General features: G+C 40.5%; 1 long non-coding RNA gene across 1 annotated transcript; it reads left to right on the top strand.

Moving 5' to 3' along the window:
• Nucleotides 1-24,526: 24,526 nt before the first annotated feature.
• On the top strand, nucleotides 24,527-64,898 carry LOC110568929 (uncharacterized). Its single transcript, XR_002479086.2, has 3 exons — nucleotides 24,527-24,748; nucleotides 25,418-25,500; nucleotides 64,734-64,898. It is a non-coding gene; the product is annotated as an uncharacterized LOC110568929 (long non-coding RNA).
• The last annotated feature ends 7,191 nt before the right edge of the window (nucleotides 64,899-72,089 follow it).

The following is a 72,089-nucleotide window of genomic DNA, read 5'->3' as shown; positions in this document are numbered from 1 at the left end:
GCAAACCTGAGTAGCACTGCGCTGGGAGACATTCTGGTCATACAATATGATGAACTGGACTGATGGTTAATGAGTGAGTAGAGCTCTAGTAATAAGTTAGTATCTCTGCCTCTTATTTTTCAGGTTGTATCCACTACAAAGGATACCATTTGTGAAGGAATTTCTGGGAACTGCTCCCAAGTGAGCCATTGGATCATGTGGTATACAACTTCTAACTAATGGATTATAGGGTAAAGATAAACCTGGATGATCTCATGCTTAGGAAGCTTCCTGATTATGATGAATAAGATGTAGCAGTGGCATGCACAATATACCATAGTATGCTGTGCACAAATATACATTACCCTTGTTTTTGTGGATGGCAAGCTATTAAATAGAACAAGAAAGAGCAGTGGGTTCCTGATAAGATTAGAGCAGTAGATACCAGGTGGTAAGTCTGACTTCCTCTGGGAATAGCCCCACCCTGAAGTAAAGAAGACTATGACAGCCCTGTTATACTGAATCTAAATTATGTCTACTTGTGTCTTGTATGGTGAACTCAGCATTTTTGGTATAAAATGTGTTTTTTTTTTTTATTTTCTGAGATGGAGTCTTGCTCCCATTGCACAGGGCTGGAGTGCAGTGGCACAATCTCCACCTCCTGGGTTCAAGCGATTCTCCTTCCTCAGCTTCCCAAGTAGTTGGGATTACAGGCATGTGCCACCATGCCTGGCTAATTTTTGTATTTTTAGTAGAGATGAGATTTCACCATGTTGGCCAGGCTGGTCTCAAACTCCTGACCTCAGGTGAGCCACCCACCTCGGCCTCCCAAAGTACTAGGATTACAAGTGTGAGCCACTGCGCCCAGCCAAAACGTGTATTTTAATTGCACTCAGGTTGTTAGTACATAATGGCAACAATATGAATGGTAGAACACAGCACTGGGCTATGAGGCAGAAAGGTGCTTTAGTGGGGACATCTTCTAGTTGAGGCTTCATGGGACGAGCTGAGTTTGCTTTTAGTGAGGAGTGGCATTTGGAGAAAAAGACATATTAACTAGGAAGAGCAGATTAGAGGGAATTCTCTTCTAGGAGGAATGCAAGAAATGAGAGTCAGCCTGCACAGGTGATGAGGCTTTAATGAAGTAGGACAGGCCAACTCACAAATAATGCTGGATAACGCTAGGACCCAGTGTTGGGAAAAGCCTTGTACCAGGACACAACAGGGTCTCTTGATTATTTTAATACAGACAGAGACTGAAGTAGCTATGGAGCAATAGCCCTTCATTCTAGCTGTTAAGGCCCAGGAGGTGCATATATGGGAATCTTATGGCTCTTCACCTATGGGAGTCCTCTAGGAACACTTGCAATTTATGCTGATGCACTGTGACTGCCCTTGACATATCCTAAAGTACAGTTTTCAGAGGGAGGAACTATTCTGAATACTACCATGTCCTCCCTGAAGGAGGGAGGTGAGCCCTGCTATGTGACAGCACGCAATAAAAACTGGTCTTAGTACAAGCCTGCGAACTGAGTCAGGGTGAATGACTTTGTCTGTAACTGACTTGGACCCTAGAATAACCAGTCATGACCAGTTGTCACGGTGCCTATTCATAGTAACATATGGTATATGGACAAGGTTGATTATGTAGTGAAGGCATAGCAAATATGTCTGTAATTCTTAATGATTTGTTCTGTAATAAAATTGAATTGTACCATGATCATACTGCGATATGGTATAATATCGGCACTGCTGGTAAGATTCAACTACCTTATGTAAATAGGTCTTATGATAACACTGATATCGATGATCAACTGTATTGGGAGATTTAGTTAGAAACTCCTCAGAATTTATGATGGGAGGCATTGGACCACAACAGACAGTCTGTAATGTGATTTATGATGGGGACTTTGGCTTACATGGTATCTGCTCTACCACAGGAAAGGCTCCATAGGGGCTAGAGACTGAAGGTATCAGCTCGACCTCTGGAGGGTCTGGAAACTAAAGGTCAGCCACATGTGCAGTTAGCCATGTCTCTGCAATAAAAACTCTGGACACCAGAGCTCAGGGTAGCTTCCCTGGCTGGTGGTATTCCACACACAATGTCACATGTTATTTCCAGGAATATTAACACTGTCCACAACGCTATGGGGAGAAGACAACTAGAAACTCCGTGTGGGCAAACTTCATGGACTCTGCCCCACATATCTCTTCTTTTGGCTGATTTGAATCTGTATCCTTTCACTGTGATAAACCATAACCATGATTATTCCAGCTGTCAGTGAGTTCTTCTGTTGAATTGTTGAAACTGAGGGTGGTCATGGGAACACCTGAACTCTACTGTTAGTGTCAGGAGTGAGAGAAGTCTTGTGGACTGCACTCCCTGACCTACACAGGTGCATTTTCCAGCTTTATTTGGACCATTCTTTCCTCTCTCCAACAACACCATCCCCTTCTTCAAATATGTTTCTGCTACAAACATTATCCTTTAAATGGTTCCTTCGCTGCCATTATGACGACGGTGTAATCTGTAGTAAAGCACCATTAAGATGTTAATACAGATGTATGCGTGAATTAAAAAGTGACACTAAATGCATAGTAACCAATTTACTTCACATTAATAATTTAGCTGTTTTTATTTGTTTCTAAACAAAAAGAGGATCCAGTCCGCAGAGCAGTTGCAACTGTGTGCACCATTTTTATTTAACTAAAATAAAGACTTTTAAAGTTCTTGGGCTATGGAAGTCACCTAAATTCACTTCTATTTTCCTATGAAGTTTCACTGTTTTTCCTTCGGACGCTAGTTAGAAGCTGACAGCCGACACTCCCTTCCCTCCTGCATTTTATCCTGGGGCAAAACGAGAAGACATTCTTTGGTGCCCTTAAGTAGTATTCCTTTTGGTAGGAAACAAAACCCACCCGCTTACTGGAGTACTATTCATTCTATTCCATCTGTTTCAAATAAGAGCAGTAAAGTGATTGGAGGTGAAATGAAAAGAAAGAAAATGGCAAGACATGCTGCACAAATAACTTTCAAAGACTCATAAATTACACATCTTGAAGATCTTTACGCTTGAGAATACTGGGCATCTGTGATTCACAAAACACTTTACAAACTAATATTCTTGGCCCCCCTTTTGTAACTGACAAAAAAAAAAAAAAAGGAGGTAGGCAATAATGAGAACATTATTCAGAGTCATGGGGGAAGTCATGAAGAGTGCCAGATACAGAGCCAGTTACCCTGGCAACATTCTTCTGTTTTTCCATTTCTGCGTGCCTTGGTATTGGGTTTCAGTTGTGGTTATTGAACTTATAGGCTGATCATATATTCAGCTTTTACAGTATGTCACAGGCATTTTCTTATGGATTTGGCTGTCTCTCTCTTAATTCTTCTTTCACTAATTTCACTGTGTCAGATGTACCACTTCAGGAAAACATGGTTATATGACAATCTAAACAGAGAAAGTAGACAGAACCACCTGGTAATGGTTCATGTGCCAAAAGATTACTCACTTAAAAAAGAATTTACAAAATTCTTTTAATCATCTCTTCTAGGTCACCACAAGAGATTTAATTTTTAAAATTTACAAACAAGTTTCAGAAACATTTCTATTTCAAAAAGCAATGTCTTCAAACTTGTTGATACCCATTTCTTACTCAATTTTTATGTGAGATTACAAGACAATAATTTAAAATATAAAATAATTATTCAATAAATATAAAATAAGTATATGATAAAGTAATTTTAAATATACAAAGTCAAAACTGGTATACATTTTTATGCTTATAATCCTTGCAGAAACTTAGAACAAATAGAAAATTTCAAATTATATACCCCAAAAAAATCTTTCAAAAAATGAAATTCAAAATATAATCTTTACCTTAATGTAGTGGATAATTTTTTTTAATGAAAGGAAGCATGCTTTGTAAAAATAACTATGGTGCTGACTGCCACAGCATAGGTATCTGTATCTGGCAAGTATTAACTAGCAGGTGCTGTGTGATGGCTCAGTTTCATTATCATTTTCCCAAGTGGCACTCCTGAACAAACTTCCTTCGCATGTCTGTTGGTCTTTGAGTGGCAATGAACACATCATATGCTGTTATGGTTCGGCTGTGTCTCCACTCAAATCTCATCTTGAATTCCCATGTGTGGGAGGGATCTGTTGGGAGAGAGGTAATTGCAGCATGGGGGCAGGTCTTTCCCATGATGTTCTTATAATACTGAATAAGTCTCACAAGATCTGCTGGTTTTAAAAAGAGGAGTTCCCAGCACACACTCTCTCTGCCTGCTGCCACCCATGTAAGACGTGACTTGCTCTTCCTTGCTTTCTGCCATGACTGTGAGGCCTCCCAAGCCATGTGGAACATAAGTCTATTAAACCTCTTTCTCTTCCCAGCCTCGGGAAGAGATGTCTTTATCAGCAGCATGAAAACAGACTAATACAGCTTGCCAAGGACACCTCAATTTTTTTTTCATTAGCTCATCAACAAGAATTAATTCACCAAGAATTCCTCAATGCCAATGAGATTCTGAAATCTCACAGTTGTACTTGATTATAAATTACTTATTCACATGATCCAGATTTTACATGGGCTAATTTTTTTAAATCATCAGTTATTAATTTTTTGATTAAAAAGTTGATGAAATTTTTAAAAAAGCAGAAACAAGACTACAAAGATTGTTACATGTTCTCAGGAACCCTGAGCCCAGCCTGAGAAATGCTATTTTAAAGATCCCTGGGCACATGCATTTTGGTTTAACAATACTTGATCTACTAATAGTTCTCAATATGCAGTAATTTAAGTATTTGATTGTGTTGTTATAAGAATTAATAAAATATTATATGTGAAAATATTTTGCAAGTTATAAAGCATTGCAAATCTATGTAGTTAATTTTTTCTTTCTCTTTCATTTCTTCCTCAAAGACTGTGTAATACATACACAGTCTTTTGATATATTTCTCTTTTAAAATTTTGTTTCCTTGGTCTTTTTCACTAGAGTATTGATCAGCTGTCATCCAGTACTTCAGAGGCAAGCTTCACCTGACTACTTACCACAATGACAGATAGATACTGATAAACCCTTCATGATTTTCTGGATATTTGGCAAAATGTTTTAAATAATGATTCAAAAGGTGGCTTCTTGAAAACCTCCTTTTGCAGTCTTAGAGGTTTAACTGATTCCACTGAATCTGATAATTGGGCTTCCTGCAGAGAAATACATGGGGGCAGTACACGGTGCTCAGGTTATATGTGATGGGAATGGAAGCATTTCATCACAATCTTGCTAATTGTATTTAAAGCAGACGGGGAAAGGAAGCCAAACATCAGAGTTTGTTATGCAGCAGACACTTAATACACTGTCTGAATTGCTGGCAGTTTCCCCCAATTCTGCAGGGAGGAAACGGAGATTCAGAAGAGTCCAGTAATTTGACTAAAAACACAGAAGGAGCTAGAGCAAGATTTGATTCCTGGTCCTGATTTCCAAGTGCGTATCATTTCCCGTATGTTTGGCTATGGAAGAGGGAGCGAGAATGTAGGAAACAACAAACCAGGGTCTTGGCCTGAGAAAACAGAGCTTCCCAGGCTGGCATTTGCCAGATCTCGTGTGGCCTCAAATCTAGTTCTCCAAGACAGATTTACTGCTCCCTACACCCTGCCTCCCTTAGTAACATCTACTTTCCTCCATCATTGGCACCATCATTCAGTTTCAACTTCTTCCTGGAAAACTATATTGCCTTAAAAACTTGTTCAGAGACTGTTTTTTCCTCTCTCTCTCTTTCTGGAACTGACCTCCCTAACTCAATAGTTAGAGACCCTTGAGTCCTTGAAATTGAGCACAGGTCTGGGCTACCACAGTAACACCAATACAAATGCTAACATTTCCTGAGCAACTACAGTGGACCAGGCACTGTGCTAACTGCCTTATATGTATTATTTCATTTAATCCTCACTATAACCCTCTGTAGTACCTATTATTAATGCCATTTTATAGATGAGAAAACGGAGGTACAGAAAGACCCAGCCATTTGTCCACAGTTACACAGCTGAAATAAGGCCATACGATCCATGGTCATTACATTCCCAAGGCTTTGTGTTGGCTTTCTGAGAAAACTTGGGTGAATTGTTGTGACTATGGGTTCCTAGGTATGTGCTGCATTCATCTGATCTGTCTCTGGTTGCAAAGTTCTGGTCCAGGAATCAAGTGTTCAATTTTCCATGCAGCTCCCATAGTACAGAGCAGTTCTAAGCAAAGAGCAAGTGTTTAGTGAACAGGGTTGACTTTCACTAATGTCCAGGTACCTACTTGCGAAGGCAGAGAGAAGTAGCATATTCTAAGTGTCATGTTGATCCTTAGAACATATTAAAAGGGAAACCAGACTTTGTCTCAGAGAAACTAAACTAACATTAAATAATTTTATGGACTACATTGTGTCTCCCCTCCTCCCTCAAATAAATATGTTGAAATTCTAGCCCCCTACCCCATACCTCAGAGTGTGCCTGTATTTGGAGATATGATCTTTAAAGAGGCAATTAAGGTAAAATAAGTCCTTTAGGCTGAGCCCTAATCCAATATGATGATGTCCTTATAAGAGGAAATTAAGAGACAGACACCCCGAGAGGGAAGACCATGTAAAGACAGGAAGAAGGGGGCCGTCTGCAAGGCAAGGAATAGAGAGACCTCATAAGAAACTTACCTTGCCAACACTGTGGGGAATAAATTTCTGTTGTTTAAGCTACTCAGTCTGTGGTATTTTGTGATGGTAGCCCTAAAAAATAGATATAGACACCATTTGGCGTCTATAAAAAAGATAAGCGCCTGCCTCTTTTTGCTTGTGGTAAAGGGAGTTGGTGGGCATAGGACTGCTGTTTGGGGCATACACACCGTGACTCTGCAGGTCCTCTTTCTGCTGGGAACCAGCCAGAGAGGAGGATATGAACTGGGATTGGGATCAGTAGAGGATGAAGTTTCTGTGACAGTCTCACACCAATTTTTTAGAGCACTTGTTCACTCAATAAATACTGCCCACCTATTATGTGTCCACCACAGTACTGAACCGTGGTGATAAATGGTCCAAAATAAAATTCCAAAGGTTTTTCTACCCACAGTCTCTGGATTTCTTCCTGCCCGGTAGACAGTGAGTCTTCTTGTTCACTTTATCTGGGTGAAGCAGTTGTTATCAATCAGCATATTACAGCTTTCCATTCTTTTCCTTTATCTTCTTTTTGTTCTTGGTCTTAAGAATGGATAGCAGTAGAGTGTTGAGATCTTATTGATGGAATTGTTAGTGTTTCTCCTGCCTTCCTCCCAAGAAGGAAGTCGATTTTTGTTCTGAGTTTTGAGCCCCTAGCGTCAGGGAGTTGTTAAGGGCTTTTGTGCCAGAACCAGAAGGAGAAGTTGTACATGAAAGTGATATGACTTGGAGAGGGAGTTGATCTCTCTGAGCCTCAAATTTTCCCATCTGGAAAATAGGAATAATTATGATGCTCGCTCATAGGTTTGTTAGGAGGACAAAAAAAAGGTAATGTTTGGAAACGTCTACATAGATGTGCATATATATGTAATAACCATTCCTCGGTTGTTGCTTTTGGAGTCCACATTCACCATAACTTGTTTGGAAGGCCAGATCAAAAAGACCATCTCTCAAAAGATGATTAGGGAGAAACTGTGGGAAGCATTTAGGTGGATGAAGGAGTGCTTATTAGAGTCGGGTAGATTTCTGGAGATGAAGAGACATTTTTGAAGGTGGGGATGGGGTTGGGGGTAGGGTGGGAAAGGGATTACACAAGTTGTGGAGATTCCAACAAGTGATGATGGAGCCTTGAGTGGAGTCAGAGGATTTGTGTGGTTCATCCTGTGGTCATGCAGGGGATCACAGGAGGACAGCCTTAGGGTCTTAGTACCAGAGCACAGCACCTCTGCAGAAGCATATCTGGGTGCTAAAAGGATGATGGGAAAGATGGGAAGCTATGCACTGAAGTCCTTCCCAGATTTTCAGTATCCGTTTTCAATTCCTGACTCCATTGAAGGACAAGAAAGCCCCAACAATGACCATTGTTGGGTACCCTGGCTGTTCTCAGACACTGGGCTGCAGAGATTTCAAGATTTACAGAAATAAAAACACGATTTTTTTTGTACCTGAGCATTGCATCCCAAATTTATATTGATTGCAAGTATTTATTGGTTTTTGTTTATAAAAATCTCAAAAAATTCAGTATGTAAAATTTGGAAAGTAGGGAAAAACAAAAAAAATAAAAATTGCCTGTAAACTCACTACCTGGAAATAACCACTTTCACTGAATATTTTTTGAAGTCTTACTGTGTGTATATGCTATATATATCAGTACGTAAGTGAGATTCTACTGTGCACAGTCTATCCTATTTTCATTTAACACTGTTATAAATGTTTTCCCATGTAATATAATACAGTTCTTCATAAAGACCACTTAAACGCTGAATGCTATTCAATCTTAAGGAACAAAATCGATGATTAATCCTTAGATTATTTAACTAGATTAATCCTTAGATAATTTAATCCTTTATTATTAGAAAGTTGGATTTCCAGCTTTTTCCTCTGTTATTTAAAGTTATGATTATCCTCACATAAATTTGTGTTCCAGTCTTGTTTTCTGAGAAAGTTTACCTAAAAGCTATTATCTCTCTTATTTATTGCATAATATTTTATTAGATTTTATTTTTAAGAGAGACTCTCACTCTGTCACCCAGGCTGGATTGCAGTGGTGCAATCTCGGCTCATTGCAAACTCTGCCTCTGGGCTCAAGCGATCCTCTCAACTCAGCCTCCCGAGTAGCAGTGACTACAGTTGCACGCCACCATGCCTGGCTAATTTTTGTATATTTTGTAGAAACAGGGTTTCGCCATGTTACCCAGGCTGGTCTTGAACTTCTGAGCTCAAGCAATCTACCCACTTTAGCATCCCAAAGTGCTGAGATTACAGATGTGAGACACCACTCCTGACCTCATTTTATTTTTAAAAACCTCTTCCTGTGTTTTCTTAAACCCACGCTAAATCCAAAACAATTTCTTCAAACAGCCTTTAGTTCTTCATTACATTTTCTCTCCACCAATTATCCCCAGACTCTCATTTTGAGATTGTTGACAATAGTTTGTACCATTGGCAAGAGTAGAACAACTTACATGCAGTCATTTAAATTAAAGAATTTCCTTAGCTGCAGCCAAACTGACACTGTAAAAATTCATCTAAAATCAAGGTTATGTTGATTATTTGGTTTGGAAATTGCTTCCATATCTGGCCATCCCCTACTGCTGTTGCTGTCAATGGCTCCACTATTTTGCTCAGAATTGTCTTCAACAAAGTTATAAAGGGATTAGAAAACTGGGGCCCTGGTAGAGTAGCGAGATGCATCTTCACCACGTGTTAACTGGTTGTTGCTTTTGTTATCTGTATGTGTTTGTGGGAACTACTAGAAAGGAGACACCTGTAGTTGCTTTAGTTATCCAGACTCCCAAAATATCTGACACAGTACCAGACAGTATCTCAAAGCATAATGGATCCTCACAACATAACTAGCATATGTGTATGTCCTACCTCAATATTCTATCCTCGTCTGCCATTTTCTTCTAAGTGTTAAATCTATGATTCTCCTGAGAGCCACAAATTCAGTTAAAAATGAGATAGAAAATACAACTCAATGGCATTATGGCCGTAACAAAGGGAAGTCTCCCTTCACTGGTTTGTGGTAGAACCGTTGGCTTGTCCAGGACAATCTTTCATAAAAGATGGATTTGCCCATCCCTGACAGGCTCAGACCACTTCAGACCAAGCCTTGTTTTCCACAGTCAGAGTCAAAAGTGCATTTTTCTCGCTTGTGATGAAAAGTAGCAAGGACTTTTGGTTTTAGGGATCAGAATGAGAGTGATTCTCTTTGAAGCTTTCACAAAGCCAAAAAGAATTTCACACCATTTTGAGTGCTGCAGGTGAAGAATTTAACAGCTGGTGGGAGTGCAAATTAGAGCCAATTATAATTTGATTGACCTGCCTTGACAGTAAAACTGTCTTCTCTAATTTAAAATGCCTAGCAGGATCCTCTCTGCCCTGGTAAGGTGGTGATTTCAAATGAAGAGCAGCTCAAACTAGGAAATTCTTTAACAATGCTATGACAGTAATAAAGATTTATTTATATAGTGCTTTTTTTTCCTCTTGGACTAAAATTACTACATTCAAACCACAGTGAGTACAGGAATGAAAAAGGACTGGGCTGGGTAGAAATGAGTATTAGGGATGGTGGCCACAGAAGTAGAAAATACATGAAAATTTAGGAAAGTTGTGGAGAAAGGGGAAATGTCTCAGTTCCCAAATGTAATTCCAGTTGTCATAATATTTGTAAAGAAACCAAATGTAGAATTAAAAAGTGTATTCTCTGAAATTGTTTTATAATGCCATAAGAAAGCACATTTTATTCCTGTGTTTGATTTTAGAAGCTAATTTATCCTGTTGCCTTATTTAACTAAGTCAAAGGAGGCATAGAGCTCTAGTTCAAACTCATCCTACTCATTCCTGACTTATTCACAATAGCTTGGGTTTAATTAGCTATACTTTATAAGAGAAAGAGTTGGTGGATATGCATTTCCTGCTTTGCCTTCAGTGAAATCTCCACTCAATCTTTTCTATTGACCTCTAATTCTGATGCAGGTGATCTGCACACCACATTCTCCAGGCTCGCGGAAGGCAGTGCTCCTGAAACCATCCCCAAGAAAACTTTACAAAATAGATTGAGGGAAAAAATAAAATTCAGCTAGGCATGCAGCACAATCAGCAGTAATTATTAAGCCAGCTTGCCCTTTGTCTCGCTTCCTTGTAGCTGGTTACTGTTTACTACTCCAGGAAGACCCCCAGGATAATGTGGCCCTTGTCACAAGATTCCTTGTTCTATAGATACAATCTGAGACAGTGTGAGATGATAAGCTTTCCATTTGAGTTTCTGCTTTAGGTTCTGCATTCCAACAAAACTACCCATGCCAGCTGGTCCGAAGGGCGCAGTAGGAAGTTGTCTCATGGGGGAATGCAGTTTCCAGATCCTGATGATTTCATCCCTTACCATGACCAATCAATGACCCCAATTTTCTAGCCCCTTGCTCTTCATAATTCCCTTAGAGACCCTTGCCCAGGACCCCTCAACAAAATGGATTTGAGGCTTGAGAACTGCTCCTGTTATCTCCTTTGGCAAACTTGCAATGATTAAACTGTTCCTCTGCTGCAAACCCTGCTGTCTCAGTGTGTTAGTCTGTTGCTGCACAGCAGACACAACAACCTGGCAATCCTGTAATACTCCAAAGAGCCAACTGTGTCACCATCAAACAGAGATTCAACAGATCTCTCCAGTCCCACTCCTACCATTTAGGACTTGATCTTTGGAATGCTGCGCTCTTTGGTCTCAGTTCTTACTACTTTCAAAACGGAAACAATAACATCTGCTTCATGGGGTATGGTGGTGATTGGTGAGCTACCATATGCAAAATGACTTGACACAACGTCTGTCCCAGACTAGCTTTAAGGAAACAGTGAGATTCTGATTCTTTCTTTGACAGGACCCCTTCACTTTCTCTCCATCACTAAGGTTGGCTGGCCTTCTTTCTTCTCTCTTCTTTCTCTCAGTGAACCTTCTGCAATGACCTGGGGGGAGATTGAGGGAGGGAAGTGGGGAGAAGGAGTGTGATTCTTGCCTCCTTGGTATGGTACTTAGAATGAATTTCACTAAGTCACTAAGTAACAGTGTTCTTCCTGCTGATGAGATTTTATAATTCTAATATTTGGGCACATTTATATGAAGCATACTTTTGCAATTGGCTTAGAAATCTAATACTTTTATCATATGATTTGTATAAAAGTAAGTGAGAAAAGAAAGGAACATGGCTGTCACAAAGGCCATGAACTTTACTTCATAGGAAAGGGGATGGACACTTTCATTTTTTGGATGCACCATATCAGTATGGATACAACAAGAGTTCTACTGCCTTAAATTTTATGATAAGTAAAGTTGTCAATAGAAACAGAAACCTGAATTCTAAACAATCAATTTAATGTACAAACTTGGATTTTAGCACGTAACTGTGTGTATCTGCATGTAACAGAGCTTCATGTCAATGGCTACAAATCACTGGGAAGCTTCTATGTAAGGGGACGGAATAAAGTGATGGGCTTTGTGACAGTGCAGTCTCTCTCCTTTGCAAATTAATTCTGAATGAGGGTTAGGGTTTCTGGAAGTCCAGTCTTTGTATAATGAGAGCTTTCCTCTATTACTGTAAATATGGTTCCTAGGGTCTCTTTCTACTAAAAAAATTACTACTAATAAAGATGTATGTAGCGATGGTTGTATACATCCTTGTTCACATCTGTGAAACTGAAATTTCTTGTGGGTAACACATCTGGCTTTTAAAAAATTACCTATAGGAATATTAAATAGTAAGCAAGGATCTCAGTAACCAGGTTCTGGAGTGCAGCCAACCCCTGAGCAATGAAATGATAATTTCTGCAACCAGGCTTGACTGGGCTGGACTTGGGCAGATGATGGAGGGAGCAGGATGTGCAGGCAGCTGCTGTCTGGTGAACTGAAACGGGGCATTCACAAGGTGGGCAGACAGATGCCATAATGACCCACTAAAGAATATCCACATGCAATACAACATAGCTGTGAAACGTGGAGAAACAATGGCAGCAGATGGACAAAAACCTGGCATGCAGCAGGCAGGGAGAAGCAGCTCATTTATAGCAAAAAGTCCTGGGTGGCTCAGGGAGGGACAGGAATCCAGACCCATACCAAGCCTGTAAACAGCAACAGGCCCTGTAAGCAGCCTTCATCCTTTTCAAATATTTGTCGACTGCTTGCTATGTGTCACATGCTCGGCGAGGTGCTGCACGAATGCAGGGATGAAGACAGGCTTATCAACTTCAAGGAGTTTAGAATCCAATGGACGTGCAGTGGGTTTCTGTTTGTATGAGACCATTTGGGAATTATGGTGTGGTTCCTGGCATTACAGGCATTTAACTGTCTTCAAAATTTGGTTCTTCTTTTTCTAGATCTTGGATGGCATAACTTCAAAACCAAGGGAGATGGAAGAGTTTTAGAGGAGTAGGAGGCTGCAAGCAGGAACTGATGCATCGCATCTCCAGCCACCTCACTCAAAGATTGTCCTTAGCTAAGACTGTTGAATGAGACTGTTGTTCTTTAGTTTATAGCCACAGAGCACAGAGGCAACTCCCCATGAATACACTGCAGGAAGGATGACCCACTCTTACCTGGATTTTAGCTTTATCTAAAAATATATTTGTAGAAGAAGGAGCATTACAGTTTCCAAATACAAAGGGCAATCTCCTTCTCTGTGTGTGCCCATGCATACAGACACACTTCTACAAGTAAACATTCTCCTTTTTTATCATAGTCATCATCATCACTGGGTTGACAACTAAAAACTAAACTACAAAACTCTCATGTTAGCAGTTGATTAACTTTTAATAACTGGATATAAACCATTCTTCATTGTTTACAAGGCTCACTAAAAAGAAAAGGAGGTTGAACTGCGATGTGAAGTATAGTTAAATATGTAGACGTCTTGGATTTCAGAATAGTTTGTAATGGATTAAAGGGTTAAGCTATGAAATTGTTGCCTTCTGTGATATTTTTTCACATTAGAACAGACTGATATGGTTTCAAATAGTTTGGCTTCAACCTGTAGATAGTAGGATAGAGATGATTGCCTATGAAGCAATTATTAAAGTAGCTGAACTTTGGCATGTTCTAGTTTAAAAGATTTAGTTTCACCTTTATCACCTCATCATCACTAGTTTGATCATCCTTAGAAAATGCAAAACTAATGATGTACATTTGACAAGTAATATACAAAATTATGTTTCATAGCTTTATTGTCAGAATTAAGCCATGTTCTAAATACAAATGGATAGTCTACAGCCCACTAATGCCTAACTGTAAGTCATATGTCTATGTAAAATTAAGAGACAAACTTGTGAGCAGGAATAGCTTCTAATTATGAACAATTTAAATAAAATTAATAGGATTTGCTTAATTTATTTATCATATACAAAGTGACAGAGGTGACCAAAATGATTCGTTATTTTTACCCTTTTCATGGGAATAAATTTGGTAAAATTAAGTGCTGGAGATAGAATATACTTACACTTGTATAACTTATATCCACTTACAGTGGGTGAATTTCATGTGTTGTGTTGTATTAACTTGTGAACACATAGTTGGGAAGGGAGATATGCAAAATCAAATTTTTCTCTTTAAAAACAAATTCATATTTCTGGCTGTGAAAGGTAAACTCAGAAATTAGCTCATTATTTCACAACTCTTTTAGAGATGTGACATACTTCTTAAAATGTTTTGTAATTTCTTTCCATCTTTAAAAAGGTATAGAATAACATTTATTTGAGGAATTATTTTTTGTTTTCATGTCATAACATAAATCCCTAATAGGTGTTCAACAAATAATGATTGAAATAGCACATCTCTTCTAAAAATAGTGTCCCTAGATTCGATCACACTTTTAAAAATTCTTTTACCTATTTTTTCATTAACCACTTATACAGCACCTATTATGTTTTAGGTATCATGCCAAACACCCCAAAGAAAAGACACACAGGTAAAATCTTTGGAGAGTCACAATCTACAGGAGAGAACAGAATGTAAACAGCTGAAATATGACATGTAGATTAAGGAGCAAACTCTGAAAAGGCCATTAGATCAGTCTAGGGCAGAGTTTCTCAACCTTCACACTATTAACATTTTGGGCCAGGTAATTCTTTATTGGGCAGCTATCCTGTGCACTGTGGGTTTAGTGACAGATCTGGCCCCTGCCCACTAGTTGCCAGCAGGACTCTCCCATATCAAAATATCTCCACCAAAAATGTCTCCATATATTGCTGAGTGTTTGGAGTGTTGGGTGTCAAAATGGCCTGTAGTTGAGAACAACTCCTCTAGAGAACCTACTTATATTTAAGAAGTGAAAAAGATTTCTATTGATTTATTTTTAAATTATCATTATTATTTCACTCATTTTTTTTTTTCATTCAGCCAGCATGATTTTTTTTTCTTTCTTTTTTGAGATGGAGTCTCACTCTGTTGCCCAGTCTGGAGTGCAGTGGTGTGATCTTGGCTCACTGCAATCTTCACCTCCCTGGTACAAGTGATTCTTCTGCCTCAGCCTCCTGAGTAGCTGGGATTACAGGCAGGTGCCACCATGTCTAGCTAATTTTTGTATTTTTAGTAGAGACCAGGTTTCACCATGTTGGCCAGACTGGTCTCGAACTCCTGACCTCTAGTGATCCACCCTCCTCAGCCTCCCAAAGTCCTCAGCCAACATGCATTTATTGAGGAAGTTTGGAAACTAGCATAGATGGAGAAGATAGAGTGAAAACTTTCCCCTTTTTTAGGAGATAAAGGATATCAGAGATTCTGTGTGAAACTTGGTTACCTGGATAGTTTCAATATTGTTATGTTTAAGAAATGTGATAATCCAGAAAGAGCATGGCATAGATTACAAATTCCAAAAGACAGGGATCAAATCTGTTTTTAAGAACTTTTGTTGAGGAATGATTTACATACCATGAAATTCACCCACTGTAAGTGGATAGAAGTTATACAAGTGCAAGTAAAGTCACACAGTTATGCAGCCATTACCATGATTGAGTTTTAAAACATTTTATCATCTTGAAAGTTCCTGTGTGGATGTTTGCAGTCAATATCTGTTTCTACCCAGTTTCATGCAACCATCTATCCTTTTTCTATTATGTAGTTTCCCTTTTGTAGACATTTTATATAAATGAAATTATGTAATACATAGCCTGGCTTCTTTCAAGCAGCACAAGTGTTTTGAGGTCTAGCCATGTTGTGGCATGTTAACAGTAGTTTTTCCCTTTTTATTTATTCCATTGTATGAATACCAGATTTGGTTAATGCTTTCACTAACTGATAGCAGTTTGGATGGTTTTCAGTTTCTGGCCATTATGAATGATGCTAGTATGAACAGTCTTCTTGTGGACATATTTTCATTTCTCTTTAGTAGATAACTCAGAGTGAAATTGTTCAGGGTGAAATTGCTAAGTCATATGGAAACGTTTTGATAAACTGCTAGACTGTTTTCTAAAAAGACTATGACATTTTATTCTCACCAACAAAGTGTGCACTTTCCAGTTTCTCTACTTCCTTGTCAACACTTGGTAGTGTCAATCTGTTTTATTTTAGCCATTTCAATACTTTTGTAGTGGTGTCTTTCATTGTGTTTTAAGTTTGCATTTCCCTAATGACTAATGATTTTGAGCATTTTAAAATGTACCTTTCTGCCATGTGTATATCATCTTTGGGGAAGTATCCATTTAAATGTTTTGTGATTTTAAAATTTTGTCTTATTGAGTTGTAAGAGTGCTTTATGTATTCTGAATAGACGTCTTTTATGAAATGTATGTTTTGCAAGTATTCTCTCCCAGTCTGTGGCCTCTATTAATTTTCTAATGATGTCTTTTGAAGAGCAAAATTTTTTATATTTGATATAGTATAATTTATCACTTTTTTTCCTTTTCTAATGATGCTTTTGATATCATTTCTAAAAAAAAAATTGTCTAACCTAGTTTTATAGTTTAGCTCACTCTCATAGTTAGTTCAAGCATCCATTTGTATTAACTTTTTTTTATGATGAGAGTTAAGGATCAATGTTCTTATTTAACTTTGTGTATGAACGTCCAATTGTTCTAGCATACTTTCTGGAAAAGCCTATTCTTTCTCTGATGAAATGTCTTGGCACTATGTTGAAATCAATTGACCATATATGTTTTGGTTTATTTCTGAATTCTCTGTTCCATGTTTTATCTATATGACTATTCTTACAACCAGTACCACATCGTCTTGCTTACCGTATAGCTTTACAGTAGGTTTTGAAATGGGTGAGTACAAATCCTAAGAAGTTTGTTATTCATTTGTTTTCAAAATTTTTTCAGCTATTTAAGATCCTTTGTATCTCCATATTAATTTTATATCTACTTGTCATCAATTAAAAAAAAATGCTTCTTTTGAGGCAGGGTCTCACTCTATCAGCCAGGCAGGAGTGTGGCGGCACAATCACGGCTCATTGCAGCATCGGTCTCCCGGGCTCAAACTATCCTCCCACCTCAGTTTTTGATTTTTTGTATGGATAAGGTCTCACTATGTTGCCCAGGCTGGCCTTGAAATCCTGAGCTCAAGTGATCCTCCCGCATGGGCCTCCCAAAGTGATGGGATTGCAGGCATGAGCCACTGCACTCAGACTTCCTGGGATTTTAATAGGAATTATCTTGAATGTGAAGATCGGTTTGAAGAGAATCCCTATCTTAAAAATACTGACTCTTTCAACACATGAATGTGGTTTATCTTTCCACTATTTTTGGTCTCCTTTAAGTCTCGCCATTCTTTCAGTAAATTTATTTCTAGGTCTTTATTATTGTTGATGCTTTTGTGAATGAAATTGTTTTCTTAATTGAGTTTTTGAATTGATTGGTGCTAATATTTAAAAATGCCACTCATTGAATTTTGTATATTGGTTTTATAACTGTGACATTACTAAATTTGTTTACTTATTCTAGTCAATTTTTTGGTAGATTTCTTAAGCTTTTCTATATCAAAGATTATGTCTGTGTATAAAGATAGTTTAACATCTTCCTTTACAACCTGCATGCCTTTTGTTTATTTGTCGTGTTTTGTCCCACAGTGTTAAATAGAAATGGTGAGAGCATGCATTTCTTCCTTGTTCCTGGTCTCAGGAGGGTAACTTTCAGTCTTTAACCATTAAGTATGATGTTAGTTGTAAACATTTTCTGTAGATGTCTTTTCTTCAGCTGGGGAAGTTCCCTCCATTCCTAATTTTGTGAAAGTTTATATAACGTATCAAATCATCAAATGATTTTTTTTTCTATGTGTATTAAGATGATTAACTTTTTCTTTATTTTATTATGGTATTTTATGTTAATTGATTTTAAGATGTTAAAACAACTTTGCATTTTTGGGAAAAACCTCATTTGACTATTGTGTATAATCTTTTTCATATGCTTCTAGATTTGATTTGTTAATGTTTCTCAAGGATTTAAAAATCTATCCATGAGGGATATAGGGTTATAGCTTTCTTTTATTTTAATTCCTTTGTCTAGCTTTAGTATCATGTTAATAGTGGTTTCATAGAATACAATGGAAAGTATGCTCTCCTTTTCTATTTTCTGAAATGGTTTTTGTAGAATTAGTATTATTTCTTTCTTAGATGTTTGATAGAATTCATCAGCGATGCCATCTGTGTCTGAACTTTGTGGGGAGACTTTAAATTACTAATTCAATTTCTTTGCTTGGTATAAGTGTATTCAAAATTTCTATTTACTCTTGAGTCAATTTTGATAATTTGTGTCTTTCTAGGAATTTTTTGACTTCATCTAAGTTAATAAATTCATTGGCATTAAGTTGTTTGTGATATTCTTTTATAAGCCTGTTAATTTCTGTAGTGTCTCTAGTCATGTTCCCTCTTTCATTCCCGAATTTGGAAAAATGTGTCATCTCTCTTTGTTTCTTGACGGACATCTAGCTAGCCTACTGTTTCAATTTTGTTGATCATATCAAAGAACCAAAGTTTTGACTTTATTGATTTTCTTCTATTGCTTTTTTCTATTTTCTAGTTCATGACATTCTGCTCTGATTTTTATTATTTCCTTCCTAGTACTTTGTGCTTAATTTGCTATCTTTTTCTAACTTCTCAAGATGAAGACTTACATTACTGATGTAAGGTATTTTGCCCTTTCTGATAGACGTGTATAGAGCTCAAATTTCTCTCTAAGCAACATTTTAGCTGCAACACATAGACTTTGATATATTGATCTCATTTACATTCAGTTCATGATATTTCTGAATTTTCCTTATGATTTGTTATGTGAATCATGAGATTTTCAGAAGTATGTTGTTTTATTTTGAAATATTTGGGGATTTCTAAGATTTCTATTTGCTATAGAAAAGAATGTATATTTTTGGGTTGGGGGGGTCTGTATATGTCAGTTTGATCAAGTTGTTCAAGACTTGTGTATCCTTGCAGATTTTCTGTTATGATCTATCAATTACTGAGAAAGGAGTATTAAAGTCTCTCTATATAAATACTGAATTATCCATTTCTCTTTTCAATCTATTTTATGTCAATTTTTTTGGCCATGGTGATAAGGTATATGCACATTTATGATTATTGTATCTTCTTGTCATATCAATACTTTTATCATGAAATAGCTCTCTTTGTCTCTAGTAATATGTCTTTTCTTAAAGTCTACTTTGTCCAATATTAGTATAGCCACTCTGATTCTCCTATAGTTACTATATTCATGCAGTATAGTGAATATGTAAATTTAACATGTGAATATATGAATTGAACATATGTAAATTTAAGGCATTGCTCTTGTAGATGGCATATAAATTGAATCTTGTTTGTTACTGTCTGATAATTTCTGCTTTTTGATTGAAGCAGTGAGTTGATTAATGTTTAATGTAATTATTGATGTCATTGAATTATTCCTCCCATTTTGCTATTTTTTCCCCTATAGGGCTCATGTTCTTTTTCTCGTTCCTCTATTCCTCTTTTGTTGAATATTTTGTGTTAAATAAATATTTTTTAGTGTGCCATTTTAAATCCTCCATTTATTTTTATTAAGTTTTGGAAACTTAAAAATGTGGTTGCTCTAGAGATTAAAATATTCAACTTTAATTATGACGATTTCAGGTTAATCCTGGTTTAATGTGAGAAGAGTATAGTAACTAATACAACTCAATTTTCTTGTTCCTTCTAGTGCTATTATTATATATGTTATATCGATGTCAGGTATAAACCAAAAAATATGGTGTTGTAATTAATGCCTTAAACAACCTTATGTCTATAAAGAAATTAGTATAAGAAAAGGGAAAAAATATTAAAGATCTTCAATCTTTAATATTTATCCATTTGCTTGCCATTTCAAATTCTCTTTATTTCTTTGCAGAGATTCCAGTTACTCTGGTATTTCCTTTCATCTCGAAGAACTTAAATTTTAGTATTTATTGTAACAAAGTTCTGCTACAAAGGATTTTTCTCATTTTGTCTACCTGGAAGTTTCTTTACTTCAATTTCTTTTTGAACAATGATTTTACTGAATATAGGTTTTCAGGCTGACTTTTTTTTTCAGTGCTTTGATGGTATTCCACTGCCCACTGGGTTACATTGTTTCTGATGAAAGTCAGCTGCTTATCATATTATTCTTTTGTGCAGGATGAGTCATTTTCTTTTGCTGCTTTAGAGATTTTCTCTTTGTTTTTATCTTTTGGCAGTTTAACAATCTCTATGTGGTTCTCTTTTGCTTATTTTGATGCTTGTCAAGCTTCTTGGATCTGTAAGCTAATAACTTTCATCAAGTTATGGGAGATTTCAGCCATAATTTCTTCAGCGATTTTTCTTGACTTTTCCCTTGACTTCTGCTGGAACTCCCATTACACATATGTTGAAATGCTTGACATTATCTGGCAAGCCTTTGAGGATCTGTTCATTTTTCTTTCTTTATTTCTCTCTGTTCTTCAGATTTAACAGTTTCCATTCATCTATCTTCAAGATTCCTCTTCTTTCTTCTGCCATTTCAAGTTTGTGGTTGTTCTTAGCTAGTGAATTTTTTCTTTCAGTTATACTCTTAAACTGTAGAATTTCCATTTGGTTCTTTTATATAATGTCTATTTCTCTTTGTGTACTTCTTACTCGTTGACCAGTTGTTAGCATATTTTTCTTTTATCCTTTGAGCATTGTTTTCTCTCTTTTTTGTTTATTGTTTTAGTTTAATTATTTGAACATAGCTATGACAGCTGTCTAAAGTCTCGTCTGCTAAGCCTAACACCTAGGATCACTCAGAGTCAGTTTCTAAAAGTTGTTTCCTCCCAAATCTCCCAAGTACGGGTCACACTTTCCTGTTGTTGTTGCTGTTGTTGTTTTTACATGTCCAGTAATTTACATTGTGGAAATCCCTTCTCTCACAATGTGCAACTGCTGATACCTTGGCCCATCTGTTTTTTCTATTTCTATTTTTTAACCTGGCTTTCTAGAGGTCACTCTGTCTGTATAGTTTAATGGTCAACTAATGATGGCTCAAGTTTTGTTCAAACACTTTGAACCTATTAGACTTCCATCCTGTGCCAACTGAGTTATGTGAGGAACATATTCAACCTCCCTTGATTTTCACATTTCCTTAGGGTCCTTTGGATCACTCTTACACACCGCTAGTTTAGCAGTCAGCCAGAGACGTGTGGAGAGCTTATCTCAGCCCTTTTATGATGTTCTAAATTCCAAGATTGCCCCATTAAATTTCTGGCTGGTCAGACACTCACCTTAAACTGAGAAACATGACCTAAGTCTAGAAAAGCTGCAGCTTTTTACAGTCTATTCCAAACCAAAGTTGCCATATTTAGCTGTGAATGTAATAGATGTTTGTCCCTTTCCCTATATCCCAAGGCAAGTCTCCCTTCTTTGGCAGCAAAGTCCCTTTCTAATTGCCGCCCACCTAAGTTGGTATGGCCATATTCTTGCCAATTGAGCTGAGGAAGGGGGAGCATAGGAATAGTCCAGGCAAGAGGCCACAGACTTCCATCATTCTTGCCCAAAAGCTCTATCCGTTTTTGTGTATTAGAATAAATGCTGCTTTAATTTATGTTTTGGCTTTGGTAGGTTTCTGCATGCCAAAACAAACTTTTTAAAAGACAATTTTGTCTGTTTCATGCTTGTTTAAAGGAGAATCACCTGACCTCTTCATTGTTTTTATTTTTGAGACAAGGTCTTGCTCTGTCACCTGGGCTGGAATGCAGTGGCGTGATCATAGTTCACTACAATCTCAAACTCCTGGGCTCAAGCCATCCCCCCAACTTCAGCATCTTGAATAGCTGAGAATACTGGCACACCCACCCCCTGGCTATTGTTAAAAAATATATTTTGTAGAGACAGGGTCTCGCTGTGTCGCCCAGACTTGTCTTCAACTCCTGGCATCCAGTGATTCTCCCTCTTTGACCTCCGAAAATGAGGGGATTACAGGCATGAGCTATCATGCCTGGCCATTATTTTTATTTTTAAATTTTGTAGGTACATAGTAAGTATATATATTTGTGTGGTACTTGAGATATTTTGATACACACCTGACCTCTTCATATTGCCAATACTGGAAGGTAAAATCTGTTTCTACAGTAAATTTACTAGAGAGTAGTATTTAATAAATATGTGTCAAGCATGATTTGTTGAAAGGCAGAATCTGTGCTGAAAAGCCTTCAGAGCATAGTCAACTAAGTATCTTAAGATGCTAGGTTATTCTAGGAACAAAAATAAATGTTTGTTGAGTGAATATGTGATCTAAAGCATCAGCCAACTTTTTCTTTGCTTTTATGAGAGAAATTGAGGAGTAATTAACTAGAAATTCTTGTGACTCTTCATTTTTGATATTAAATGTATTGATTTATTTGAGCCATTACATTAGATTCTGCTAAGATAGTAAAAATTCTGTACTCTTCTACATCTTAAGAAGCCTTTGCAGAGGTTCAATACCACTTACTTTTCATTTGAATAAAAAAAGCAGAGTGACTGCAATGTAGGTAACCTTTCCCTGTAAAGGTTTTTACCCTCTTCTAGTTCAAACTTCTGCATGAGCTTGTTGGAAGTTTTGGTGATAGTCACAGGATGTGTCAATAGGATGGTGCTGTGTTTAATTAACAAATGTTTCCATTTAGGGATTAAACAAACTCTAACTGTGAAGGAAGCCGTCTTCATAAAGCCAGGTATTTCTGAACTATGTTGGTGGATTGGGTTTATTATCTCACTAAAGGCTTCATTTAATCTGAAACTATGCATCAGAGGTCTCAGATTGACAGCCTGGATCCAGCCCACAAACATGTTTTATTTGGCCTGAACAGTGTTCTAACAAAATATCTTGTTATCATTTAAAAATCAGAGACTTTGTGTAGCAATATAGATTTTCTAATTTGAAGATCTCACAAAACAGCTTTGCTCCCCTGAGGCAACAATTGGCCGTCAGCCCTTTAGAAGGTCCTAGAACTCTGCTCTCCAGCTCACCTCAGTCCTAGCCCAGCCTTGCCTAATTCACTTTTTAATGACCGCCTCACCCTGTAGACATTTGATTTCATGATTTTTTGGGACTGTGAATTTCTCTAAGGCCAGGTTGCTACCAGGGGGATAAATTGGTCATCAGTGGAGGATTAAGCTGCTTGTATTTATCACAAAGGAATGTGGATCAAATAAAAAGTATTTGAGCCGGATTAGAAAATATTTTTTTGCATACAGAGTATGTATCAGTGAAATCATTTAAAACTAAATTTGGAGAGATTTGGATAAAAAGTCTTTGAGCCATGTTAGAGAATAATTTTTTGCATCCAGAGTATATATCAATGAAATCATTTAAAACCAAATTTGGAAAGATAGGAGGAATAAATTCTAGTGTTATATGCCACTGTAGGATGACTATAGTTAACAATAATATATTAAATAGTTTTGAATAGCTAGAAGAAGGATATTGAATGTTCCCTGCACAAAGAAATGATAAATATTTGAGATAATGGATGTAATTACCCTGATCTGATCAATATACATTATATGTATTGAAACACCAATGTACAATTATGTCAAAACAATTTAAAAAAAAATTAAAAAATCAAAAAGCCAAAATGGGGTATGGGGAAAAATAACATTGCTATATCTAAAATAATGAAGTTGAAATAACATAAATGTAATATATTCATTCATTGTTCATTGATTCACAGAATATTTATGGATCGAGTGTTTCTGGTTCACCATCATCTCTTTCTAAGACCTGAAGTTCCTCATGTATAATAGGCATAATATAATAAGTGTTCTATACCTAATAAAATGACTCTTCCATACACATACTGTGGATAAATGAATAAATGAATGAATTGCATCCATATTATTTCATTGCTCTAAAAAATGAGATAACTTCCTCAATTTTCCCACTCTCAGCAGCTCTCAAATTTCTACTTTAATTGATTTAAAATTAATATCTAGTGTATTATTAAAATGTTTTACACTTTGTTAATGAAAAAAGAGAGTTTTAAAAAACCAATCTGAAATATGAGATATTTTAGCTGTAATTGGGTCTGAACAGTCTAGTTCTCATAAAGCAGAAAAAACCTCAAACTTGTGGAATCAAGCAGCTTATTATCATGAAGACTTCAGCCTTCCAGTTTCTGGATGAAACTGGAATATTATTATATAGGGACGGTAATATTAGAAACCTGAGTGGACCCTTTGCCTGAGAAACATGTTAATCTCTTAGTAATTGGGACTAGAGAGCATGCAAAATATGCATCAATATAAAATCGACTAACAAATTCCAGGCTCACAAGCCCAAATAACAGTAAGATCTGTAAATATCAAGGAAAACATAGATTTAAAATTTCAGACCAGAGTCATTCTTCCACTCATAGCTTATACATATTATGGCTAGAAGCTGGAAGTAAGTCTATGCTCTGATTAACTCTGCTCTGGGAGACCGGGCTCTCATGAGAGAGCGGACAGAGAGGGGGGTGGGGGCGGGGAGATTGGGAGCACTTCAGAGAAAAGATCTGAGAGAAAAGCCTGGGACTCTGCCACCCAGCTCCCTGGCCCCTGGGAGGAGCCGTGGCAGATATCTGGGATGAGGCAGCCTGTTGGTCCCTCAGCAGCATCCTTATCAAGTCAGCTGTGGTAAGTGATATTCTTGATATTTGATGTTTTGCCAGAAGTTAGAATATTGCTTTTCTCTTGAATCTGAATATGCTGCTTAGAAGCCACTGGGTTTCTTGGCATGTCTATTTAGAATTACAGATATCCCAGTAAAAATTTTCAAACATCATGTAACATGTATTATCAATCCAGGCACGTGTAGATATTTGGACTCACAGAGACAGTGGCGTGTCACGAAAAAGCCATTGCATCAGGAATCATGAGGCCTGGGGCCTAATTGTATCTTTGACTGTAATGTGATTTTAGCAAGGGGGCTTAACTGCACGGAGGCACTGCCTTCTCTTCATGGCAGACCATCCCCAACCATTGCTGCTATCTCCATAAATCCCAAAGGAAAAGAATACTCAGTCTATTCCAGAGCTGCAAGACTTAAAATTTCCCGGTCAGGATTATAGGCTCCAATTCATATAAGAGCTCCTGGTCTTTTAGCAGAAATAGAAATGTCGTCAAATGGGGTACACAGTCAGAGAATTTAAAAAAATAAATCGGAAAGTCATTGGTCGTTTGAAGTAAGAAAAAAGACTTATTTTATAAATTAAAATGACAGAGTCCAAAACGAGCAAGAATTCCAGTTGCTGACTATGAATATCTGAATACAGCACTACTTTCTAATTGCTTCACTTGCTACAGAGAGAAATAAAACTGTGAGACTGTGAAGTGTATAAAGGATTCTACCGCTCTCCCGGGGCTCAGAGACCCACAGATTGAAGAAAGTAAGTGAGTGCCTTTCTGACCACTGAATTCCTCACTCTCATTGCAAGTTAGAAAGCTCAAAGGACTTTAATGAAACGAGTCTTTGCACTGCCTAAGAGTACTGAAACAGCTGGAGAGACAGCGCCACCTCGTGTCGACCTAAAACAACTCCCTGACCATCATCTTTGTGGAAATTGGCCCCAGTAACTTCCATGAAATAGGGCAAAGAAAATAAATCCATCAAAGCTGGAAAACAGAGAGAAATGCCAGCTGAAAGCATTTTTGACTCTTGATGACTTCAAAAGCCAGGAAACTTAATCCCAGTCTTATGTTTCTTTCTCCGTGCCCAAAAGGCAGCCGAGCTCGTCACTAAACCAGGGGAGGTGAAGCAGGTCACTAAGTTTATAATGTAGTTGGTTACTGGCTTTCATTTTTTCTCTGCATCCTGGCAGCAGGATACAGGCAGCTTGTTATAATTTAGAGGGGGCTCCTGGAAAGCCTGCTTGCTGGGTGTATTTCTGTAGGCGTGGGCTCACTGGGAATATTATTACCTCATGGAGTCACGAGTTTAATAGCATTTCTTCCACTTCATTCAGCACAGCACCAAGTTACAGTAACTCTGGTTCCAGCACATTGCAGACACACATTGTTCCCTGCAGCATCGTGTCTTCACACTCCCATGTGGGTCCCAGCCACACTGCCTGCTCTTGCACACATGCGCCATTCTCACACCTGCAGGCTCTCCGGCAGGGTCTTCTCTGCCTCCTACATCCCTAGCTGGTTTGCACCTCTCTCTACCCCTTTCCTCTCCCCTCCTCTCCTACCTCCCTCTTCCCACACCTTTCCTTCTACTCTGTCATAATAACTACCATTTGCGGCACCTATCATCGCTTTGCACATCATTTGCCACTTGAGATATTGCTGTGTCTGTCTCGCAGGCTAGGAGACTGTGGCTCCTGGAGGTCAACACAATCAGGGGAGGGGAGTTCTCTGCTCTCCTCATGCCATTTCCAGTCTCCTGAAGTCCCTGCCACCGAGGGAGCTTCACTAGCAATGACACCCCTGACCACCCGATGCCCCTCTGGCTCCTTTTAGGAGAGGAGTGATTTCATCACATGATGAGTTCCTAGGGAGAACAGGGTTTATGCAGCACAGTCCCCAATGCCCTGCCCCCTACAGGAGCAAGGTCACCTGCAGAGAGCCTGCCTCTGGTGCATCTGTTCCTTCTCCGCATCTGTACATTTCACCAGCCACTTCGTCCCTGTGCTGTGGAGGCATGGGTTGGGGAGGCTGTCCCATCTGGAGGCTCAGGAGTAGGGAAGTCTACCCCACAGATAGAAACCATGACCTCCACCATCAACCCTGTCAGTAATGAAGGGGTTATTTTCATCTCCCACCTCTCTTGGTGCAGACCTTTAGTGTGTTCTTTACTGGGACACCTTGAACTCTTAACACTTAGGAAAGCATTTTTTTTTCTATACAAAGCAGAAGGTTTAGAAGTTTAAATTCTAACTTCAGATGATTCAACCCCAAATGAGGGCTTTTTTATTTTACTTTTTTAGTTCAGAACCAATTTGCTGTGGTGTAGAGAATGCTCTGGATTGGCGATCGGAAGGTCTGGGCTCTACACTGGGCTTGGAGCTTTCCAGCTTTCCAGCTTTGACAGAGAACCTGCTCTAGGCTTTGGTTTCCCCATTATGGCTTCTGTGATTCCAGGATCAAGAGATGGCCATTTAGAGGCACCGAGAAGAGGGGATGCTCACTTGTTAAGTCCTTCATCCTCTTGAAATGAGCTACTGCTTGTAACTTTTCCCTTATTGGAGAAGTTAATGCTTTTTCCAGAGACAGCATTTGTCTAGGATCCTCCCCGCCCCTGCCCAACCCTTCCCCTGCCCCCAGCCTCTATCACAGTTGAGAGCAAGCCTCAGACCTTCTTCATTTGTTGTTATTCACCCTGAGCACGGAGCTGCTAGGATGTCAGATTTTTTTCCTTTGAGGCCAAAATTGGGACACTTGGATTAACAAGTTACTTTCTTTTTGATCTGGAAAATTACCCACTTTGAATCACATTGAGGTATGTATGCATTTACCACTTTGGCTTTATTGAGAAGAATGACATAATGTGGATTGTGGAGAAACTGTGGAGCTTAAAGTCACCTAGAGGAAAATAGAAGAGGCAGGAAGTCCACGGCCTCTGTTCTGCAAAGACAGGCAAGAATAGGAGGTGAGAAAGGGATGCAGTTTGTCCCCTCCCAACTGCGGCCTCACTCTTCGCCTCAAGCTCACTCTAGTCTTAAGATATTTTAGCACCATTTTAGGTTATCATCTCCCTTGAAGCAATTACTTGCTTCCTAAGACCCTGATACACTGAACACTACCGATGGGAGAGACAATCTGCATTGTGAGTGGCCACCACCATATTCTCCTCCCAAGTTCAAGTCCATCTCTCTTGCCACTGAAAAGAATGGGCTCTGTCCAGGACTTACAGGCAAGGGGAGAATTGGGGTGGAATGTGATTAATGTGAGGCATGTTGGTTTTGATGCCCTTCTGGAAAATTGACAAATATTGTCTCCTTTGTTCCTCCTTTTTTCTTTGGTGAAATCATTTATCCTCTCTGGTTAATGCCATCTGTATGCTGTTAATTCCAGAACTGGTATCTCCATCCTGGACCTGGCCTCCAAGTTGCAAACACACACACACACACACACACACACACACACACACACACACGTAAGTGCAGAGTATATATATACACGCAATATTTATCTATAAATATGCATGCATATAATTATTGCCTCCTCATCAGGAGGAGGAAACATTTGGGTGCCCAACAGGAATAAAGTTAGTAAGCCCCAAACTAAGCCCCAGATATTTTCCTCCCAGGTGTGCTCTTTCCTAGCCGTCTTCATCTTTCATCTCAAAAAGTGGCTTCTTTCTGGCAGCTTGGGCCAAACGCTGGAGTCGTCTTTGACTGCTCTCTCTCACATCCCATGTCTGCTCTGTCACCAAATCCGGTCATCTCTGCTTCCAATTATACCCAGGTTTTGACCATTTTCTTTAATTTCCCTGCTACTACCTTGGTCTCAGCTGTCCACATCTCTTGCTTGGACAGCTGCAGTAGCCCCCAGCCAGTCTCCCTTGCTCCCTTTTGTCCCTCTCAGCCTAGCAGTTCACATGTTCCTGTTAAAACGCGTCGGATTGTAGCACTCTGCGAAAACCTTTCTGATGGTTGTCTGTCACTTGGAGTAAAATCTGCTCCATTGTATTCTTAGCTGCCTCTATTTCCTCTCCACTCTCATCTCCTCATTCTATTTCTGCTGCATTGATCTCTTTGCTTTTCTTTATGCTAGGCATGCTCTCGCCCCGCATCTGTGCACTTACTGGGTCCTCTGCATGGATGCTCTTCCGCTGTAGTCCACGTGGCTCACCCCCGCCTCCTGTAGCTCTTTGCTCCAATGTGTGACCCTCCTCTGATTATTCTTTTAAAATCACACCCTTTGCCACCAATTGTGTCCTTGCCACTATCCTGCTTTATGCCCTTTGCATTGATTACTGTTTAATGTACTTTGTATACAATTTATTTATACTGTTTCCTCTGGAAGAAGGCAAGCTCTGTTAGGACGGGGTTGTTCCCAGCTATGTCCTCAGTGAGCCAGGTACTCAGTGAATATTTGTTGAATGCTTGAAGGAAGATGAGGGACGAATTGCAGATGAGGAGGAGGAAAGGGCTGATGTAAGTGTCTCCCCTCATGTGGGCATCTGGGCATCGAGCAGGCAGTCAGTCATTTCAGCAATAGCAGGTAGGCTTGTGATGCGGTTGAGGAGGAGGAAAGAAACTCACTAGAGTGTCCTGCTCCAACAGGAGTTAACTCAAAACAGGACTATGTTCGGATATCAGAAACGGTATTACTAGAGGTTTATTTTCTGCTTAGAGTTATTATTTAACTTCATTTAATTGAACAGACATTTATTGAGTAACTGCCTTGCCACAGTGCTGGGGGCTGAGGGTACAAATATGGCCTCTGTTCTTGTGTAGAATAAGACTGAGGTGATAAATTCACGTATAAATACATCACTTCATACAGAGCAGCGTGTGCAGTGCCGAAGCACTCCACCCAGGGTAAACACTTCCTATCTCTTCAGTCACTTTCTCCTTCGAATGTTTACCAGCCTGCGGAGGAGAGTGTGTCTGGATTGGCAGGGATGGAAGGGAGAAACCGCATGCATTTACTCAAGAAGCATCTCATGGATAAGAGCCCTCAGGAACGGTAATTGAGGACAATCATTGCCAAATAATACTTGGATGGCCTGACCCCTGTATTAAGAACTTACTGTTTACTTTGAATAAATTTTAGAAACTTTCAGTGCCTAGTAACTTTTTTCTGCAAAGGGAAATTAATGAATGCTTCCTTCCCTGAGAGGATTAGTGCAGGGTGTGACTGGGTGAGCCCATCTTCACCTTGATTCCTGTGAGTAACCTGCAGCTCACCCTTACTCTGTCACAGTGTCATTTTGGGGTGTGGCTAGTTACTTGTGTATTCTGTGCTCTCTGGGAGCCTGAATTCCTTCTTTAATTGTTGGCTGGGCACACTGTGGACAGGGAAACTTCCTGCGCAAAAACAGAAGTATTTTGGTGACTTGGGTGTTTGAAATAAAGACGGTGCTTTATTGAGAATGAAACGTTCTCTTTGGGATTGAGTGCTTGTCTAAAGGGTTACTTTGAGCTCAAATGCTTAACTATCCTTCCTCCAGGTGCCAGAGATCATCTTTCCAGGAAGACTTCCCTGGCGTTTCTTCTCCATCCCCCACAGTCTGGATCAAGTGCGCCCCTTCGTGTGCCCCTAGCACTCCACATTTCCTTTATTCCAGCCCATCCAGAATCAGACCAAACTTTCAGATGGAGCACAGTCCTCAGTACAGATAGAAGTCTGCCCAAGGCTTCTGACATTGGCCATAAGTTTGGGAGTCTTTGGGGGTACCCCCACTTTAGACCAACTGGGTACAAATATAGGGGTCCCCACCCCTCAAGACTCCCTCGGCTTGATAATTCACTAGAGAGACTCACAGAACTCCCTAAAAATGCTGTATTTAACCAGGTAGAAGTCTGGGAGGTTTCCAGACTTGAAGTTTCCAATATCCTCAGGGATGAGTTACCCTTCCAGCAATGAGTGACAACGGCTGAGAGTATTGCCGGGCAGGGAAGATCTCCCAAGCTCAGCTTCAGGAGTGTTAACTGAGCCTTCATTACATACACCGATTGATTAAATCCTCGGCAGGCAGCTGAACTCGGTCCCCAGGCCTCATCCTCTCCCTGAAGGTCAGGCTGATATCTTAAGACTCTCGCACCAACCTTCTAATCATATCATTGGTCTTTGCAGTATGGCCAGCCCTGGTCCTGAGTCATCTTGTTAGTATCAGCTGCAGGTGTGGTCTGAGGGGTGCACCATGGATAACAAGCGTTCCAATCACCCAGGAATCTCAAGGGTTTAAAGGTAAGCTCCCAGGATCTGGGGACACAGGCCAGTCAGACTCTTTATCACACACAGCCCCTCCCACACCGTATTTGCTGCATTTTTGTCTGTCTCTCTAATTAACCTCTTGAGGGCAGGGAATATGCTACTTTGTTCATCATTGTTTTTGTATTTAACGCAATGTAGACACAAAAAAAATTGCTATATCAATGTGAAATAAAAGTAATTATTGGACAGATTGTATTCTGGCATTTATTTTAAACCATTACAATTAGGGAATTGCTCAAATCCTAAGGTAAGTATAGTTAAGGCAATTGTGCTTGTCTGGGATTTTCTTTGTGTCTCATTTGGTTCCCTGTAGCCCACTGATTTTCTCGTAGATGGAGCTGGTCCACTGCTCAGACTGATCCAAGCCACTTCCAGTCAAAATAACTGTTTTCTTACACTGATGTCAATATGCCGAAAGACTGTTAGTGTGGAGATTAATAAAGTCTCCATCAACTGTATTTACATAGCTCTAGCTCTTAGCTACTGCACAGATCCTTGCAAATGCTGGAACAATCAGTTTCCTTTCTTAAATGCTCACTCTGCAAGAAACTAGCTGCTTTATTTATTTTAATTTGTTTTGCTGCGATGGTATAGCTAAAGTAGGGTGACATGTGGCAGGGAGGTTTCAACTGCTGTAACTTTCATTGAAATGAAGGATACTTCCAGGCTAAATTATAGTCACCTTTTTAAGGCAAAAGGTTTTCCCCATCTTTATGAGTCAAAGTACCTATGTTCTGTGATTACCTTTTATGCTGCATTGTTAAAGGTCTCTCTGGCTACCAAAAACACCCCTTCTCATGGGCTCTGGTAGTCTGATTCTTGCTTTAACCATTTCGTGCCAATGACTGTGTCAACTATACACTGAGGAAAATGGTAGAAAATGGAGGCAAAAGGGAACTGGATTACCAAGAAGCCATGGATAGAAAACCATCCCTCTGAGGGCTGTAGCAGGGAAGGAAGAATAGCAGCCAGCTGTGAATAGAAGGTGACTCTCCCGCTCCAGCAGGGGCTACTGGCTTGTTCTCTGATGAGTTTCACGATGCCAACTGTGAAGTGGCATTCGCTTGCCGGCTGCAGAGCATGCATTCTTCCTGGACTTTGGCTTGTCCCTAAGTCTAGGAGACATTTGAGGAATGGGTGGTGGGGAGAGGCAGGTGCTTTGTTGGGGTAAAAGGAAAGCATTTAACTAGCGTTGGCCTCATCTCAGGCTCCAATGCAAAGCAGCATCTGTAGGAAGAGTTAACACAGCTTAAGAATGGCTTAAGTATTCCATATCCTTTCCAGAAATTTTAGAAAATAAGGATAAGCAAAAGATGTTCCTACCCTTATATAACTCTATAAAATATATAAAAAGCACCTGGGCTCTATCCAAGGTCATCAAATGTTCAAAGTCCAACTCTTGGAGAACCCATGATGTGAGGGACCACGCTGATCCTTTTCTTCTTTTCACTTCTTTCTCTTCCCGTCCCCTTTGATACAGAACAATGAGAATATTGAGACAATGGGTCAGGCTATATGGCTTTTCCAGGGCACACGCTGCTGGCTTGTGGCGTGCCACCTGAAGGGATGACAATTCTGTGACAGGCAGGGCTGAGGGGAGCCCAGGTCCTGGGCCAGATCCAACCCCTGGTGGAAACGCTCACTTGCTATTGTTTGTGTGTGTGGAGTAACAGTGACATCCTGTGGCCAGTCTGGTTGATCTAAGTGGCTCCTTTATAGATAAAGAAGACCGTTTTGTCTGCACTGAAAGGTGTGAGTGCACTCGCTCCTCCTTTAGACAATGCACAAAAGAAAGGCAGTGCAGAATGGCCACCGCCAGCCTTCCAGCAGCTCCTTTTCAGCAGCTGTCCCTGACTTAGGTTGGGGAGATTCTTGGGATTGAGACGATGTCTGTTTCTATGCTTGATCAATTTAAATGTTACCATTTGAGCAGGGAGTGAGCCATAATAGTAACCGAGAGACAGTGTGAGGACACAGTGACAGGGAAGAGAAGCGCCTCTCTTTTTAAGACATCCCTGTGGATTAATGCGGAATATAATCTGTTACTTTAAAATGCCTAAGTTGCTTGACATTTAACTTTTTTTTTTTATATATAGTTTTTGGATGAAATAACTTCATTTTGACCTTATTTAAAGCAGAGGAGGGAGGGGTTGGAGAAGAAAACAACTCTGGTCTGAAGTTGTTCTACTTGCTTACATAACCTGCAAAGTATGTGCTTGGCTGGGCTTATCAGGGGCTGGGGAGTTTTGTGATTCCAAATCTCTAATGTGTAACCTCTCACAGTGTTAAATGGAGGTGAGGTGGAACCTTGCTGTCACCTAGCGTGGCCATGATGAATGACCCTGTCAGGCTTATTCTCCATGGGGACCCCCAGCACCACGCCCTGAATCTTCTTGTTTCTATCAAAAAGATGCTGTTGCCCCAAAACATGCCTCAACCTGGCTCTTTCCCGAGCGTGCCAGGGGCTGCTGCTTAGGGAATAAAGGCAAGGCAGCTTGGAAGTCAAGAATTCATGCTAGGGGTTGCATAGACATGGGCTCTAATTCCACCTCACCACTTGCTAGCTCCGTGACCTTGGGCAAACGCAGTAATTGTGTGGCGTTTCACTTTCATCCACTGCAGGAAGGGGTCTGTAATAAGTGTTTTTTTTTTTCTTGAGATGTTGGAATGCATTTTAAACACATGCAACAATCCAGGGTCACCAATGCAACTTGTCTGGGGCCCAGTTAGAACTCACACAGGTGAGCTTCTGCTACTGCTGCTGTTGTGGACAGGCTGGTGCCCAGGGCAGAAGGCTGGTTGGGAGGAAGGCTCTCTCCCCTCTTCATCGAGAATCAGCAATAAGATTGCTATAGTTGTCTGTTGAAGAGGGTTTGGGTTGAGGGCAGAAGAGAAGGCAGAAGTGCATGTGTGTTGTGCTGCGTGTGTGTTTTGTGTGTGTGCTGTGTGTGTTGTATGTGTTTTTTGTATGTGTGTAGTATGTGTTTTGTGTGTTATGTGTTTTTGTGTGTTGTATGTGCATGTGTATTGTATGTTTTTGTGTGTTGTATATGTGTTCTTGTGTTGTGTGTGTTGCATGTGTTTGTGTTTTTGTGTGTCGTATGTATGTTTTTTGCTTGTGTTGAGTGTTGTATGTGTGTGTGTTGTATGTATGTGTGTCTGTGTGTTATGTGTTTTTGTGTGTTATATATTTTTTGTGTTGTGTGTATTTATGTGTGTTCATGTGTTATGTGTTGCATGTATGTTTTTTGTGTTGTATGTGTGTGTTATATTTGTGTTTGTGTGTTATGTGTCTCTGTGTGTTACATGTATTATTTTGTTTTGTGTGTGTGTTGTATGCATGTTTGTGTGTTGTGTTTTTGTGTGTTGTATGTATGTTTTTTGTGTTGTATGAGTTGTATGTGTGTGTTATGTGTGTTTGTGTGTTATGTGTTTGTGTCTTTTTGTGTTTTGTGTGTGGTGTGTTTGTGTGTGTGTTATGTTTTGTGTGTTGTATGTGTGTTTGTGTGTGTGTTATATGTGTGTTTGTATGTGTGTATTGTGTGTGCTGTGTGTGTGTTTATTGACCCACTCTTGCTGAAGCTCAGCATGAGCATGTTGCCACAGAAGGGTGAGAGATAATGGGCTGCCCAGAGCTGATCTACAACACTTCCGATAGGAAAAGAAGAAATAAAAGAGGGAAGGAATAGGAGTGAGGTAGTCAGGAAAATGCCAATAAAGGAAGGAAATGTAGGGGATTAGTGGAAATAAGGCTTTCAGCATTGAGTATTCTCCCAGGCCATTTTAGAGTTCTCCAAAATCATGATAACTTAATTCCTGTGTCAATAAGGGTTTCACACACTTTTTGTCTAACGGCAAAAAAAAAGGACAAGGCAAAAGATTCCTTCCAAAGGGCACACATTTTGCATTTTCAGTTCTAAGGTAACAAGTGAGAGTATTAAAGGGATGGCTTGTAGCTGACCTAACCTCCTAGCTGATCAGCCAACTGTGTGGAAAAGATATGATTTCTCAGTCCCCCTTAAGAGCCCACGGCCTGTTTCCTAAGCTTCTCCCCCGCTCCTGTCCTCCTCTCCCTCTGTCTTTCTTAGCGGCTCCCAAATTTTGGGATGACTCTTGGCCTACACAGATGGCGTTTACTGACTTTGTCTCAAAATCTTTCTTGCCGTCCAATTCTGTCGTAAGTTTCTCTATGCCTTACGGCAGCCGCCCTGTTTTACAAGCTTCACTCCAGTTTCTGCTTGTGCTTGTGGCAGATGGATTTCCCACACCCCGGCTGGAAAAGACAATGAGTATGTTTGAGGATAGGTTCTTTTCGGTGTCAATAATAATAACAGGGAAATGTCATTGTACCTACTGGAGACATAGAGTATGAAGTTACTATACGTGGGATCCCCAGGGAAAAGAAAAAACAAGAGTTGAAATCCTCAGAAGGGATTTGAGAGGGATCTTGGCTTGAAGACTTGACTGCTGTGACTTGGGAAAGCATAGAAATAAAGCAAACCAAGTTTTTTACTTGCTTGGCTGGAGGTTTGTTTATCCTGATCATGTGAAGTCTGAGCCAGCAATTCCACGGATTTTAACTGCTCCTCCATGCTTCTCTGCATTTGGGCAGGGGAGCATACTAGAATGGGCCAGTTTGCTCCTATGATGGGTGCAGGACACAGATTTCTCTTGGGAAACTAGTGCTTGGGGCTCCTGATAATATGAATAACAAAGTTAATTATGCTTCAAATGATGTATGAAAACACATTAAACTCAGTTTTATACACTAATATTTACACCTTTAAGTATACGGCCCAGAAGAGTAAGAGCAGTTCCAGGAAGTGCTTCGTGTAATCAGTTAATGCCCATATGGAAGGCTCCAGGGCAGCCCAGGGATGATGCCTGCACACTCCAGTTGGCGCCTTTCCTCTGTATCCTGCCTTCCACTCTCCCCTTTCCCTGCTCATCCCCACACTACTGCTTCCCAGTTTAATAAAGAGAGAGGGGGCCGAAGAGGCGCTGACAGGCAGGTGGCCCTTATGACCTTATGACGGGCAGGTGGCAGCTCTTATGACGGGCAGGTGGCTCTTATTCTTTCCCTTCTTGTGTCTTTGTCTCTGCAAAGATGGAGCTGACATTAAAGGGGATCAAAGTATCCCACTCTCCTGCTGGGCCCAAGTGAGCTGTGTTCTGACTTGTCTCCTGAGTGTCAGCTGGGATGCTCTTGTTCCAAGGGACAGAAACCCCAATTCCCACTGGGTTAAACAGTAAACAATTTTTGACTCCCGTATTTGCATAGTCTATAAGTAGAGTGTCTTCAGAGTATCACCAATGGTTCAATAGCATATACCAGGACCCAGTCTATTTCCTTCTCTCTGTTCAACCTATCAGCTTCATCTTAGGACTGGATCCCCTCATAGTCACAGAATAGCTGCCAATGCCATTGGTATGGCAATGTAACTCATTATCCATGGAGAGAGGGAAAAAAATATAAGTAAGCTTTTTTTTTTTTTTTTTTTTTTTGATTGGGGTGAGAAGAGATGTCTCAAGACCATGGAAATAAAACCCAGGCATTTTTTGATTGGATAAACTTAAGTTCTATACCTCAACTAATTGCTCAATTGGATGTCTAGGGAGTGTCAGGTGCTAACTGACTTATGCCAATGAGACCTACCCCTGGAGCTGGAGGAGAAGGCAGGTGGGCAGAAAACGAGAAGTGGCTCAAATAACACGCTGCTACTCGATGTGGAAGAGATGTCCATTACCTGTTCTTATTCTCTCTAAATAAACTCTACTTCATCTTCATGATCCAGTGTGATAACCCATGGGTCTATCATGTGCATAGTACTAGGATTGGCAGGTATTGGCTTTATGAAATCAGTAACCTGATTGTTGGTTATTTGAATTGTATCCACAGAGCCTTCACAACTGTCTCCATTCAGGGCAGTTGTGTGCCTGGACATTTTTGGTACCACCTATGGGCAGGATCTCAGTAAATTAGCAAAGGATCAAAGATAGTGCATTGCTTGTTCACCTAACCATGGTAATGTTTTCCTGGAACAGAATTGACACCCTAAGAGTGAAGCTTATTGGAATCTGGTAGGTTGCTAAAGGCATATATGCTGTGTGTTGGAAGTTTGAGTTAGAGAAATTCATTCTGTTCTGGAGTATCTGCTTGAGATCTGGACCATTGGCAGAGCAAAGCTGCCTCTTTAGACAGTGTACTTCTCTGGGTTGAATTGGATATTTTATCAATCTCTTTCTCTCCTTCCCCTTCCAGCACTTTATTTTGTACCAGAGAAGAGAAGGAAATCAATCCACTAGCATATCTGCGTTCAAATAGGTTTGGTTGTGAAACTTACAAGTGAACCAGGGACTGCATCTACCTTCTGCTGGAAAGCAGAGGATGAGAAGAATTTTAGGACCAAAGCAAAAATAAAATACACATTTTCATTACTAAATGCTTACACCAGTTTACTAATGAAGCAAGTGGGAAGTGTCAGGTTAAATTCCCACTATCACTCAGCAGTGGTGGTAATGGTTTGTCAAATGCTAATGATGTTAACTGCTTGGTTTTCTAATGGAGAGGTAAACACCAGCTCTTACCTACTGCTTTAAGATATTCTAGCATGCCCTAGCAGTGAAAGAGTTTGAAATGGCTATCCTCGAATTCTGACCCTCATTTTTTATTTTCTCTGCTAATGAAAATTGAGATGAGAACAAGACATGAGCATGCGCTTTTCCACCTGGCGAGCAAGAAGAAAGCTTGGGGAGAGTAGCGGTCATCACAGCTGCAGGTTCGGGTCCTCTTCATGGCAACTTCTAGAAGCTCCAGGGCTTATGATCTCGTGCAGAGCAGGTAATTGGGGTTCCTGGGGGCCTGAGGGATGCCAGACTTGCTCACATCTTACAAGTGAAGAATAATTCATTCGCTCGTTCTCCTTAAAGGAGCGGTTTAACGTGGGTTTGAGTCTCTTAGTTCTTGGTGTACTGATTTGTTCTACAAAAGCTTGGGTTCCTCATTCAAGCAACTTAACACTTAGAAAATTTCTCTTGGCAAACAACCTCCCTTGGTTTTACACACTCCTTCTGTAGCTGTATTAGTATATTGACTCACTCGTGCTAGCTTGATGCAAGTCTGTTTCCTTAAGGTGAGTTTGCCTATCTCTGCTCTTAGACGTGGCAGATCGTTTTGACAATCGAAATGTCAGAAATATCAGAAGGCAATCTTCTAAATCTTTTTAGGGTGCACTTTATTTTTGACTTTTCTATCTGTCCTGACCACCGCCCTTTTCCTTTCTGGTTTCCATTGTTTCGCTTCTTGGCTCCCCTTGAAATCTTCTCAATCAGCTTCACCTCCACAACTCACTTATTGAGTCAATCAACTGAATGCCTCTCCTTCAGGTGTCTGCTCCAAGCCTTCTCCTTGTCAGATACGGCTGATGTTGTTTGGGAAATTCCTCCTGTAACAAGCCTTCCCTGGAAAACCTTTTCAGGTAAGAGAAGCCGAGGCTGCCAGTCTCCTGCAGGCGTTTCCCCCTTTCTCCTGCATGGCTTGGCATTCTTTCCCCTGTGTTCTCACCCCTGCAGTCCCTCTCCCCCATCCTGGATATCCTTTGTGTCTACCTCTGCCCTACAGATTTGCTTCTCACTGGCTGGCAGTATGTATGCCTTTGAGAAAACCACAAAATTCCCCCATCAGCAGGCTCTCTCTGGGCACCAGCCTGACCATGCTGGTGGTGTTGAGGGTGAACGGTACCAGAATATGCCATCTTGAAATGTGCCACTTTGGTGTAAGGATTATTTTGAGTTAAAGACAATTGAGAACCTGCAGACCCAGGAAAACTTATTTACCTCCTCTTGCCTAAAAATAAAGATTGCTCCCAACCCCCCTGCCCCCTGCCACCACACACCTTTTGTAAAGGAGATTTATATTTACAAAGAAAATTTTCATGAGTAACAATGTCGCTGTAGGGGGAAGAGTGCTACTCCCGAGACCTCTCTCATCACCTGGTAGATTCTTATTGCACGACAAGATGATCCTTATTTACCATACATTTCCTCCTCTCCCTTCACAAAACTTGTCTCCCTGCCCACAAGCCCCAAATCGCTTTTCTTTGTTTAGCTTATGATGGTATGTCAGCTTCAAACATCTATAAGCTTCAATCATCTGGCTTTCTCATTGAGTCTTATTTCTTTGTGAAATTCCCACGCTTGCTTGCTCATGTACATAATTAAACTTTTTCCTCTTGTTAATGTCTTTTATCAGTTTAATTCTTGGAGCCAAGCCGTTGAAACTAGGAGACTAGAAGGAAAAAGATTTTTCCTCCCCTACAGTGGCCATGGCAATTCATTCTGAGCTGGCATCCTTGAAGATGTCAATCTTATATGTATATCATACATATTTTATCTCTAGTTGTCTTTCAAAAACTTTATTTCATGTGTATGTGACTGGGACTCCCATCCTTGAAACTGATCTGGGTTTGCATTAACTGTCAAGTATTACTGCCATCTCAAGCCTCCTTCCATGTTATCTCTACCTCAAAAGGGGGTCGAATGGAGCATCCCTATGCAGGAGCTCAAGCTTCCATAAAGATTCCATCCTAGATATCACAGCCCTTAAAGGCCAGTAGCTCCCTCTCAGCCTATCAGCCACTTTCTTCTCCATTGTCAAAAAGGTAGTAACGAGACTAATTGTATTCACCAGGCTTTTCTTTTCTATTTAAGTTGATCTGTGCCGTTATTCTTGCTCGGTAAAAGGAGTGTTGGAAATGTATTAGGAGGAGATGTGAAATGTAATTCTGCTAAGGCTAGAGAAATCCTGACTGAGTTGTAGCAAGAAAACAGCTTGTTAAACACCAGCTGAGGCAGAAGGTTTCGTCTCATTGGAACTCTACTTATTCAATGCTTGAACAGCTCTTAGAACAGCAGGAACCGGGGAGTGTCTCTGTATACAAAAGGCAAGCATGGTAGATGCTAAACTGGCATTCATTTATTGGAATCCATTTTGGTACTTTTCTTATTTCTCTCCTGGGAAGACATTGTTGGTGGCATGTTTGAGTTAGATACAGTCATATTGCAGACACTTACATCTCTTGCTCGGAAGAAAGATAGGCCAGATTTGAAAATAAAGTTGATATTCCTGTCATAGCACTAACAAAAGATATTCTCACCAAAAAAAAGGAGATTTTTTTTTTCTTTTTGGTTTTTTTAGACTGAGAAAAATGTCACATGTGCTTGATCCGCATTTCAAAAGGTGGAGTGCAGCCACAGGTTGCATATATCAGTCATTGGAAGACTTTCGTAGTCAACAAATGAATACAGACCACGTCTCCCTCCTCTACATTTTGTTCTTCTTCTTGTGCATGCTATTGATTGATATACCTCAGGGAGGAGATTCTTCTGACTCAGACACTAAGCAAGTACCTAAAGAAAATATCAGCTTTAACAGGGACTAGAGGAAATAGCAGGAGCAGCGAAAAATCGCTAATCTTTCATTTATAAGAGCTACTGAACATCTGGAGAGCAAGCGGCTTCTTTAACCCCCGGAGTGCAGGAACAAATGAGCACCAAAGGGCAGCCCATGCTAATGTGGTGCCATTAATTTGAATACAATGGAGGGCCCTATAACAGACATCTTCTGAGCCATCTGGGTATTCCTTTACACCTTGCACTACTCCTTGGGGCACTGGAGGCACAGCTTAATGGGAGAAGAAAGTCTTTGGAGGTTGAAGACAGTGAAGACATCTTTCCAGAGCAGTAATAAGTTTAAAAATATATAATCATCAGAATGAAAAAAAATCAAGCAATTCATAGGAAAAATAGGTTTTAAACAATTCATGGGAATGTTGCCTGAAATTAATATTTATGTCTCTCTCTCACCCAGCATTGATAGCATTTTTAGCCAAATGTCAGTGTGTTTGTGAAAGTGTAGGAGAAACAACATGCATCAGGAATGATTAATGTGAAGTTCATATTGGGGGGAGAATTTAGGCCTGACATTTAGTTGAAATGGTTCAACTTTTTCCATGGGGCACACCGTCTGAAGAATGTTTAACTCCATTTAAAAAATATAAGCGTGGAGATTATAATATTTATTCTCTTTTGCTCCTCTCCATGGTCTCATGGGGTAAGGTAAACATGCTGTGGAGTTGCTCTGTATAGAAGCCTGGGACACACGATCAATGCAAGAATTCATGTTGTCACACAGCAATTGTAACAGCCACTCCAAGTTTAGAAATAGGGAATATTTCTAAATATGTCCTTTCCTACCATCCAGAAAAGATTTCCTGCCACCTCCTTAGAGCAGAGAGTGCACCCTGGCAGCCAGGGCCCTGATCTAGCCCACAGACTGGAATTGTCGGCTCACACAAGGTTTTAAACATTTTTCGAAGTTGTTGCCAACATTGACAAAAATATCCAGACTTTTGATTTCTTTTAAAAACTGGAAAAATATGGCATGATGGCACCCACAATTCGACACAGCAAAAGACGGAGTGGAGATTGGCTGGAACCTGAAGATGTGCCATCCTCTCTCTTGCTGCGACACTCATCTACATTTGTTTGCAGGCACTTGAGTTTCTAGGAAGCCATTGAAGATGTTTTTCAAAAACTTTGAGTAGCACACTGTATTAGTCAGGGTACTTCAGTGAAACAGAACAAATATATATATACACACACACATATACACGTGTAACATTGAACAGAACCTATATATAACATATGTACATATGCATGTATTTTATATGTATATATGAGATAAATCCTTATATATATAAAATATGTATTATGAGGAATTGGCTCATGCAATTATGGAAGCTGAGAAATCTAGATATGGAAGAGTCCTTAGTATATTTCCAACCCAAGTCTGAAGGCATGATACCCACGAAAGTCAATGGTCTAAGTTCTGTCCAATCTGAAGGCAGAAGATTGATGTCCTAGTTCAATGACAGTTAGATAGAGAAAACAATTCTCTTTTTCTTTTTCCTTTTTTTTTTTTTTTTGAGACGGAGTCTCGCTCTGTCACCAGGCTGGAGTGCAGTGGAACAATCTTGGGAGGCTCTACCACCTCCACCTCTCAGGTTCAAACAATTCTCCTACCTCAGCCTCCCAAGTAGCTGGGACTATAGGCACATGCCACCATACCCAGCTAATGTTTGTGTTTTTAATAGAGACGAGGTTTCTCCATGTTGGCCAGGATGGTCTCAATATCTTGACCTTGTGATTCGCCTGCCTTGGCCTCCCAAACTGCTGGGATTACAGGCGTGAGCCACCATGCCTGGCCAAAGAATTCTTTCTTACTCAGCCTTTTGTTCTATTCAAGTCTTGAATGGATTTGGTGAGCCCATCCCATTAGGGAGGACAGTCTGTTTTACTCAGTCCACTAACTCAAACATTAATCTCATCCAGACACTTTCACAGACACACCCCTATTTAACCAAATGTATGGGTATCCCAGGACCCAGTCTAGTTGACATAAAATTAACCATCACATTTACTTAATAACACTTAGCTTAAATGAGTGGAGGGTAGGCCTCCTCCGTTTATCTAAAACCTCCTCCTTTATCTAAAACCCCGACAAGACCACTTGGTTAGGAATGCCTCTCAAGGCACAGGCATCTGGTGTGAAGAGAGCTGGAGAAAAAGTTTTAAACAACAAGGCAGATCCCAGAAAAATAAAACAACTATTAATTTCTCTGATAGTTTTATGTGTTTGAAATTTATCAATTTCTCCAAAGTTTATGTGTTTGAAATGTAATCCTTATTGCAGCAGTGTTGAGAAGTGGTACCTTTAAGAGGTGATTAGGTAATGAGGGTTCTACCCTCACAAATGGATTGATGTCATTTTTGTGGGAGTGGGTCCGTTTTCTTAAGAGTGGTTTTGTTATAAAAGTGAATTGGCCCTCTCTTGCTCTCTGTCTCTCTCAAGCCCTCTTGCCATGTGCTACCTTTTGCCATGTTATGATGGAGCAAGAAGGCCCTCACCAGATGCAGCCCCTCGACCTTGGACTTCCCAGGCTCCACAACTGTGAGCCAAATAAACTTCTACTGTTTGTATATTGCCCAGTCTGTAGCATTCTGTTATAGCAGCACAAAACAGACTAAAACAATTTATTTCTCAAAGTTATCTGCATCCCTTCACTTTTGATGTCATAAATGGCTATGAAATAAGTCTGAAAATTTACCTATAACTGTAAAATTGGGATGTCCACACAGTAAGAATGGTTATTTCAGAAGCTGTAATTCCATACTCAGTGGGATTCTGGGTAATTAACTGGATGTTGGAGGCTTGCCCAGGATCTGGGTGCAGATTCTGAAAGTAGCACCACCCAGAACCTTCCCATGCAAACCCTGGTGAAAGCACAAGGCTGCCCTTTTGGGATGTGTCATCATCCCTACTGGCTGATGTCCCTTGGGTGTTTGTGGTTAAGAAGGAGCAAAGCATAGCAGCTGGTTCTTAAGAACAGTGAAAATCACAGTCAGAATATTGCTCCAACATCTTAAGTATGGTAAAAGCATACTTAAGATGTTGGCTGGGCGTGGTGGCTCATGCCTATAATCCCAACACTTTGAGAGGCTGAGGTGGGCAGATCATGAGGTCAGGAGATCGAGACCATCCTGGGCAACATGGTGAAATCCTATCTCTACTAAAATACAAAAACTTAGCCAGGCATGGTGGCGTGTGCCTGTAGTACCAGCTACTCAGGAGGCTGAGGCAAGGGAATCACTTGAATTCGGGTGGTGGAGGTTGCAGTGAGCTGAGATCATGCCACTGTACTCCAGCTTGATGACAGAGCAAGACTCCATCTCAATATATATATATGTATATATATGTGTATATATATGGTGAAAACAATTTTAACTCAAAGGCAAATTTAAGTCACAGGTAGCAGCCCCAGTCTCCACTCACTGTGAATGAGTTGGGAGCAGATGCATCAGTTAAAGTAATTACTTTTCACGAAAAGCTTTAAAAAGAGGTAGCCCATATAACATGCTGTCTACCTCATGAGACATCAGAATAGTAATATATTTTAGCTAAGTTCTTTTTGTGGACTATTGTTTAAATAGAACCATTGACAGTTTCTTTTTCTTCCTTTTATAAAAATATTTAAAAGGAATGACCACTTGGTGGCTGATTTCCATCAGCATTATTCTGTCATTTGACACGTATCTTAAATCCCTGCCCCATTGGCTTTTGCTCTGTATTCCTGCTGGCTCAGCCCCCACCTGGGCTGTGGGCGTGCCTAGCAGAGCTGACACAGACCCAGAACAGCCCTTCCACTGTCTCTCAATAAGAACTCCCTCTCTAGGGCCCTTGCCTACCGCCTGCCCTTCAAAAGGGAAAGCGAACCTGTCTAGTGGGCATGAGTGGTCATGAATTAAGCGGTGCCAAGCGCTCAGCTCTCCGTCGGGAGCAAAGTTCTCTGCCTCGTAGCATTCCTGGCCATCTGGGCTGGGAGATGGAGACCACTATGGCACCAGAATAACCTTGGCCAGTTCTTTTGCAGCTTCTGCTTCAGGAATTGCCATGCCCAACGCTGTGGCATGTGACACAGGGGGCACGGATGCCATGTGAACCGGAGTGGCACTGTCCTATTCTCTCACCTCAAATGCCTCTCTCTCTCACATACTCACTTAACATTCTCTCTTATAAGCCGACGGGAGGAGCTCTTTTTATCAGGATGCAAGCTGGGCTGAGTGTGCATGCACACACACACACACACACATGCATACACACATGCATATACTGAATGCTTACCATCCTCATGGGAACAAAAGGGATCCCCACGGTGGCAAGGTGAGGCTCCAATTCACTGTAACCTGTTGGGAGTAAGGGGCCATCAGGCTGGGGAGACAGTTTGACGACGTCTGGAAGAGGAAAGGCTCTAGGGTTTATTCTGCTGAGCCTGGAAGTTTTACTGCATGTGTTTTCAGTTATCAATTTTCTCTTTGTCTTCACAAGCAAGTTTCCTCTTTCACTGTCTTTGCTGGCACCAGTAACAACATATAACTAGTGGTTACTCCCAAAGACTCCAAGCATCATGTAATATACTATCTTTATTAGTTGCATTGTATTTGATAATCTTTCATGATTTTCCAAGCTGACTAGATCCTTAAGGATTAATTAAACAAAAAGGTGTATGTAAGGGAATTCATGCTTCATCTCTCCTGCCACCCCCTAGTCCAAGCTACTGAATTTGTCACTAGTATGTGCAATAGTCTCCTAACTTGTCTTCCTGCTCTGATTTCATCTCCTTCAGTCCATTCTCACATAGCAGCCAAAGTGATTTTTTAAAAATGCAAGTTGTATCTTTTTTTCAAGTAACTGAACACGTATTTATTGAGTACCTACTATGTGCCACGCACTGTTCCAGGTTCTAGAAATATTGTGATGAATGAGAGAGATGAAGACCTTACTCTGTCTCCTTATAAGACTTACATTTTAATGGCCCCCACAGGTCATAGGATAAAACCACGAGCCTTAAAATGATTGAAGACAAGGCTATGCCTGATCTGGCCTCTGCCCTACTCCTCAGCTTCATCTGGAATCTCTCTCCTCCGCTTTTTTACTTCCTCCACTCTGGAGTCTGCCAAGATCCTCTCCCTCAGAACCTAAACCTTTGCACAGGCTGTTGGCTCTCCCCTACCCTGATACCTGCTTCACTGCCACATGCCTTTCTCATCTCAGCTCACTGTCCCTTCCTCAGTGATGTCTTGTCTGGCCACTCCATTCCCCAACCTTGATCTAAATGAGAGTCCCATCTGATATTCTTTCTCTTAGGACCCTGCCCTTTTATTTCATGACACTTATCATAAGATATGCTCCTCTCAATACTATATGATGACTGGTGTCTCTGGCCTTCCCCACCAGACTGCATGCTCTGGCAGGTAAGAATCTGCTGTGTTTTGTATTTTGTTATATGACTTCTTAAGTAGTGTTTGGTAAAAATTGAAGAATGAATGAAGAAATTTCAAAAAGTGAAAAGGACCAATGAACTAAAAATAGCTTTGTGGATAGATTTTAGAAATATTTAGATTTTTACAGAATTCTTTATTTTTTTTTTAATTTTTTTTTTGAGTAAATGGTTTATCCAAAATCATACTTCATGACCGTTAGGAACTGAAAAAGGTCTGAGATGTTATCTATCTGCAAGCTACAAGTTAGCCTGTCACAGTTTCATGGATGCTGACAAAAGATAGGAGACTCCTGGGTCAGAGGAAATGTATTCTATTACTCACAGAACAGCAAGCAGAATGAGCATCAGTGTATTTGCATGAGTTCCCCTTCCTCTCAAGTCCCATAGAAATGATGGGGATTGGCCCAGATGGATATGCTACAGGAGAGCATTCCAGAGTTTAGGGAACCCAGATCCTTTAAAAAGAACAATAAGCATACCTACCCTTTGCTCCAGAAAAAAGATACTGTCTTAATCTTCTAAGACTATAAGCAATCACCTTTTTTTTAATGAAAATACTATTTCTATCTGTTTGCTTTATAAATGTCCTTTAAGAGATAGTCCGAGAGAAAGGCAGTTACTGCATCATTCAGAGGATGTGCAGAAACATTAGAGATGTGTTGAGAATTTTCCCCCAACAATACTCCCCCCTGATTCTTACACCATCTTGGATTCTGGATAATTTTCCATGAGTCTGCCAAATCTCTGGCCACTCTAATTAATCTGATTGACCGAAACCAGGATCAAATTTAATCAATTAATCTGTAACATTTAATCACGTATACTATCAACAGGTCAGCTCCCAGCAGCAGGATGAGGGCAGCTTGTGGTATTGACCTCAACCATGGCCCCAGTGTCTTGGATCCAACCAGCTGAGCAAATTCCATAAACCTAAGGGACTTAACTTTAAAAGTCAGGTGACTTTCTCCTTTAGTTTCCATATTGACCTTTTCACTTGGCTGAGGAATTCATTCAGGTACAGCAGGATATTTTAGTGATTGCTTAGACTTTGCTTTGACAAGAGAGGAGAAAGTCTAGGCCGGTTCTCTCATCAGTAACGGTCCTGGCCAGTGAAGTGAGGCTGATTTCAGTGCCTTCAAGACCCAAAGTGGTATCATTAATCTCTTCAGCTATGACAAATTGCATACCACCGTATCTTTTCTTTTCCCTCCCTTCCTCCTTCCCTTCCTCCTTCCCTTCCTCCTTCCCTCCCTTCTTCCTTTCCTCCCTCCCTCTCTTCCTGTCTTCCTTCTTCCCTCCCTCCTTCCCTTCCCTTCTTTCCCTTTTTTCCATCCTTCCCTCCCTCCCTCCCATCTCTCCCTTCCTCCCTTTCCTTCTTTCCCTTCTTTCCCTTCTTTGCTTTCTTTCCATCCTTCCCTCCCTCCCTCCCTCCCTCCCTTCTTTCCTTCCTTCCTTCCCATTCCTTTTACAGACAGGGTCTCATTCTGTTGTCCAGGCTGGAGTGCAGTGGCATGATTATGGCTTACTGCAGGCTCCAGCAGTCCTCCCACCTCAGCCTCCCAGGTAGCTGGGACTACAGGCATGCACCATCATGCTTGGCTAATTTTTTTGTATTTTTGGGGGGAGGGGGGAAGAGGCAGAATTTTACCATGTTGCCCAGGCTGGTCTTGAACCCCTGGGCTCAAGTGATCTGCCCACCTCAGCCTCCCAAAGGGCTGGGATTAGGGGTATGAGCCACCACACCTTACCACTGTACTATTTCTAGTTGGGTGACTCCTATTGTAGAAAAAGCTGCCCTTGGGGTGGGCACAAATAACATATCCACCATCTTTCTGGGAATCTCTAAGGGTAGCCTTGTTTTGGAGAGCTCTCCACAGTCATCTGAGAGCTACGTAACTTACTGGTGATATTTGCTTAAACATCTGACTTGAAGTCTCTTGTGGCCACACGTGATGTGCCAGATTCCACACAGTTTGTCTTAAATTTAACAGATTTCTGTGTCTGTCATTCTCCACCAGACAGCTCTAACAAGTCCAGCAGAACAGCAGGGGAAAGGCCCAGTTCCTGCACCTCTTCTGCAAAACACACTCAACACCTCTAGATGCTTTTCTCACCACTATTTCCATAGCTGTCACTGTTTCCATACCTGGCTTCCATACAACAAGTCTAGTCACAGGAATGTTCATGGTTCCCCTAAGGAGGAATCATTGTTTACAGTAGACGCCCCTCTGCTGCCTCCTTCAGGTGAGACCTACGTGAGTTAGAGGGCCCCAGCTGTCCATGCTGGCAGCTTGGGATCCCATTTGGCTGGTGGACCTTAAGCCTCCAAGTTCAGTTCCCATATCCTTATTTTTGGCCTGAGGACATTCAATCCAACCTGTCCTCTTGGTCCATGCTTCCAGACTGGAGGTGTTCATCTGCTGCATGGAATGACTGAGTGACAGCTAGGAAAAGAGTGATTAGGAAAACATCTAATTGTTGTTGAAAGGTGCGGGAGAGGTGCAGGAACTGGGGTTCTTCCCTGCTGTTTTGTTAGCACCATCTGATGGAGAATGACAGACACAGAAGTCAGCTAAATTTAAGGTGCTTGAATCAGGTTGGGAGAGTGACACCAGGGCATTTTCCCTCAAGATCAAGGGTCCAGGGAAGTTTCAGAAAGAGAAGTAGTATTAGTCTCCCTCACTGCTCCATCCCTCCTGGGTTCTAAGGTGTTCTGTTCTCCAGTGCCAAGGTTGATATTCTTCTTCCATGGCCAGAAAAGTAGTGTGTCCCATTCTAGGAGCTATAATATCACCTGAAAAAAAATTATCCTGTATCCACACCCACACCTTTCATTCAGAGAAATCAAATGTGAAAAGGATAAGGGCATTTTTATGAAACTTGCAGAGTCCCCCTATAACCCCTATCTTGGCACATGGGGGCCACTGTAGGGGACTCAGTGAGTAGTGTACTCAACCAGGAAGTCATCATCCTTATGTTCTCTTACCAGCCAGTCCAATAATAACACCCTAGATGGCCAAACTAGAATGAAATTTGAGTCCTGCAGGCCCCCTTTTGCCTGTGCCTCTACCCAGAGGGTGATTGAACCAACCTTACCTAGGGTTGTTGTCAAGGAATTGAAAAGAGCATTATCCCCAGGAATGGTCAGGAGGGGTCTAGAATTTTCAAAAGAGGCTTATATAAACCCTCACCCCTTACATTCTAATTATTACCCAGGAAGTGAAAGAGAACATAATCACTTCCTGGGAACAGCCACATTCAGTGACTGAATTATCTTAGGGAGGTATATGTACTAGAAGAAAGTGATTGAGGTAAAGTCAGAAATATGGCAAAGCCTTTCCCGACTCAAAATAATACCTGTGGATGGCAGAGAGTGTTGAATGTCTATTGAATACCTTGACCATTAGCCTATAATTGGGTAGTTTCTGTGATGAAAAGTTTACCATTGTCAGACTACAAATGGTCCAAAAGGCCAAAAACATGATACATCAACTTCAAGGGTTATGTGTAGCCTTCCTCACTGGGTGATAAATGGATCAAGGCAGGAGTCACAGATCCTTTCAGCAGGAGTCACAAATCTGGCATGCAGTGGCAGCTTCTGCACCAGAAACATAAAGTCCCTTGCTTTGTCCACAGTCCATGATAGTGGCCATGTTGCCATGTCTGGGAAGATGAGCGATCACGGTGGCAATGGTGGCAATCTGGACATTGCAGACCCCATCGAAAGCTTGATTACAGCTCATCTCATCAGAGCACAGACCCTTACTGTAGGCATCTGTAGGAGCGACCCAGATGGTTTGATTAGCAGCCATGATATGTTTCCACATTTCATGGCCCCAGAGCGGGGTGTCTTTAATCTGCCAGTCTGTGGTTGTCTAAATGGCAGACTGAATAGCTAAGCCATTGGCCACAGTCCAAGAGTTAGGAAAAAATATAATATGGTTCATCAAAGGGAATATTGGCTGGAGCTATGAGGATGGCTTTGAGGTCTGCCTCCTGAGCAGAGCAACTACATCCTGGTTCTGCATAGCTGGCAGGGATCTGAACAGCTGGGGCCAGCCCACTGGACACCATCAGGTTTTAGCTTAGCTGAACCATCAGTGAACCAGGCCCAGGCACTTAAGGGAAACTCTGTGAACCAAGGGCCTCACTGAGCCATTGGCTTCACTTCAGGTGGCAGAATGGGGAATAAAATTTTTCTCAAGGGACAGCTACTACTTTTTTGTGTAAAGCCAAGATGCTGCTGGGGCCAGACTCACTTCATGCATTTTTGACAAATGCGGCTTGTTGGGCTCTTCTTACCTTGTTGGTCACTGAGTTCTGGTTCACCCATGCCAAAAGGGGAAAAAGAACTATCAGAGAGCTAAAAGGCCCCCTTGTGTCAGGTTTCAGTTTGGACGACAGCCCTACAGCAATCTCATAGCTTCTTTCTGAAATGCATGTACCTGTGAATCATGTCAGGGAGGTGACAGGTCGGAAATGCCAAGGGACATCTCTGAGTAGAATCTGCCCCCCTTTGCCAGAGACTCCAATAGGCAAGATCATCAGCCACAGGGACTCATGGCTCAAAGTAGCCTCATTAGGGTTGAAGGCTCCCTAAAATTTACAACCAGTTCTTCATATGTGGCTCTTTTTGACTGGGAGAATCCCCTCTGGCACTTATAGGATGGGGAAGTACAAATATTTAATGTATATATTGCTATTTCAGAGGTAGAAGCAACCACAGACCCTGCCCAAAGACCCCACTCTCAATATCACCTTAGCTTCTCCCGTCTACTGTGAACCTCGCTCCAATCCCATCAGTTGAATTTGGGTGCTCCCTTCTCCTGTTGGAGCATGTGCAGTCGTGACCTGGGCACCTGTACTTAACAGTGTCTTAACAGTTTTATTCCTTTATTCCTTCTCCTCACCAAAGTTCCCCTGCATACTCATGTGGCTGCATATGGTCTTTGATCTTGCTTGGGGACAGAGAGATGGCAGCCTCACCCCTAATCATCTTTTTCCTTGAAGTAGCTAAGGTCAGGGCAGAGAAAGAGGGAGGGATCAGGGCATGTAGGGAGAGAGTGGCTCTGAGTAATGAACAAGGCTTTGCCTTTATTTTCATTTGAGAGTGGCTATTTGCTCCTAGCTCAACCAAACTTGTAATGTCTTCGATCCGCCTAAAATTCTATGTCCTCGTTGATGGCACCATATGTTTCAGCTTTAGGGACTCCTGGGCTCAGCAGGGACAGCCCTATTGCCTTTTGGTTGGGGCCATATTTTTTATAAAATGTATATATTTCAATAGCTTTCGAGATATAAGTGATTTTTTGGTTATGTGGATGAATTTTATGATGGTGAAATCTGAGATTTTGGTGCACTCACAACCCAAGTAGTGTATATTGTACCCAATATGTAGGGTTATTTTTTTTATCCCTCACCCTTTTCTACTCTACCCTGCTTCTGTGTCTCTAATATCTATTATACCACTTCCTACGCCTTTGCACACCCATACCTGAGCTCTCACTTGTAAGTGAGAACACGTAGAACATATTTGGTTTTTCTTTTCTTATTTTTTTCTTTTTTTTTTTTTGAGATGGAGTTTCGCTCTTGTTACCTAGGCTGGAGTGCAATGGCGCGATCTCGGCTCACCGCAACCTCTGCCTCCTGGGTTCAGGCAATTCTCCTGCCTCAGCATTCCTGAGTCCCATGGTAACATTTCTTCCTTCTCTTTCCAAAGGGAGTGTGAGCAACAGCAAATGCACCATTTGGCTGCTTGGTCAACCCTACCTACTTCTGCTCATCTTCTAAATGTTCATCAACATTTAATACTCTCCACTTGCTTACCACTTTAGTGAGTGAGTTCTACTAGATCCCAGGGGGTCTTCGCATACTCCCAAACATGCTCGGCAGGGTCCTTTTTCCCCTCATCCCCAATACTGTCAAGAACTGAGATGAGGTCTGAGATTTTGCCATATTTCTTCATTTTACAAGTGAGGGACCAGAACATGGGGCAGACATGGATACATTTTCTGGAAGCTTACTATATGCCAAGCACTCACCTAATGCTTTTCACATAGAATATTATCTCATTTATGATAAATTGAGAAATAGAAACATGGATTTTTTCCATTTTATAAATGAGGAACCAGAAAATGGGGCAGACATGAATATGTTAAGTTGCTTGTCAATGTCACTGAGTTAGTAAGTCCTGAAGCTAGGATTTGAATCCACTTAGTTCACTCCAGTTTCAGTGGTTTTAAGTACTACCCTCTGCTCCCTACATTAGTCCTAACAACAATATCTGTCTTACTGGGGTGCTGCATGACGATTGAAATAATTGTTAGGTGCTTAATAAAGGATAATATTCTTTCTTTCTCTTCCTTCCTATGGTTGCTTAATTAAAACAACCCCTGCCCCAACATCTTGGAATCTTCTTTTTAAGAAATGATGATTATTACTTTACCAAGTAAAAATGGAAACATATGTCTTCCCAACAAAAGGGGAGAAAGGTTGAACAGTGGGTACAGCGTGGTGATGGCGGGTTAGCATGAAGGAATTAAACGCAGCCCTCTCCAGGTTGAGGAGGAGGAGCCACCCACAATGGTGCCTGAACCCCCAGGTGTCTGTAAACTGCTACAGAACTGCAGATGCTGGCTCTGAAATAGTTCTTCCTTCATCAACTCCAGATGAACCAACCCACAGAGAGAGAGAGTAGCCTGAAAGAACTGCCTGAGAAATATTCAGAGAACTAACCGTGGGGCCTCAAATTCATAGCAGCCTAGAACAAGTGACAGGTCTCTGCGCTCTCGTCTGGGTGTTGTTTCTGGGGTAATCTGAGCTGCCTGCTATCATCACCATTTGTAACAGTCCTGGCCTGGGGCTCCACTACAGCTCCAGAAAAGAAAAAAAAAATGTCTTGTGGTTTCAAAGGCGACTTGGCCAAAAATGTAACCTTTAAAAGCCTATACATTTTATGAATGTATAACAACTAAATTTGAAACATATTTAATGGAGATATATTTATGTGCTATTAATTCTCTTGGAGGGTAATTTATGCATCTCTGTGTAACATTGGCATTCAATAGATATTGACGTCACACTGCTTAGAATCATTTCAAACAGACACTTGGGCAAAATGAGTAAAATGACATTTGATGGATTTTATGATTCAATTATTCATTCCCAAGGTATGTATTTTCTTTATAATTGCACGCTTTTTAGATAAATATGAAAGATTTTTGGTGTGGATTCAGTAATCTTAAAACTCTCATTGCATTTACTTGGCGATGGCCCCTGCTGGGACAAAGGCACTTTATTAGAGATAAGTGCTGTTAACTGGGCTGGAATGAAAACTAGAAAAGAAGAGGCAAGGCACATGCTTGCCATAGCACTTTGAATTTGCAGGTCCCGAGAAATCCTAAACCCTAACTAGAGAGAATGAATAGAAGACTCTCCTGTACTTGCTACTGCCTAAGAGAGCTAGAATCGGTCCAAGCCAGCAGAATCATGTTGAGGTTGTACTCAGAATAGTACTTTGTACCTACCACTGTTACAGCACCTCTTTGTGTCTTGTTTCTTTACCGGCATATAACCCCTCCCAGTCAGTGGGCTCCTTGAGGGCCATGACCAGATCTAAGTTATCTTTGCATCTGGCAACCGGAACAGAAGAGGCTCACGACACATGCTCGTTCTTTGAGTTCTGGCCACCTTCTTGCTTTTGCCATTCACGTTGCTTTTGCAAAAGGTCTGCACAGCTACTTAACTTGTTTTATGCCCCTGGTTCTTTGCTTGTGTTCTTCTGTCTACCTGCAATGCCGCATTCCCCATAGGTAGCTCTGTAACTTTTCTACTTGTCTTTCAGAACTCAGCTCAAAAAGAAATTGTAGAGGCAGTGACCTGACACAGATGAGAGGGAGTGTTGGTGAGGCAGTCTCAAAACTGTGGGTTTTTGTGGTTGGGCACAGTGGCTCATGCCTGTAATCCCAGCACTCTGGGAGGCTGAGGTGGGCAGATCACTTGAGGCCAGGAGTTCAAGACCAGCCTGGCCAACGTGGCAAAGACCCGTCTCTACTAAAAATGCAAAAATTAGCCAGGCATGGTGGCACCTGCCTGTAATCTCAGCTACTTGGGGGGCTGAGGCAGAAGAATTGCCTGAAGTCGGGAAGCAGAGGCTGCAGTGAGCTGAGATCATGCCACTGCAGTCCAGCCTGGGCAACAGAGGGAGACCCTGTGTCAAAAAAACAGTGGGGAGTGGGGGGCTGTTTTCACGTTTTCTTGTCCAGAGTGTAGCTATTTGAGAGGATGGTGCTACAAACCACTTATTCTAAGAGAAACTTTTTAGGTCTCTTCAGTTACTTTCCTTCTGTCCTCATTGGCATCCATTTACATTTGGACGACTTAGTTTCCCATTTATTTTGGTTACAAGTAGAGAAGGTAGTGGGAGGCTTACAGTAAACATCAGGCTCATAAATTGACAGTATGCCATGTATATAAATCTTTCTTTGAGCTTGGCTAATGTGCTTTTATACTATATATGACTGTCTTATCTGATCTACCTATCAATCTGTCTATCTCAGGCTCTGCAAGCTTGATTAATGTGAGTGTGTCCGAGCTATCCATTCGTTCTCTAGATATTAGCAATGTTTCTGACAATATAATCCTGGGGCTTGGTGAATTCTTCTGCTCTGTGGCGAATTGTCTAGGTGACCAGCTGGTTCTCTCTATGTGCCAGCCCTTTACATTGCAGTGTGGTGTGTACATTTTTCCTAATGGATCTACAACGCTGTCTATCTAATGAACAGAAAGAAATAGGTTTAACAAAATACATAAAATAGAATAATAGAAAATAAACCAACAAAGAAGATGCCTATCTGTTTTCTTTTCTGCTTTTTTTTTTTAAGTTAGTGAGTACTTAAAAAAATTGAATTGCTAAATGATTGCTAAATATTGATAAATGTGTCACAGGTTGTTAACATGTGTTCACAGGTAATTACTAAACCAGCAATCCATAGGTAATGCAAATCTCAAATCAGAATGCCAAGTCCTTTTTTCCAGGCTCTTGGAACTCTCACCTGGAATCTCTGACCAGGTCTGCAATAGAAAAAGAACTAGGACAGTGAAAAGGGAGGGGATTTTGTGAGACAGATTTCCATGGAGCTGCTGCTGTGCTGTGCGTCTTATGACCTCCCTCAAAGGGGTGGGTGGGTGCATCTGCCTCCTGACCCCAAGAAAAGTGAGGAGACATTGCTGAGACTTAGAGAGCATGGAACTGGTCTTCTGTTTCCTGAGGCTGGCTAACCTAAAGGATGGAGTGCTGGGTAGCAGAAGAGATGGTTGCACCTGGGAGGTGCAAGTGCAAAGAGCAGGTGGTACACTGGGGTTGACCAGCACTTCCCCAGTTTGTTGGCGCAAAGTTCCTATGTTTTCCATTAGCCTGATGTTTGCACATTTCCCAAAGCCATTGGGGAGAGAACATATCTGAGGCTGCTTTTGCCGTTGTTGCCTGTTTGCTTTGCTTTTTTTCTTTGTAAACTTGAGAACTAATATGCATATATTCATATATATTCATGTGCATTAGTCTTCAATTAAATTCATATATATAAATTCAATTCAATTTACATATATGTAAACATGAATTTCATATTCATATCTATGAATTCAATTTGATTCATATATATAGATATATATACACACATACAATGAAGCACACAGGAATTTTAAATTATTAAATGTTTAACATCTACTATGTACCCACAAGAATTAAAAATTAAAGAGAAAATAAAAAAACAAATGACAAAGTGGCATATGCAGAAGAAAAAAAAGTGAGAAAAATGTTGTTTTAATGGTCTCAAAATGAAATGGTATTACATATTATCTGTGAAATGGTATTACATACATCTGTGAATCATTAGAATGCTAGAGGAAGTTCCCAAAACAATACTCTGAATGAAATGTTTTAAAGTATCACCAAGAGTATTAATCCAGAGAACTTTGGAGAGACTCTGTCTCTTTAGTTTTGTTTAATATATGCCCTTAATGGAAATATGCCAGTGGAATAAATGTTGACCAAAACATGTTGGCTTTGCAGTTACAGTTTGCTATAGGATTAAAGGTAAATTCTAACGAACTGTGCAGAAGTATGACCTCATTACTAGGTTGGTAATGATATGGTCAATGCCAAAACACAATTCTCAGAGAGAGCTGAATCTTAAAGTTTGACATTTTGTTTTTTTGTTCCATGGGTTTATTTTCTGAATTTCCTTTTCTTTTTCTTTTCCTTTTTTTTTTTTTTTTTTTTTGAGATGGAGTCTGGCTCTGTCGCCTAGGCTGGATTGCAATGGCATGATTTCGGCTCACTGCAACCTCTACCTCCCAGTTCAAGTGATTCTCCTGTCTCAGCTTCCCAAGTAGCGGGGTTTATAGGCACACACCGCCATGCCTGGCTAATTTTTTGTATTTTTAGTAGAGACAGGATTTCCCTGTGTTCCTCAGGTTGGTCTCGAAGTCCTGAGCTCAGGCAATCCACCTGCCTCAGCCTCCCAAAGTGCTAGGATTACAAGCATGAGTCACCACGTCCGGCCAAATTGAATTGCTTAATGACTGTGAGAGGAAGCAAATTAGTATCCTTGAATATCCATTGGGTAAAAGCAGTAGCCATTGAAGCTCCACTAATGTGTTTAGCTTGCTTCAAACAATGCAAATAAAAAGCAGTGTTCTACCCTAAAAAAATTATTAAACATTTAAAAATTTAGCATATATAAAATTAACTTTTTAAAAATTTACAACTCTATGTATGGATATGTACAGATTAATGTAGTCACCACTATAATCAGGACACAGAACAGTTCCACCACCCAAAAAACTTCCCTCCTGCCACTAAAACCCTCCTCGACTCCTAACCCCTGGCAACCACTGGTCTCTTCTCCAGCCCTATATTTTTTTCTTTTCCAGAATGTCATATAAATGGAATCAAACAGCATGCAATCTTTTATGTTTGGTTTCTTTCTCTTAGCATAATGGTTTTGAGATTTATCCACGTTGTGTACAAGAATCCATTCCTTTTTATTGCTGGGTAGTGTTCCATTGTGTAGATGTACACAGTTCATTCAGCCACCTGTTGAAGGACATTTGGGTTGTTTCTAGTTTTTGACAATTAATAATAGAGTGTGTAAGTTTTAATTTCTTAGGGTGAATGCCTAGATATGGGATTGCTGGATGAGTGTACTTTATAAGAAACTGACAAATTGTTTTTCAGAGTGGCTATATTATTTTGCATTTCCACCAGCAATGTGTGAGACTCCTGGTTTTTCTATATCCTTATAAGCACTTGGTCCTGTCTTTTTGTTTTTTATTCTAGCTATTCTAATAGGTGTGTAGTGGTGTCTTAGTGTGGTTTTACTTTGCATTTCTCTAATAACTACTGATGTTGAATAGCATGTCTTTATTTATCATCTATATATCTTCTGTAGTGAAGTGCCTGTTTACATATTTTGCCCATTTGTGTACGTGTAAGTGGTGGTGTTTCTTTTGTGGGGTTTTGAGAGTTCTTTGTATATTCTGAATACAAGTCCTTTGTAAGGTACACGACTTGTAAATATTATCTGTAGCTTCTCTTTTCATTCTCTTAACAATGCTTTTTTACAGAGCAAGCATTTTTGTATTTGATAAAGCCACGTCTGTCTATCTTTATTTTTAACAGATTGTGCTTTTGGTGTCTTATTTAATAAGTTTGCATAACCCAAGGGTTACTAAGATTTTCTTTTGAAATTTCTATAGTTTTATATTTTACCTTTAGATCTATGATCCACATTTTTGTTTAAATTGTGAGGTACAGGTCAAGGTTCATTTTCTAACATATGGATTCCAACTGTTTCAGCATCATTTGATGAAAGCTACTATGGGTTCTTGAATGAATTGTCTTTGCACCTTTGTCTAAAATCAATTGGCCATATTTGTGTGAATCTATTTCTAGACTTTCTATTGTTGTCCATTGATTTATGTGTCTGTCTCTTCATCAATAAATACAACACTGTCTTGATGATTGTCACTTTAGAGTAAGTCTTAAAACAGGTTACTGTGAGTACTCCAACTTTGATCTTCTTTTTCAAAATTGTTTTAGCTATTCTAGTCACTTTGCTTTTTTAAATAAGTATGCAGATCGTAGATGTACAGTTTGTTAAACTTTTGGAAAAGTGAACAATCTCATGTAATTACATCTAGATCAACACTATTATCAGCATCCCAAAAGTCTATTTCATACCCTCTGTAAGTTATTAACTCTCTGCTGCTTACTACCCACCTCTGCCCATAGAAAACATTAACTATGACTGCTACACCAAAGATTATATTTGTCCGTTTTTGAAATTTATACAAATGGAATCATACAATATATTCTTTCGAATGTCTGTGAGACAAGATGTCTCTGAAATTCATCCTGATTATTACATGTAGCCTAGTTTGTTTTTTGCATTGCTGACAATGGTATTAATTTTTAGTAACATACCCTAATTTATGTATATATTCTGTTTTAATGAGAAATTTGGGTAGTTGTCAGGCTATTAGAAATTTTGTTGCTAAATTAAAACCACAATGAGATACCATCTCATGCCAGTCATAAAACCTCTTATTAAAAAGTCAAAAAATAACATCTGCTGGTAAGGCTGCAGAGAAAAGGGAACACTTTTCCACTGGTGGTGGGAGTGTAAATTAGTTCAACCATTGTAGAAAGCAGTGTGGCGATTTCTCAAACAGAACTACTGTTCAACCCAGCAATCTCCTTACTGGATATATACCCAAAGGAACATAAATGGTTCTACCATAAATGGTTCTACGCATGCGTATATTCATCACAGCACTATTCACGATAGCAAAGACAAAGAATCAACCTAAATGACCAACAGTGGCAGACTGGATAAATAAAATGTGGTATATATGTGCCATGGAGTACTACGCAACCATAAAAAGGAACAAGATCATGTCCTTTGCAGGAACATAGACGGAGATGGAGGCCATTATCCTTAGCAAACCAACACAGGAACAGAAAACCAAACACTGAATGTCTCACTTATAAGAGGGAGCTAAATGATGAGAACACAAAGAGGGGAACAGCACACACTGGGGCCTACTTGGCTGGAGGGTGGAAGGAGGGAGGGATTAGAAAAAATAACTATTTGGTACTAAGTTTAGTACCTGGGTGATTAAATAATCTGTACTACAAATGCCTGTGACACAAGTTACCTATATAACAAACCTGCACATGTACCCCGAACCTAAAATAAAAGTTAAAAAAAGAAATATTGCTGCTAGAATGTATTTTTACACATCTTAGTGAATATATGCATACATTTCTGTTGAGTTGCCTAGAAGAGAAATTGCTAGGTTATAGAACATGCTTATGTTTGGCCTTAATCAATATTGCCAAACAGTTCTCCAAAGTGACAGTCATAATGTAGTCAATAAATTTAGTCAAATTTAGGATCATAAATTTGTTTGTATTAACCTCTTTTAAAATATCTCCAGAATCTGTAGTGATAGCTTCTTTCTTGTTTTTAGTATTACTAATATGTTCCTCATTCTCTTTTTTTATTAGTCTTGGTAAGTATTAATTTTAATATTTTCAGAGATTTGTTGCCTTGTTTTTTTATATTATATGACTCCTTTATATTTCAATAATTTTCGCTTTCATTTTAATTTTTTTCTCCTGTCTACCTTCTTCTTTCTCTTGGTTTAATTTGCAATTTTGATAACAATGTGAATGCTTGTGTTAGAGATGGTAAGATTTTTTTTCCTTTCTAGTTTATGCATTTAAGACTACAAAATTCCTTCTAGCCTGTCTTTACTTGCAATAATATGTTTTAATCTAGGGTCTTTTTCTTTCTGCTATTGTTGTTTTTAAAGTTTGTTCCTGCTTGTTAGGTGCTTGTTTGGAATTATCTGCTTAGGCTTTATTTTTGAAAGCTACTTTCCTTGTGTATACAATCCTAGGTTGGCAATAATTTTCTTTTTGCTCTCTAAAGACATTTTTGTTCGTTGTTTCTATTGAAAACTCAGCCATAATTTTATTGTGTCTCTTTCAATATCGTGTGTCTGTTTTCTGTCTGTTTGTAAGACACTTTTTTGGGGGTTTGTGGGTTACCTTTATCTGTATTTATTTCACTCAGAATTTGTAGTGTTTCAGTTTATTGCTATCTTTTGCTTGTTTTAGAAAATTCTCACAGTGTCTCTTCTGTTCAATTATCTCTCTCCTTTATAGACTACAACTATACTTATGAAAGTTATTTTCATCATGTTTCATATGTCCCTTAAGCTCTTTATCTGTGTTGTGTATTCTTTCTATTTTTCTGAAAAATATCAACCTGAATATTTTCTACTGATATATATTTCACATCACTAATTTTTTCTTCTGCTGTATCTAATGTGCTTTTAAATCCAACTATTGAATTTTTAATTTCAGTGTTGTATTATTAAACTCTACATTTTCTGATGATGTTAATGAGTTTCAGTAGTTGGATGAAATTTTGCATTTTTTTTCTATTTTGATTATGTTGTTTATAGTTATTTGAAATTTCATGTCCAATAATTTGAACTTAAATATTTGCCTTTGAGTCTGTTTCTAAAGTCTGTTTCTTAAAAAAAAAACTGTTGTTTTTGGTCATTTGATCTTGTATTCTGGCATGTTTGGTAAATGTGATCAAATGGCAGACATTATAATGTCTGCCAAAAAATTGTAGATGCTGTGGATGACATCTCCCTGTAGAGTGGATTTAATTTTCTTCTGACAGGCATATAGAACATGGGAAGATTATCTTGATCTATTGGATTTGGATTTCATATTCAGTGTGAAGGTTTGTGAGAACTGGTCTATTTTAGGTTCATCTTTATTCTTAGAGCCCATTCCTTCAAGGAGCTCAAGGGTGAGCCTGGTATGTTTATTAGAGATTCTCTTTCTTGGCAGGCTATGAACTTCAATTTTTTCCAGCACCATGAGACTACTGAAATGTCTGCTTAGATTTTTAGCTTCTTAGCAGCTGCTTTTTACTTGTTTTCTTGGCAACTTGCCTCACACATGTGCAGCTAAAAGTTGGAAAATACCTCAAGGAAAAATTGCACATATAATACCCACTTTACATCTCTGCAGTTAGCTTTTCTTTCAGATCATGAGTCCTCAAGTTGTAGTGTCCTTGGTAGCCCTATCCACCAATTTTCAACTCCCCTGCCAATGAGACTGTTAGAAACTCTTGGCTGCTGATCTTTGTTCAGCGTCTGTGTTCCACAAAGCAAACTGGCAAATGCCCTGAGGGTGGCAAGTAGAAACTAGTGTAGTGCTCACTTCTGCCTGTTTTTCTTCTTTCCAGCATTTTGGTCTTTCAAGATTGAGGGACATTTGGAAGATATAATGGAACTCCCACAGGAAAGAGTTTATGTAGAGTACATTGCAGGAAAACCCAGGAATAGTGGTGAGGATTGAATGGCAAATAGAGGAGAACTTTCTAAAATTACAGAAGTTTCAATTAGATGAAGGCTGGGAAGGGAGCCTCAGGTAAGTTCACAAAAATGCCCATGAGAAAGAAAGAATCAGCTTTGAACAGCTGCTTGGCCCAAAGAGCAAGAAACCATCTTAGGGCACTCCTGATTTACATAAAGGAAGAGCTTTCTTATTCCTTTTTTTCTCCCCTCTTCCCACACTCCAATCTATTCTGAATTAGTAAGAACAAATAGATAATGTGGATGAGAGTCAAGGAAAAAAAGAAAAGAAGGACCCAATCCTCCCTTCCCATTAAGAGGCCAGCCTGCATAGTGTTTGTGTCAAGAGTAAACACAATGTCATGGAATGACTTACATTCTTAAATAATTCACTAGGTTTTGCCAACCCTGCTTCCAATGGGTAACAACTGTATCACTGAAGCTCAGTTTCCAGTCAGCTCTCCATGGTAGCTGTATGGGGGCTCTTGGAATGCAGTCTGACAGGTAGAATGGTTCTGAAGGCTTAAAGCCCCACTCCCCGAAGAGGAAGCTTGAAGAACAGAATTGAGCCCAATATGCTGATATATTCTTTTCTGAATTCTAAACTTTTTCCATTCTGGCCTTATTAATTCAATCTCATTTCTAAGCATAAAATAAATATAGCACTGAAAAAGGTGTTTGTGTCCCAGTGACAAATATAATCCATGTAATTGTTAAACGGGAAATTCCAGAATCCCCCTGTGATCTTGCCTTCTATTAGGCAGGAAGAAGCATTCCCCCAAAGACAGAGTTGACTAGAGCCTCATGTCCCCAGAGGGCCTCATTGGAAGTTAGTCTTTGGAAGTTTTAGCATAAACATACTCCCACCCACCTGGCTCATGTACAGACTATGAACAACTTGGCTCTTCTTCCCAGCAGAGCAGTTTTCTGTATGAGTCACTTCTGTCTCCTTATTTTGGACTTTCTGCCTCAAGGGACCTTGAAGATCCATCCAATACTGTACTGAGAATGCACTCAGCAAACAATGAACAATAGAAAAACCTTCTAAAAAGACAGTCCCCTCCTCCATGTGGGCTTGGTACTTAGTTCAATGAAAACCAATAACCTAGACCAAAGTAACACACAGATGCAAACATACAAGGAAATATGTTAGAAGATGAAGCTTTGTCTTTCTGAACAAAGAGACTGATGAATTCAGGTCTGGAAAACACAGCATCCCAACACTGGGAAGTCTTAGGCAATCTTCCATAAGAGCAGTCATAATCCCTAGACCCAACCTTCACTTCTGGAGCTGCTATGGGAGAACTTACGTACAGAATAGACATACTGCATAGAACCAACACTTGAGAAGAGAAGGCTAAGCAAAAAGACACAAGAGGGCTCACGGTGGTGGAATGGAACACACAGGCAGTGGCCTTTCCTATAAGTATCCTTGGCTTGGTCCCAACGTCCTTAGTGAAGGTTGCAAAGTTTTGTCCTGATGCATCTGGCGTATCACAAATTATTTGGCTCTCTGAATGTTTTAAGCTCACCATCATGGAGGAACTACACTGAACAAGAAATATGTCCCTTCACAAGCCAAGTACAGTAAATGAGTTCTTGTGCTTGTGGAATATTTTTAATATTGTGGGATAAGAAGGGTCTTTCATTTTCTATCTTAATTTTCTTACTATGCAAACCATTATTAGTATCTTGGGGCCCCTGGAAATAGCTATGGTCCCTATTGGTGCTTCCTTGACCACGGACTTACTAACATTTATCTGTCTAAAGTGAAAGGTATCTCTAATGATCCCAGCTGACATTTATTCAGTGCTTCTCACTCAGCGATCCCAAAGAGCTCTACAAGCTGATTTACGGGCTGTCCGCGGAGTGGAAGTGAATGGTAATGACCACAGTGAGGATGATGGTGATGGATCACCCAGGCTCTGGTATTTGATATGTCATGTTGTTTCTGGGGCGTTTCCAATTTCCTGAACTTCCCGGTGATTAGAAGCGTAAGAGAGTGCTCAGTCCGTTTCATCCTGCATTTCTCAGTGGAGATGACTCTGATTGGGGCCTTGGGAGGCCTTAATTCTCGGTCCCCCTTACACAAATTTTAGTAATGAGCAGAGGGCAGACGTTTTGAAATGCTACAGAGTTTGCTGCATCCCTCCTTTTACAGAACGTGGAGACTTCCGCTCACCTCCCCTTTGGAGTGCCCTCAGCCGCCTGAAATTCTCTGGGGCTTTTCTGCTCCATGGGGAAAAGGGAGGAGGCAGAAGCCAGGATGAACCGTCGGTTTAGAAGGTTTATGGTGACATAATCAGCCACAGTGCTTTCTAATTTGTTTTTTAAGCCACGGGAAGCCCTGCTCCCTTTTCAAACAAAATCCTTTAGGGAATCAACATGTGAAGCAGATAAAACTGAGCTGTTCCAACCCAGTCCTTCACCCTCACCCTGCATTATGGTGGTCCCTGAGACCTGGATGGAAAACCTCTGGTTCCCTGGGGTTCTGGGCTCTGATCTGATCTCTACACAGGAGACCTGGATTTCTTTCTAGGGTTCCTCACAGACTTTTGAGTACATTATTGAATATCTATGTGCTCTCTCTCATCTCTAAAATAGAGACTAAATAGTCTTCATTGAATAATTACCATTGAGGCTTTTAAAGGTAGAGTGCAAGTATGCCTGAACTATAGTAATAATAGGGGCAATATGATTTCAGGCATGGTTCAAATGCTCTCCTTTATAACTTAATTTAATTCCTATAACCTCCCTATGGGGCAAGTACTATTAAATCTCATTATTTTCTTTTTAAATGGTGGAAACTGAGGCACAGAGAGGTTATGCAAATATCCCAAGGTCCCTCATCTTGTGATTCAACACCAGGCAGTCTGACCCCAAAACCCTTGACATGAACCCCTGACATTTGGTTTTCAAACTTGTTTGCGTATTAGAATTGCTTAAATAATTTTAAAAATTTCAGAAGGCCAGGTTGTACCCCAGGCCAATTAAATTACAGTCTCTAAGTGTGGAACATTAGTGACAGTATTTTTAAAAATTTCATTTATGGGTTGAGTTGGGTCCTTCAAAAAAGATATGTTGAGGCCCTAAACCTTGATACTTCAGAATGTGACCTTATTCCTAAACAGGGTCATTGCAGGATGTAACTGCTAAAGTTAAATGAAGTCATATTGGAGTAGAGTGTGGCCTTAATCAATATGACTGATGTTTTTATAAGAAGATGGCCATGTGAAGTTGGAGTCTGGTGAGTTGTGGGTGGCCTCTGGTTAGAGCACAGCATAGCTGGAGAAGGGAGCTTAGGCAAAAGAAGTCCAGAATGGTAGGTGAAGGCAATTTTCTTTGGCTTCCAAATTCCCATCTTTTCCTGCTTTCTTCTATTTTTTGAGTCTCCATCTCAGTCTTCTTTGCCACATCATACATGGCCTTGAAGCATTAGAATTCTTTAAAGCTTCATGGGAGAATGCCATGTGATGATGAAGACAAAGATTGGAGTCATACATCTGCAAACCAAGAAATGTACAAGATTACTGGCAAACCACGAGAAGCTAGGAGAGGCAAGGAAGGACCCCCTCCTAAAGGTTTCAGAGGAAGCCATGGCCTTGCTGACATCTTGATTTCAGACTTCTATCCTCCAGAATGGTGAGACACTGAATTTCTGTTGTTTTAAGCCATCCAGTTCATAGTACATTGTGATGGAAGCCTAGGAAACTAATACAGCTTCCCGAGTGATTGCAATGTGGAGACAGGTTTGAGAATTACTGCTATATTTTAATCTCACTTCTTAAGAACTTACTGTGTGGATGGGGAAGATCTCCTATTAGATAACTTAGTCTTGATTAGGGCTGGTGCAAGTCATTTGTCATCCTATGCTAGAACTGGCTGTGCCACCTTCTAAGGCATGGGTCAGTGTTGGCCAGGTGTGTTTGAGAATGAAGATGCTTGACTTTAGGGGAGAGTTGGAGAATCATTCCCAATGCTCCTGTTCACAGGGAAAAGTGTAGTGGTGGGAGTGACTATGGGTATAGAGTAAGACGTGCCTGGCACAGGAGAGTTGAGGATGGAAAGGTGCAGAATGAACATTTTCTTTATAACCAGTAGAGTACAATACTGCAAAAAATGGTCATGAGGATAGAGAGCAGTCAACAAGGCTACCTGCAATCTAGTGATGCAGGCACAGGTCAAATAGAGCCCTGTGAGAGGCCACTGGGGTGTTTGAAAGAAGTGGGTATTCAAATGCCTCACAGAGAAGGTGATGTTTAGGCACAAGGGTCAGATTTCATCGCTGATATGTGTGAAGGCTGTTCCAGGCACAAGAAACACCTTGAGCAAAGGTGTGGAAGAGGAATGAATGGGCAGAGTTGGGAGGCTGGTGAGTCGTGAGTGGTCTCTGGTTAGAGTATAGTATAGCTGGGGAGGAGAGCTTGGATACAAGGGAAGAAGGGTAGAAAGGTAGATTAAGGCAATTTTCTTTTGGGATTTGAATATCATGATGAATATTTTTTCCAACTTCATTTTGTAAGCAAAACGGAGTCAGCAGAGGCTTTTGATCAGGGAAGAAACACTGTCATTAACTTCAAAGATCTTGATAACATTTCATAGGGGCCATCTTCTGTGTCTCAAGCTGAGGTGTCTCATTTAGTTTTTCCAATGACTTTATGAAATAGGTACTATCATTATTCCAATTTAATATGTTTTAGGAACTGAAACTAAGGAAATTTCAGTTACTGCTGAAGTCACATAGTTGGTAAATACAGAAACTTGGATTTGAAACCTGGTTATCTGATTCTGGAGTCTGTAGGCTTAACCGACTTATCACTGAGGGTTTCCATCATTGGTGTCAAAGGAAAATAGCCCCACTGGCAGTGTGAGGCAGGTGGGTAGTGGATTGCAGGAAGAACAGGGATAGGCCAACTATAATAGAAAGTGACTTCAGAATCATTTGAAATATCTCAAAAGAAGGCCAGACAAGATTTAGCAACTGCTTTTGTATTGAGAGATATTCCCTTGGTTAAAGATCGTTTACTGGGAGAAAGACAATACCTTCCTTGAACGATAGAATGCAGGGAGAGGTGTGCATTGGGTGGTAGAAGATAAAGAGATCTTTTTGAGCATTTTCGAAAAGAAGTAGTTTCAGAATATCCACGTAGATGTTTGGTAAGTACATGGAAATGTAATTTAGAGGTAGCTATGCTGCAAGAGATGCATCATTGGACCTGATTCTGAGAATTTAGAATTAGGATTGTGGAAACAGTGTAAGTGTGGTGCTTAAATCCATAGCCTCTGGAGCTCAACAGTTGGGTTGAATCTGTAACCATCTGTTTATTAGCTGTGTGTCCTGAAAAACACCTCATTTCTTCGTCTGCAGAATGGGGATACTAACTCAGATTCATATTTCACAGTACTGTGTGGAGGATGAAATGAGAGGAGCCACGTGGAGCACTTGGCACAAGACACATGCTTAAGAAACGGGCATTGCATTTGTTTTTGCTTCTTGTAACCCAGAAAGATGCCCTTTGGTGATGCACCTCACTCTTCATTTCATTTCCCTACCAAGACATTTCTGTGTCCACGTTAGAACTTGGTTTTCCTTGTTTAATCTTTCAACATAGCAGCTTTTTTTTTTCCCCTTAAAGCTCAGTTTCTCTACGAACATAGGAGAATCTTTTAGTGTTTCCTTTTTTCCTTTTTCTGGACTCAGTATGGACGGGATTTGCTCCAGTGTAGCCACCTTACTTCATGGAGTTTTATGCCTTAGACTGAGGGGACCAGGCAGTCCGCATTGCTCAGTTCCTCCCGTTACCTTTGGTGGTACAGCTTATTTGTTTATTTCACAGCTTACCTCTGAGCATCCTTAGGCAACAATCCAGGAATTTTCTTTGTGTGCTTTACAAGAAGTGTCTGGTATATAACATAGATATATGTAGAACAGATATGAAGAATAACTGCTCTTCTTAGGCAGGATCGAGTGGAATCAGATAGCAACAAGAAAAGCCTAAGATTGGTTTCCTCCTCTTTAAGTTCTAGAAGTGTCTGTAGCAAAGGAGAGAAGTATAGAGGAAATGACTCAGTATCATCATTTCAATTATGATGCTAAGAGAAAGAAAAAGAAACTTTTTACCCTGGAGAAAATAACGGACATGTTGTGTGGGTGGGGTCATCTGTCCCTGATGATTTGGGGGCTGTCATTAGAAACCAGCTTGAAAGAAGGGTTAGGTGGGTCCCTACAATAGCCTCATAACTGAGGTCCTTCCCAGGGTTGCTTCTCCTTCCAGTCCATGCCAACCCCAAGCATTGCCTCGATTTATCTTTCTTAAAAGCACACTTTTGGTCAAGTGCGGTGGCTCACGCCTTTAATCCCAGCACTTTGAGAGGCCGAGGTGGGCGGATCACCTGAGGTCAGGAGTTTGAGACCAGCCTGGCCAACAAGGGGAAAGTGTGTCACTACTAAAAATACAAAAATTAGCCAGGCATGGTGGTACATGTCTGTAATCCCAGCTACTCAGAAGGCTGAGGCAGGAGGATCACTTGAACCCAAGAGGCAGAGATTGCAGAGCCGAGACTGCACCATTGCACTCCAGCCTGGACAACAAGAGCAAAAAAGCAAAGCAAAACAAAACAAACAAAAAAACTCTGTCTCAAAAAAAAAACCAAGAACCAAAAAACACTTTTATCAAGTTACTCTCCAGCTAAAAATATTTTTATGACTTCTCTGTGCCTAAAGAAGTGAGTACCAAAGCTTTTCGGTAGTCATCAAAGTGCTCTGCCCTCAGGTCCATCTCATCTCTCCACCCTTCTCTTTGCCACACCCCATCCATCCAGTGCATCAGAACTTCTTGTTACTCCTCATTCCCACCTCCATATGTGGCCTTTGTCTTTGTGCTATACACAAATATCCCCCGGAGTCAGCATCCATTTGCTGAGGGATCAGCAGTTTTTAATCCTCTCATGCATTTGCCTCCTAGATTAGCCCTATCCACCTGCCCTCCTGGCCCCCTTAGTTTTCACAGACCCACAGTTCACCTGCCTCCTACCCCACCTGCATACTTAAGTTAAAACTTAGATTATTTGCAAAAGATCAATAAGCACACTAATGAAATACATGTAATTGAAAAGAGAGTGCGGTCTGTAATGTCAAACAGTGGGTTGAGGATGAAGGCTGTGGACTTTGAGCTTTAGCATTCCACAGCATTTGGCTTAAGGTGGAATAGACTTTGTGAGAGCTACAGGCTTCTAGGGGCCAAGGCTACATCTCTGGTAATGTGAAGGGCTTTAGAGAGGAGGTGTTAAGAATATCCTCATGATCTGAGAGAGTAGGACTCCTTAAACATTTAATGTAGGTAACAGGAAGGAGCTGGAGAGAATCTTGTCCAGTAATTATTTATGATCCGTCTGACTGCCTATCTGAGTCATTCTATCCACCAGTCAACTTGAATTTACCAGATTTCTCTGATCCTGATTGAATTGATTCATATAAACTAGAGTGAGTTTCTTTTTGGACACAATGCTCCATGGAATTAATCAAACTTTGGGTTTGTCTACTACAATCAACTCAATAGTTGCTTTCTGCCCAAGGATGACTCCTTGCCTTCATTACATCTGAAGGTTTCAGCTTTTGTTAGCACACACAATCTCAATCAATACAGCCAAGTGCAGCTGTCTCCTAAATGAGGATGTCAAGCTAAGGCCCCGATAACCAATGGTTACTAAATGCTTAATGATCTGCTTTGTGTGTCACAGCACCCTTCATCACATTCAGTCTAGGGCCTTGAACCTACCTTAAAAAAATACTCTTTTCGATCGAGACCATCCTGGCCAACATGGTGAAACCCCGTCTCTACTAAAAATACAAAAAATTAGCTGGGCGTGGTGGCACATGCCTGTAGTCCCAGCTACTCGGGAGGCTGAGGCAGGAGAATTGCTTGAACCCAGGAGGTGGAGGTTGCAGTGAGCCGAGGTCACGCCACTGCACTCCAGCCTGGTGCCTGGTGATGGAGTGAGACTCTGTCTCAAAAAAAAAAAAAAATACTCTTTTCTAAAATTTACCCTGTTACCATTTTTATTTTCCTTATTTAAGATCTGGTTATAATGCATCACCGCAGTGCACTAGGAAACACAAAGTGGGACCCAGAAGTTGGCAGAGCTGAGAATCATCAGCTCCACGGCACCTTCTGCCTCCAAGAGGGCAGCATTTCCTTAATATGGTGCTTATTAGTGCTGTTTACCAAATTTTCTCATCTCTCCTCATTCTAAGTGTACATGATATGGTAGGTATTTTCTGACTCCATTTCTGATGGTGTCCCGTGACTAGTTTTGGCCCATGAGTTGAAAACATGAGCAACATGTATCACTTCTTTGCTGGAGTATTAAGGTCAACATGAGACTCTTCCAGGTTCAGTTTTCCCTTTGCTACTGTATTAGTCTGGGTTCTTCAGAGAAACATATTATTATAAGGAATTGGTTCATATCGTTATAGAGGCTGAGAAGTCTCAAGATCTCTGGTTGGTGAGCTGGAGACCCAGGAGAGATGATGATGTATGTTCCAGTCTGAGTCTGAAGGCCCGAGAATGAGGAAAGCCAATGTTGGAAGTCGGGGTCTGAGTCTAAGGCCAAGGACAAAATACCAATGTCCCTGATGATTTGGGGGCTGTCATTAGAAACCAGCTTGAAAGAAGGGTTAGGTGGGTCCTTACAATAACCTCATAACTGAGGTCCTTCCCAGGGTTGCTCCTCCTTCCAGTCCATGCCAACCCCAAGCATTGCCTTGATTTATCTTTTAAAAGCACTCTTTTGGCCAGGAGTCTTGGCTCACATCTATAATCCCAGCACTTTAGGTGGCTTAAGACAATGAGGGGCCAGGCGCAGTGGCTCACACCTATAATCCCAGCACTTTGGGAAGCCGAGGCAGGAGGATGACTTGAGGTCAGGAGTTTGAGACAAACCTGGCCAACATGGTGAAACCCCGTCTCTACTAAAAATACAACAACAAAAAATTAGTTGGGCATGATGGTGGGTGCCTATAATCCCAGCTACTCAGGAGGCTAAGGCAGAAGAATTGCTTGAATGCAGGAGGCGGAGGTTGCAGTGAGCCAAGATTGCACCATTGCGCTCCAGCCTGGGATGCAAGAGTGAAACTTCATCTCAATAAATAATTAAATAAATAAGGACAATCAGGCAGAGAGAGGGCAAAGACTCTCTTACTTAGACTTTTGCTCTATCTACGGCTCAGGTTAGATTGCCCTCACACTGGGGAGGGCAATCTGCTTCACCCAGTCTACTGACCCAAACATTAATCTCATTTAGAAACACTCTCACAGATACACCCTGAATGATGTTTGACCACATATCTGGGCGTCCCAGGCCCAGTCAAGTTGACACATACAATTAACCATCACAAGTCTGTCCCTTGTCAATTTGGCACCCATATGAATCTTCTTAAACCATGCTTAATCTCCAAATAAAGACAATAACAAGGCTATAATTCCACCCAACGTGATACAACTATCCTGCATACAACTGAAAACACAGTAACCCTTCCCCAGAAAAAGAGGTAAAGTCCTTGAGAGATGTTTATTCTTCTCCTTGATATCCCATACATGAAATAGTATGGCATATAATTAACAATATTTAAATGTTATGATATAAAATCAATATATCTTATGCTACATGATAAGAGAATAAGAGGGGAAAGAAAACAAAGATTTTTGCTCTGTCTACAAATTTATATATATATTTATAACAAAATAAAAAGGAAATACTCATGAAAATTACAATCCTCATTTCTGTAACTGGTTATGTGATCGTAGGTGCTGCTTATAACTATCTTCTTCTACTAGCCATTCTGTATTCCTTTGCCCTCTGCAAATGCCTCAGTTAGTTATGCCTTTTCATCTGGTGGAGCTACCCAAACCCTTATTCCTGAAAGATCTGGGTTGTTGTGGTTTTCAATTGACCTTAATCCCAGGGCATGGTGATACTAAGAGATGCCTTAAGAAATCTCCTATATTACAGACATACTCTTATTTACCTCCATTATGTAGTAGTTGCCCAATTTACCCCTGTTAGTCAGCATCAGTCTTCCCAGCCAGCACACTAACTTTCTTCTTTGCTTATTGATTCAAAGGTATGCAGAGTTCCAAGGGGCCAATGGCAGTGTGAATTTTCAGTTCAATGGAGTCAGCATTTTGTCTCCTTTGGAAAACATTCCTTCCCTTGAAACTAAGACCGCTAGGCTAGCAGAGCATTTTACTAGTGGGTCACTAAGGGTAATAGTGAGTGGTGCCACTCCCATTTCTGCACATTCATTCCTGAACCTGTGAATCCTGGCTTTGAGAGAAACAGCCCATATATGAGATGCTGATTCAGAGCATGCAGCCTTCAGGAGAATCTTGCACCTGCCCTGCATGGTATTGCCACTGGTATTGCCAGCTGGTATAACTGAGTCTTTGAAAGGCTACTTTACCATTCTATTAAATCAGCTGCTTCAGGAGGGTAGAGCATAAGGTAAGGCCATGAATTCCATGACCATGGGCCCTGGGCCCATCGCTGTATATCAGTTGCTGTGAAGTGAGTTCCTCAACCAGAAGCCATGATGTATGGAATATTATGATGATATATAAGGCACTCTGTAAACCCACAGATGACAGTTTTGGCAGAACCAATGTGTGCAGGGAAGGCAAACCCATAACCAGAGTCAGTGTCTATTCCAGTAAGAACACATGTAACCTCTTCCATGACGGAAGTGA

This window comes from Aotus nancymaae, unplaced genomic scaffold (genome assembly GCF_030222135.1).
Source record: "Aotus nancymaae isolate 86718 unplaced genomic scaffold, 86718_ANA_hifiasm-v0.15.2.pri h1tg000020l, whole genome shotgun sequence".
NCBI classification, from domain to species: Eukaryota; Metazoa; Chordata; class Mammalia; order Primates; family Aotidae; genus Aotus; species Aotus nancymaae.
Note: the sequence above shows the minus strand (reverse complement) of the source record. Positions and strands in the feature narration are given on the sequence as shown.